The following is a 72,089-nucleotide window of genomic DNA, read 5'->3' as shown; positions in this document are numbered from 1 at the left end:
TCAGATGTGATTCTGGTTTGCTGTTCTCATGTGTTTTGTTTATGTGTGGGGCTGAATAACAAAGACACGCAGGTACATAAAGGGTTGACCAGCACATCTTATGGACTGTGGGGATGGTCAAGAAGAGGTGTGAGGACCTGGTCCAGTTCTCTGCCACCCAGTTCTCCATCTGGGATTCCTTTATGTGGAAGAGGAGGTATAAATTGAGAACCACGGCGGCCACCTGATAAATGTATGGTTAAAGTACTTGGACACTAGGATCTTGATTAATCCTCTGAATTTTTTCATCTTCTAGGAAGCTGATCACCAGTTTGAAGACCAATCCCTAGAGAATTGCTGGGTAGTAACCTCAGGCAGAAGCACACTGGGACCAACACATCCTGGTGAGGACAGTAGTCCAATATTTACCCCACCCACACCCACATGTAGGCTTAGGTCCAAGATACATTATTAAGAATATTAACAATATCATAATAATAGTCACTCTGATGTAATCATGGAACAATGAATTTGAAAAGTAATGATCTTAACTGTGGAAGATCCCAACAGAGCCAGAACCAGGTTCTGTAGCACTCTGTGTTAACCCTTAGGGTACATAAACATTCCTTGTTAGCAGAATGGGTTAGATTCCATTTGATATTTTGTGTTGAGAAAGAGGTGATTGATTATTTTTTACTTAATCATCTATATTTTCTCCTTTGGTTACATAACTGTAGGAATTGACATTTAGTGCTCACATGCTGTGATGTGTATTTTCCTCCATTAATTCATTTATTCTTTATGTAAATCCTGTGAGGTAGGCACTGCTTTTACCATCTGAGTTTAAAAATAAGGAAACTATTTCTGCAAAGCTAAGCCACTTGCCGCAAAGCTCACAAGTAGAAAATACTAGAGCTTAGCTTGAGCCCAGCAAGTCTGGTCCCAAAACTGGGCTTCTCTTCATTCCTCAATCAATGGATATATTCTAATTCTGACAGATCCAAATAGCACTTCAGAAGTAAACAAAACATCAAACTGCCCTAATAAGATTTTGTTAGACAGAGGCTAGCAAGGCTGTAGAGAAAAGGGAATGCTTATACACTGTTGGTGGGAGTGTAAATTAGTTTAGCCATTATGGAAATGAGTGTGGCAATTCCTCAAAGAGCTAAAAACAGAACTACCATTTGACCTAGCAGTCCCATTACTGGGTATACACCTAAAGGAATATAAACATTCTACCGTAATGACACAAGCATGCTTATGTTCACTGCAGCACTATTCACAATAGCAAAGACATGGAACCAACCTAAATGTCTATCAGTGGCAGATTGGATAAAGAAAATGTGGCACATATACACGGTGAAATAGTATGAAGTCATAAAAAAGAATGAGATCATGTCTTTTCCAGGAACATCGATAGCACTGGAGGCCATTATCCTTAGCAAACTACTGCAGGGAAATAAATACTGCATGTTCTCACTTACAAGTGGGAGCTAAATGGTGTGAACACATAGACACATAGAGGGCAACAACAGACAGTGAGGCCAAATCGAGCACGGAGGGTGGATGCAGGGTGAGGATCAGAAAAAATAATATTGGGTACTAGGCTTAATACCAGAGTGATAAAATAATATGTACACTAAACCTCCATGATACCAGTTGACCAACTGACGTGTACCCCAAACCTAGAATAAAAGTTACAACAAAATTCTGTTAGAAGCGACTTTGAATTTATGGAACAGAGCAAGTTGACATCTTTAAATTTTCTACTGTTTCCTCTAGGAACCAGGTGTGTGCCTCCATTTATCTAGATTTCCTTTTGATATTGTGACAAAAGTTTCATGAATCTATTTGAGGAGGTTTGTATATCTCCACTCAGGTAGCTATTAATATATTTTTGTGGCTGGTGTTTGTATTATTGTCAATGGTACCACTACTTCATTATGGTGTGTAGTGGCGTACCTAGCTTGCAGGAAAGCAATTTCCTTTTTCATTTTCTTAACTTGTATTTAGCTAACTTCATGTACTCTTTTTTCTTTTAATATTTCTTAGTTCATTGTCTTAGACTTTCACCAAAACTGATCAGCTGTCTATATTACTGTACAATTTATTGATTTGGCTTTTTTTCAATAAGGATTTTTCTTCTCATGTGAAAATAATTTTTTTTTGCAATTTGCACCATTCTTTTTTTAACACACTATTCCTTTAGAGCACATTCAGGTTTACAGAAAAGATTGAGTAGAAAATACACAGTTCACGTGTAACTCCTGCCCCTGCACAGGTACAGCCTCCCTCATTATTCAAAGCCCAACCCAGAGTGACATACATAACTGCTGAACTCACCTTGACAAATTATTTTCATCCAAAGTACATAGCTTATGTTAAGATTCAGTCTTGCTGTCCTACATTCTATAATTTCTGAGAAATGTGTAATGACCTGTATATACCATCACAGGACACTCTATTCAACAAATGGTGCTGGGATAATTGGCAAGCCCCACGTAGGAGACTGAAACTGGATCCTCATCTCTCACCTCATATGAAAATCAACTCAAGATGGATTAAGGACTTCAATCTAGGACCTGAAACTGTACACATTCTAGAAGATAACATTGGAAAAACCCTTCTAGACATTTGCTTAGGCAAAGATTTCAGGACCAAGAACCCAAAGGCAAATGCAACAAAAACAAAGATAAATAGTGGGATTTAATTGAACTAAAGAGCTTCTGCATAGCAAAGGAAAGAGTCAGCAGAGTAAACAGACATCCCACAGAGGAGGAGAAAATCTTCACAATCTATACATCCAACAGAAAGCTAATATCCAGAATCTACAAGAAACTCAAACAAATTAGCAAGGAAAAACAAACAATCCCATCAAAAAGTGGGCTAAGGACATGAATAGACAATTCTAAAAAGAACATATACAAAAGACCAATGAACATATGAAAAAAAGCTCAACATCACTAATGATCAGGGAAATGAACATCAAAACCACAATGCAATACCACCTTACTCCTGCAAGAATGGCCATAATAAAGATGTCGTTCAGGGATGCAGTGAAAAGGGAACACTTTTACACTGCTGATGGGAATGCAAACAGTACAACCGCTGTGGACAACAGTGTAGATATTCCTTAAATAACTAAAAAGGAGAACTACCATTTGATCCAGCAATCCCACTACTAGGTATCTACCCACAGGAAAAGAAGTCATTATATGGAAAAGATCCTTGCACAGGCATTTTTATAGCAGCACAATTTGGAACTGCAGAAACATAGAACCAGCCAAAATGCCCATCAATCAACAAGTGAATCAAGAAATTGTAGTATGCACATACAATGGAATACTACTCAGCCATAAAAAGGAAAGAATTAATGGCATTAGCAGCAACCTGGATAGAACTGGAAACCATTATTCTAAGAGAAGTGACTTAGGAATGTAAAACCAAACATTATATGTACTCACTCATAAGTGGGAGCTCAGCTATTAGGATGCAGAGGCATGAGAATAATACAAAGAACTTTGGGGACTTCGGGGAAATTATGGGAGGGGGGTGAGTGATAAAAGACTACAAATTGGGTTCAGTGTATGCTACTTGGATGATGGGTGCACCAACATCACACAAATCACTGCTAAAGAATTTACTCATATAACAAAATACCACCTGTTTCCCAAAAATCTATGGAAAGAAAAAACGTTTTAAAAATTCAGAATTGCTTCTTTGCCCTAAAAATCCCCTGTGCTCTCCCTTTTTATGCTTCCCTCCCCATTAACCTTTGTCAATAATGGATCTCTGTTTCCATATGTGCTTTTCAGAATGTCATATGGTTGGAATCCTACAGTAGGTAACCCTTTCAGATTGGCTTCTTTCACTTAGTTATAAGCATTTGAGATTCTTTTTTGTCTTTTCATGGCATAATAGCTCATAACTTCTTGGTGGTGAATCATATTCTTCTGCCTGTGTGTGCCAAAGGTTAATAATTTCTGCACGTATTAAAGGACTTCTCAGTGGCTTCCCTGTTTTGACGATTTTCAGTCAAGCTTCTATGAATATCTGTGTCCACATTTTTGTATGGAAACAAAATTTCAACTAGTTTAGGTTAATATCAAGGAGCATACTTACAGGAATTTATGGTGAGAATATGTTCAGTTTAGTAAGAAACTGCCACACTGTCTTCCAAATGGTTGTACCATTTTGCATTTCCACCAGTCAATGAATGAGTTCCTGTTGCTCCTCATTTCGCCAGCATTTGATGTTGTCAGTATAGGATCTTGATTTAAAAGAAAAAGTGAAATGAACTAGATGAAAGGGCTAATGTGAGGCATCATTGATTAGAAGAATTCATTTGAGTGAAAAAGTAAAATGCAATGAGCAGCTGAGATAGAAATTAATCTGCATCCACCTCCAGCCCACCTCACATGTAAACCGCGCCAGATTTTGGACTGAGAGAACCAACTCGTTACTTCACAACCCGCACGCCATCAATGCCTGAGTCAGACCTTCTGGCTTTCAAACTGTGCAACTCTGGATAGGTTTCTTATTTCTGCAAGTCAGTTGCCTCAACTATACTATTGGAAATGTAATAGTCTATATCTTACAGTTTTGTAACAAGAATGTGAATATGATAAATTGTGTTTTGCAGGTATAAATATACGAACTGAAAACTATTGCTACTCTTTTTATTACCACTATTCTAATTAACTACAAAAGTTTTTCCAACCCTCTGGGCCTGAATGTTTCCAAGAAGAATCAGCTCACGGCTAGTTTGGTGAATGGATTTTCATGGGACATTCCATTCTATAAAGCCAAGCCAATGTTTGTGTGATCAAGGATAAAAATGGTTTGTTGGTTGAATGAATGAGTCAACAGAAAGTAAGGGCTTACTTAGGAAAGAGAATGTGCTCAAGGCCCTCTTGGCCTTCTGTAAATCTTTGGCTTTACAGAAACAGGTAGTTCAAAATTCAGGTGCTTGGAAGGTGTGATTTTGACTTCAAGACCCGGTGATGAAAGTTTTTTTTTTTTCCATTGTAATACATAAAAGTAAAATGTGCCATCTTACATTTGGTACATTACAAATGTACTATCTTACAACTTTGCATGCACCTCCGTGGTATTAAGTACATTCATTTTGTTGTACAACCAATCTCCAAAAACTTTTTTTGGAAACCTGAAATCCTCTACCATTAAACAATACCTCCCAACATCTTTTCCCCAAAAGTCTCTGAAACCCACTATTCAAACTTCTGTTTCTATGGATTCGGATACTGTAGACACCACACATAAGTGGAATCATACTATATTTGTGTTTGTGACTGGATTACTTCATGTAGCATAATGTACTCTAGTCCATCTATATTGAATTGACAGCCTGTGTCTGGATTTTCCTCCCTTTAGAGTCTGAATAAGATTCCATTCCATGAATACCCAGATTTGCTTCATCCATTCATCTGGGGATGAACATTGGGTTGGTTCCCCTTCTTCACTGATGTGAATAGTGTCCTTAAGGACATGCCCATGCAATATATCTACAAGATCCTGATTTCAGTACTTGTGGCTGTATCATCAGAGGAGAAATTCCTTGATCCTATGATGTTTTCTGTTTTAATTTGAGAGGCCCCCATACTCTTCAATGATAGCTGCACTATTTTACAATCCCACTAAGAGAGCACTAAGGTTGCTACCTCTGCACTTCCTTGTTACAATGTTATTTTCAAATTTTTTAGTTAGCTTGTGCATCTGTTTTATACTAGCTATCCTAAAGGATATGAAAAGTCTATTATTTTGACCTGAGATTTAAAATCACACACAAAAAAAAGCAGTGGGGTAACAAAATCTGAAACTCTCTCATCTCTCCCACCCATTCTCCTTTCCACAGAGGAAAGTGCAAGCAAGCTCCACTGAATTTGGCCCATCCTGTTCTCCAGCCACAAACCCTCCTTTATTATACCATGTTCACCTGTCTGTTTCAGGTTCACCAGGCTACCTGATGTTCCTCACAAGCCACTTTGTTTATACTGTGTTGACTTCTCTCATGCTGTTTTCTGGGCTCCTTCCACACAATTTTTTTTTTTGGAAACAAACTCTTTTTTCTTTTTTCTTTTTTTTGGGGACAGAGTCTTGCTCTGTCACCCAGGCTGGAGTGCAGTGGCACGATCTTGGCTCACGGCAACCTCTGCCTCTCAAGTGATTCTCCTGCCTCAGCCTCCCGAGAAGCTTGGACTACAAGCATCCGCCACCATGCCCGGCTAATTTGGAAAATGTAGGGTTATTTATTCATCAGATCAGCTCTAACATAAGATGTAAGTGGCTACACATCACAGAAAGCTTGCTCTTAATAGGTAGAAAATGTGAATCTTGGTCATATTTATAACTGCACCCATAAACAAGACTCAGGTCTGGGAGTAAGGCAGGATAGAGAACAGGTACAGTGGTTGTTTTTTCCCCAGGAAATCCTCCAAAGTTAGGATGTATTCAACTCAGTTTAGGTATCTGTGCAGTGAACACAGTGGTGATGGAAAGGGATGGAATAGGTCTTGTTTAGACTTGCCCAATGTGCAACTGAAACAAGCCTGCTGGTTGTCAGACATGCAGGGGGATCAAAGCAGGGTTTCCTTATGTCCCTGCTCTCCCATAACCAGAACACAGCCTTCCAGTTTCCTGTGCCTGCTGAAGTCAGAATCCACCTGGGCTTCTGCACTGATATAAAGAAAAAATCATCATTAGCAAAAGCTCAGGAGGAAACTGAGAATCCCGGGAATATTTCCAGAGAATCCCGGGAATCACCTGGAGCACAGAGCTGAGTTTTGGGTGGTTCTCAGCTCTGCTGCCCACACATGGGCTGCTCTCCTCAGCTCCACCCAACTCAGGATGGAGGGAGGCATGGGGACATGACACTGGTGGATGGCAGCAGCCCTGGCTAGGAAGGTTGATCTGAGAGCCAGGCCTCATGACCTGTCAGGTGCCCCTGTGGGCAGGACCAGCCAGGCTCCCTAGATACAAATAGCCCTGGGCTCCACGACTTCACAGGCATCTGGGGTTGAGTCCAAATTTCTCATCGTTTGTGAAAGCTGAGCTCACAGCAGAATAAGCCACAGTGAGGCTGTCCGTGTGTCTCCTGCTGGTCACGCTGGCCCTTTGCTGCTACCAGGGTGAGTACACCAGTCATGAGTCCAGCACCAGTCCCTGGGAAGCAGCCTCCTCTGAGCATGAGGCCACTCATTCGGGCTGGGGTAGCAGTCTTCACCAAACCAAAATACCAGACCTTTTTCTGTGCTTGTTGAATGAGCCTCTCCTAAAACTCAGGGCTATTTCTTCTCCCCAGCACCTAGGAAGTTTTATAAAATATAGATGCAGGAAAATGTTAGGAATTCTTCTGCCTGAGCTTTGCTTATAGATGGGATCTGTGTCAGAGGACATAATGTGAGCTCTGGGGTGAATCTGGGCTTTGCCACTTCCCAGCCATTTGACCTTTGGCACAATGCTCACCCTCCCTGAGCCGCCTCCAATCACTGATGGTTAGAGCTTCTGGCAGGAGTGGCTATGGGAATGGAGTAAGATTAAGGCTGTCAAGAGTCTAGCTGTGGGCCAGGCATCATGGCTCACACCTAGATTTTAACACTAGGTGTGAGCCATGTAGTTTTAACACTTCCGGAAGCCGAGACGGGAGGATCACTTGAGCTCAGAAATTTAAGACCAGGCAGCATGGCGATACCTAGTATTTACAATAAATAAATAAATAAATAAATAAATAACCCACAGAAAAATTAGCTGGGCATGGTGGCATGCACCTGTAGTTTCAGTTACTTGGGGGGCTGAGGTGGGAGGATCACTTGAGCCCAGGAGTTTGAGGTTGCACTCAGCCAAGATTGTGCCACTGAATTCCAGCCTCAGAAAGTGATACCCTGTCTTGAAAAAAGAAAGAAAGAAAGAAAAGGCCAAGCACGGTAGCTCATGCCTGTACTCCCAGCACTTTGGGAAGCCGAGGCAGGCGGATCACCTGAGGTCAGGAGTTCGAGACCAGCCTGACCAACATGGAGGAACCCCGTCTTTACTAAAAATACAAAATTAGCTGCATATGGTAGCACATGACTGTAATCCCAGCTACTCGGGAGGCTGAGGCAAGAGAATCACTTGAACCTGGGAAGGGGAGGTTGCAGTGAGCCGAGATTATGCCATTGCACTCCAGCATGGGCAACAAGACCGAAACTCTATCTCAAAAAAAAGGAGAAAAAATAAAAGAGAGAGAGAGAGTCTAGCTGTGGGTATGAACCTCTTCCCTTTGTTTGTGTGACCTTGAGGAAATCACACCAGGAGGGTCTGGCATTGTCATCAGCACAATAATGGCATGGAAACATGGATCCCAGGGGATGACGTCTGGGAGCCATTAGGCAGCCATGAGAGAAAAATCAACTTTTTCTAACACAAAGTGTATTTTTATTCTTGTGTTGCAGCCAACGCTGTGGTCTGCCCAGCTCTTTTTTCTGAGATCTCAGGCTTCTCATTCGTTAATGAACCAGTGTTAAAGTTAAAACTTGCCAAATATGATGCACCTCCAGAAGCTGTTGCAGCCTTTTTGGAAGTGAAGAAATGCACAGATCAGATATCCCTTGAGAAAAAACTTTTAAATGAAAAAGTCCAGGTAATTTCCTTCTTTTCTTTTGTTTGACTCACTGCAACCTCTGCCTCCCAGGTTCAAGCGATTCTCGTACCTCGGCCTCCCAAGTAGGTAGGATTACAGGTGCTTGCCACCACGCCTGGCTAATTTTTGTATTTTTAGTAGAGACGGGGTTTCACCATGTTGGCCAGGCTGGTCTCAAACTCCTGACCTCAGATGATCCACCCTCCTCGGCCAATTTATTTCTTTTTTTGTGTCAAGGCTTCTGGTCAGCAGCACAATGTGAAGTGAGGTCAACTTGCTGCTCTGTGGGGGACACAGGTGGTGGGGCACCTGCCTTGCTGGTCACTGCTTGAGAGAGTCACTCAGGGACACAGTGTAGGTGCTTCCATTTCACCTGCAGAATTCAACTCAGCTGCACACAGCCTCCTGCATATTCCTCATCCTCAGGTCACCTGCCTGGATGCCATGTCCCCAGAGTGTGCTGAGGACATGGGGAGTGAGCCGAGGCCCAGGCAGGGTGGTGAAGGACCAATCACGACTGCCTTCCACCTGGGGACTTTCCTGAGGCTGAGCAGCCCTCACACAGTCACTGTGGAATGTCCTGGGGAGTGTGGGAGCCTTGAACAGGAAGAGGAAGACAGGGAGGAACCCAGAGCCAGGCCTCCTGCAGATGCAGCGCTTGTGGGCTGGGCTTCTCTGCAGCTTCTGCAGAGCCAGGAAGGAGCCCCTCCCAGTTCCTCAGACTCCACGCTCCCCTCCTCACCCACGGTGCTCTCCTGATCACGGCCAGTGGGCCAAGACCCTTGCTACTCTACCTCCTGCAGTGCCATGGAAGCGGGATGTTCCCACTCTGTCTTTCTCAAGAAATCAGAGATTTTCCAGGGGCCTCTCAACCTGGCTGCCTCTGGGTTGCTGTCTTGAGGTTTAGCTGCGAATGTCCATGGGAGCTGCAGGCTCAAGGCTGAGAGTTGCCCAGGCCCTGAGGCAGAATTCCCACCTGGGGAGTCTGGAGTCTCCTGAAAGCCGCACTTCCCAGAGGCCCTCTCAGCCCTGGGTCCCCCATTGCAGGGAATGGGAGACTCCACAGTCCCGGGACAGCTGCGACAACAGTCTTTGGCTGCTCTATTCACTCCTCCCCTCCAACTTCCATGAGGACCCTGGGCCTCACTCCTGGGTACCCCCAGGACTACTGGCCTGGCAGGGAAAGGCTGCTCCATCATCAGCATGGGTGTTGTAAGGGCACCAGTTCTAGGCCTCAGTTTCTTAAACTGAGTTCTTGCCTCTGCCCTTCCAATTGCCTTTGGGGGCAGAATTCCACCGGCCTCTTTGATGTTAGCCTGTTATCTCCAGCAGCAGCATGACTGACCCCACCTTCCTTTTTTTCTTTTTCTATTTCAGCTTGACATAGTGGCAAAAAGTAATGTGTGACATGTAAAAACTCTCATCCTGGTTTCCACCATCTTTCAAGGACACCCTGATCTTCACTGAGGAATGTAAAGATTTCAACGTCTTGCCTTAATAAATCACTTGCCCTGCACGTCTCCACTGGTCTTGTTATGATCCTGCAGTCTCAGGCCTTGAGTCAAGGGTGGCTTTTATAGGGGAATGGGCTTTTGCTGTGGGTGATAATCAGCTCCAGAGAACCAGGGTCCTGTTACCAATGGGGCCTGAGTCCAGGCATCCCAGAGGGAAATATTTGGTAGGAATCATCCTGTATTCCTTAGACATTCCCTATCCTGTGGCCCTAAATGAAAATGATGGTAACGAGGACACAGGAATTACAAGGTTTCTGATGGCCTTGTATCGAGGGAACCCCTAGCTTGCCTGGGTGTCCAGGCCTGGGGTTCCCACTCAGCAGTGGCCCTAGTGTAATGTCCTTTAGGACTCAAAGTCAGCCTGCTTGGTGCCACCTCTGCACTGTGGTTTCTCTGCCCTGTCATGTTTATTTCCTAATTTATCACAATTTGAGGGCATCTCCAGGTTTCGATATGGAGTTCACATTTTTTCACTCCCTACACTCAGAGCACTCCTCAGTGTCTGCACCCTTACCAGCACCTGAGGCTAACTCTTTCTCTCTCCAGCTCTCCCAAGAGCTCCAGAGACCAGCACCCCCTGCCAACTGGACAGCTCCAAGCATGCAGTCTACAGTCATTTCAGGAGCAGGATGTGAAACTGAGCACAGGGTCCTCCCACAGCCTGCTCTCCCTTCCATGAGCCCATCCAGGCTAACATGCTTGCCCATCAAGTCCCCTGACCAGGACACAGGGAGACGCCACAGGTCCTTGTCTTGGTGTCCTGTGGCTGCTGGAACAAACACCTCTGCAAGCTTGGTGGCTTAAAACAACTGATTTTCTGACACCTTTGGGGATCAGAAGCCCAACATTAGTATCACTGCTGGGAGGCCAGGGGGCAGCAGGGCTCTGCTTCCTCTGGGGGCTCTCGGGGAGAGATCACTAAGGGCGGCCAATGACTTCTGGGCTGCTGACTGTCCTGGTCCTGTGGCCACATCACTCCAACCTCTTTCTCCATGATAAATTTTTTTCCTATTGTTATTTCCATGTCAAATCCTTCTCTGCCTTTTAATTACAAAATACAGGGGTTGGGTTTAGGGACCACAAGATTATTTAGAATAATGTCCCTGTCTCATAATCTTTCACTTCATCATGTCTGCAAAGTGCTTTTTTGTCATGTGATGGAACAGTCACAGATTCCAGGGGTTAGGATGTAGATATGTTTTTGGGGGGGAACATGAATCAGCCAAAAACATCTCCCCTTCCTACTGCCTCCTAGCCATGCACTAAGTTTTATTCCCTCCATGGCTAGAGCATCTCCTCTGCAAATCTCTTTTTTCCTATCATGTAGTGACCATCACTGTCTGGTCTGTGTCCTTCACAACTTAGACTGAAATCTCCTAAATTGTCTCCTAGCCTCTGTGAAGCCTTCCTGCAATACATTCTCCTTATCCACACCAAAGTGAACCTCCTGAAATTAAAACGTGATTCTGTCTTCCTTTCCACAACTGTACACGACCAGAGGGCTCTTTGTTCTCAAGGGTTTTAAGTAAGGGAACTTATTTTTACCCTGAACCTACCTTCATATGATAATAGTAATGTTTATACACTTGGGACAAGAATAGATAAGTTATTATCAATTGAACATTGCTTGTAAAATAAATATGTATTTAAAAAATCACACCAGAAAATAGGTGCACTTAAAAATAGAACCTAAGTTTGTGAAACCCATTACCAGTTCAGTCTACACACTGTGCATGGCAAACAAGGATTCACAGAGCTCTCAAAACACTGAGAGAAAATCACAGAAGAACAATTGCTGGAGGAGCAAGTCCACACCCTTGCATTGCATACAAGGGCTTCCAACACCTGTTTTTGCCAGCCCCTGCCCTCTCATCTCCCTTTTCCCCCAGGTACTCTGTAATCAGTCACAGTTGTTTATATTTCACTTCTTGTGTATCACATAAGTCATACCCTTCCACTGGGGCTAATGGGCTTTCCTTTGCCTCTGTAGCCTTCGTGGCCTAAGACATCTGACAACCGCATCTATAGAATTCACTTCGCTTATCTCTTCCTCTGCAAAGCCCTTTCAAATACCCATGCCTTACATTAAATCCTGATACATACATGCACCCCCATGCATAGACATCCCTTTTATCATCAGTTTTCCTTTCTTTGTTATAGGATGCATATCATAGTATTGTTGTAAGAACACACCAAATTAATTAATACTCAAGAAAATCTTAGCACTCTACAAATTGTAGCAACCATTACTATAACATTTACAATGAATAAAAGTTTATATTTATTGAGCATCCTGACATGCATTTTGCTGGAAGGCTTCAAGTTCTCTGACTTAGACCTCACTAGTGCCCAGGAAGGTCTGAGGTTATTCCCACTAAAGAACACAAGAATGACAAATGCTCTACCTTGGGGTCCTCAAACATGGCTCTGTTTTAGAATCCACTGGGAAGCTGTCAAAAGCAAGTGTTGCCCTGGCCCCATGCGGGGCACAGGTGTCTATCCCTGTGCAGGTAGACTCCATGCAGTCCCCATCCTCACACCTCACACCTCCCAATCCTATATGCATGGGCATCCAGTGACCTGGGGAGGCAGTGGCTGAGACAGGAGTCCCCCATGATACTCACAGGACTCCCAGCATCACCAGGGCTGTCCCTTGAGGCCCCTCACTTAGCTACCTCCATAGTTTTCTAAGCCTGGGGATTGCAAAATACTCATTAGTTTCACCATTATACAACTAATTATATTGGTGTCATATGTGGTAAGGGTTTTTGTTTGTTTGCTTGTTTGTTTTTGTTTTTTTCCTGGGCTGCTATTAAATAGTGTGACGTGAAATCCAGCAAGACTGCTCAGGCTAGGGCAGGGAGGAAAGTGTATTGGGAGTCATTGTTTAAGGGCTACAGAATTTCTGTTTGGGATAATAATTTCCTAGAAATGTATAGTGTGACAACATCGTGAATGCCCTGAAGGCCACATAATTGTACACTTAAAAATGATTGAAATGACGAATTTCATAAAATGACAATACAATACAATACAAGAATGCAAGGACTGCTATTGTCTGAGGGGCAGGAGGAAGATAGCTACAGGGGAGCTGGGCGTGTATTTTACCCCTGGACATGCACTCCTGAACCTGTTGGCATCCCACGCTCATTGATTCATATCCTGGATTTCTTCTTTGTTGAAGAATTATCATTTTTAAAAAACTGATTCAGGCCTGGGCACGGTGACTCACGCCTGTAATCCCAGCACTTTGGGAGTCCGAGGCAGGCAGATCACAAGGTCAGGAGTTCGAGACCAGCCTGACCAACATGGCGAAACCCTGTCTATACTAAAAATACAAAAATTATCCAGGCAGGCTCTCCTAATTGTCCCTGTGAAGGTTGCTTTGCAAATGAGTCTTTTTGGGGCTGAGTTATCATTATCTTACTCACCAGAGAATAAACACCTTCAGATGTCCTGAACAAACATGGAAATGGAAGAAACACAATGTCTTTAGGGTGGGCACCTGTACCTGATGTGTGGTATTCTTTATATACTAGGAAACCTCTGGCTGGGCGTGGTGGCTCATGCCTGTAATCCCAGAACTTTGGGAGGCCGAGGTGGGCAGATCACCTGAGGTTGGGAATTTGAGACAAGCCCGACCAACATAGAGAAACCCCATCCCTACTAAAAACACAAAATTAGCCAGACATGGTGGTGCATCCCTGTAATCCCAGCTACTTGGGAGGCTGAGGCAGGAGAATCGCTTGAACCTGGGAGGCAGAGGTTGTGGTGAGCCAAGATCATGCCATTGCACTCTAGCCTGGGTAAAAAAAGTGAAACTACATCTCAAAAAAAAAAAAAAGAAAAGTAAAGAAAAGAAAAAGAAAAAAGAAAAGAAACCTCTGCAGGGTCCTCTGACCCAGCAGGTGATAGGGCAGGGCCATAAATACTGAGGCACCAGACAGCCCCAAAAATTCCTGGCCAAGGACACAGTCTCTCATTTCATGAACAAAGTCCTTCACTTCCCCTGGGAATAAAGAAAGCCAGCCAGGACCAACTGTTTACGCAGGTAAGTACACAACTCATCTACTTTCTGTCTTTCTAAAATCAGGCTAGTTATTGGCAACTGACGCTCTAGCTGAATGATAGAAACAAATATGTCACAAATAATTCACAGAGCAAATACTGCCTTCATGGATAATTAAGAAGAAATTCATCTCTCTGGCTCACTCATCCATATCTTCTTTGTTTAAACCTGAGCCAATATTGTTGTCCTTGTTTCTATTGCCTTCGCCTCAACTGTAATTAAACTGGGGTCGGTTTCTATCATTTGAGGCTTTCCTGTCTCCTCGTTACCCCAGGGAAGACAACAGGGACCTTCCTTGACCTTGCCAAGTGTCTTTTGCTCTCAGGCCTCTGTACTTGTTTTTCCTTCTTCTGAAAACACCCTTTCCCAAAAGTCCTGGAGAGGTGTTGTAGTTTTAGCAATGTACGAAGATGCAACAGTATTTTGTTGTTTGAGATAACGCCCGGAGGTTTTTGTTTTACCTTTAAGATTAAGGAGCATGGGCAGCTCAGCAAGGCCACTGTGGCCAGACTGCTGCTCTAGATTCCTCCTCTCTGGGCAGGGCATCTCTGAAAAAAAGGGCAGCAACTCCAGTCAGGGGCTTATAGATAAAACCCCCATCTCCCTGGGACAGAGCACCTGGGGGAAGCAGTGGCTGTGGCACAGCTTCAGCAGACTTAAACGTCCCTGCCTGACAGCTCTGAAGAAAGCAGCGGATCTCCCAGCACAGCGTTGGAGCTCAGCTAAGGGTCAGACTGCCTCCTCAAGTGGGTCCCTGACCCTTGTGTATCCTGACTGGGAGACACCTCCCAGTAGGGACCAACAGACACCTCATACAGGAGAGCTCTGGCTGGCATCCAGCGAATGCCCCTCTGGGACGAAGCTTCCAGTGGAAAGAACAGGCAGCAATCTTTGCTGTTCTGCAGCCTCCACTGGTGATACCCAGGCAAACAGGGTTTCAAATTTGTTCTCTATTAACCTCCTCTAATCTTGTAACAGAAAAACTAGAATTTATATACAAGTTGACATTTGAACTTTAAAACACAGAAGAGTAGTGCATATTTCAAGAGATATATTCTCTGCTTTATTATCAAATGATCTAAAATCACTACTACCTTTAAAAAGCCCATGAATTAAATTTTACCCAAAATTTGTCAAACACAGAAATACACTCTCATCTACATTTCTTGTTTAGTTTCTGTTTGATTTAGGGCTTCCATTAAACATTTATTACTAGGAAAAGAAGAAAACCTGCCAGTCTGGGAAAAATCAAAAAGTATTATAGGGCAAATGAATGTTCCCTTATACATATGCCATGGAATAAAATCACTTAAATCCTTTTTTCTACTTAATTATAATACTCTAAAATGTTCCCAAGTTTCCTAATTAAAACTGTAAAAAAAAACAACACACTTCTGTCATTTGATGTAGCTGTTGAGTGCATACCAAGTTCATTGTGAAAAAGTTCACATCTAGCAGTTTAGTTCTAAAGTTGTTGGTTAAGAGAATGTGGGTATAGCAGTTTCCACTGAGTTAATACAGTTGGATCTTAAATTTCTAATGTTAAAAGACAATGTTTTACAGATAATCAGGGGCAACAAGGAAATTACATATACTTATATTCTAATATAAGGATTTGATTTGAATAGATACAAAAATAATCAAGATGTCCACAGTATAAAATGAAGTATGAGCTATAAAAAGCTCTGATCTTGAAATTTAAGAGATGTGGGTTCTGATTCCATCTTTTTACGTTACTTGCAATGTTGAACACATCACTTCACCTTTTTATACCCTTGTTTATTAGTGAAGAAACTTTGTTTATTATGAATAGGTAAAAATATGAGCTCGCACAGCCCCTTCCAATATTAAATGGTATTTATTCTGTCACTGTTTCCTAAGGGTTCCACAATTAATCATTAATAAATCATGAGATTTGTGCTGAATTTGAATGATATGGTTATTTTAGCATGAACTCTCATTCACCAGCTCACACATTAGAATAACAGCATCACAAAAGGAGGAAGAGAGTATTAAATAGAATTATGAAGCTTAGAGTTTCAATTCTCTTATCAATGCCATAACTTTTGAAATCCTTATCATTGAAAATACAAAATTAGAAAAGAAATAGTGGTCACTAACAAGTTGTTTTAATAATTTTTGCTATATGGGAGATAATAGTAAGCCAGTCTATATCTTTTAGAAAAGAATATGAAGAGGAAGGTTTTAAAATAACAAAATAAGGCAAAATACAATACCTAACAGATTAAACATGAGACTTTTCACAATGTTTTCAGATATATTTGGGGTCAATCTGTTCCAGTGCCCAGGAATTTCTATCATATTTAATGATCATGAAACTGCCAATTAAATAAAAATGTATTTTTAGAAAACAATAATTCTTTTAAAAATTCTTGTTGTCACTCACCTGTAACTTCCAATAATATTACTTTTAATCATCAGGGATTTTGTCTAGTTTAATACATTTAAAGGCTGAAGAACAATAGTATCTCAACAAATATTGCATAATTGAAAGTAAGTTCTTGCATGTAACTGAAATGAGAGAACCTAGGTGAATTAAAACAGTTGTTCTAAATTCTTGAATATTGCCTTTATATTTCATTTAATTTCAGAAAAAAATCCTTAATACTTCTAAGTATAACATTAATTATTTAAGAAAATAAAGATAAAACTTTATATACTTAAAAGTAAATTTCTCACAAAATCAACATCCCATTTCTCTACTATTTATATGATAAATACAAACTCCTGCAACTAATGAAATATTTGTAAAACTACATTAATAGACCTGGTTGCAGCTCCAGATACTTTATTACTATCATTATAATATCTCTCGATGAGAACATCTCAGTATTTTTAGCCTCATGATGAATGCTTCTGCCAATATTATAACTCACAAAAGGAAAAGAATTTCAATCAATTTTTTATCACCTACATAATCAGCAACATTTCTCTTCCTAAACGTATGCTACATTTACTACTGGATAGTAATGGAAGATGAGATGTTCTCCTTTCTGAGTTGTTAGCAGCTATAAGAATGGTATGAAAAACATCTCTACTCCCTTCATAAAATGTTTAAATATATAATATACTTTTCCAGTCAATGGTTATGAAAGAGAATTTTTGATCATTCAGATAAATGAAATATTCCTTGCCTAAAATGCAATTGCTTATTTGGATACTGTTCAGTTTAGTCACTTTACCTTTAATTGTCTCCACATTTTCTAGTAAAGATACTAACTATTACAATATTTTTCATAGCAAACTCATAAAATGTATTGGCTTCTTGCTTTTTATCTAGATCTCCGCTCTATGCAAATTGAGTGTGAGAAATATTTGGAAACATGACTGGCATAAGAGGAAATAGGTGAGTCCTGTCAGATCTGTTATGAGAAGGTTATTTGTGAAAATAAATAAATAAATAAAAAGTGGTAGCCATTGGGCAACAAGTTATTTAGATCATTATGAGTTTTTAAGAACCACTTAGAAAAAAAGAAAAATCAACTTTACACCTGTGTTTCAAAATGTAGCTAATGAAACATTTTTTGAAACGTTTAAAAATGGCAGTGATCACAAGAAATTCTAGCTTAAGAAATTCATGGGAAATGAAAATGACTGTAATTTCTTAAGATTCTCACGAATGATAGATCTCACACTATTTTATATTAGATTAAAAATGACAGATTCTTTTTTTTATTTCCATAAAACAGACAATCTTGATTTATTTTTCAGAATTACTCGGTGGCCTCTCTGGAAAGTTCCCAGTTCCCTGCACTGGAGAAAAGAGAAACTACCGTACTTTGAACAGCTTTGTAACACTTATGAGCTTATGTTTGAGGAAGGTATAATGTCAAAAATATAATATGCACTACTCTCGGATATGAAACTAAAGACCTGTGTTTTAATGTATGGGGATTAATAGACATAAAATTATCTACAATTAGCTGATGCAAATATTTATCATAGGTAAAACATAACTGAAGTTATACAGTGTTGTGTCAAGTTCTTGGGATTCAATTCAATACTTCAAAATAATTTTGATGAAAGAAATCCATTGTAAAACCAATTTTCTAAAAAAGCAAATATATGTTTCCCTTTAAAAATTGCTTTTATAGCCACTGTATTAAAACACTATATTTTGTGTCATTCAATTTAAATAAAATAATTAACTAAAAAGCTGTTTAAGTGTCTTGAAAAAATATAAACTAATAATATTCAGTTTATTAGAACCCTTCTAACTACACATTTGAATCTCCAAAAATCATAAAATAGGAAGGATATCTTACTTGAGTGGGTAGGGAGATGGAACATAGTTCATAATAGTTTTTAATCTTAAATCTTAAGCATTAGGAGTTTTATATACTTCATTACTTTTTAAAATGTACCTGCCTCTAATGTGGAGTTATTGATTACAAATGCTCAGAAAATAGACCTCTGCAGTGATTCTACTGCTTTGAGCTTCCGACCAGTCTCTTTCCTGCTATAAAGTGTTAAGAAGTTCATGTAACATGTTAGCACAGCCTTACAACACTGTTCTTAATATCTTGTGAGAAACGCATTACTCTCTTACTTTATGCTTGGATTGTCAGAAAGAAGAAAGAGAGAATAAAATCAACTCCTGGAGTCAGAATTTCAAGAAAACAAACTACATGAATGTATGAATTTATTATTTAAAGTAAGAGAAATAAATTTCCAACAACTTAGTAAAAATTTAAAAACCCATATTTAAAAAGAAAGTTCAAAGACAATAGGTAACCAAGATACGTGAGAAAGAATGGATTCAGCAAATTACAATATTGTAAATAAATATCTGAGCCTCATAAAATTCTGGATTAGTTTTTGACAGATGAAGGAGACACTGAACTCTGCTATAACTTTGTTTTAGCCAATCAAACTCTCTACAGTCAAATCATATTCACAGTATTACAGCCATCTAGAGAACTTTTCATCATTTTTATTTTAATCTTCATAAATTATGCCTTTATTTTGTCTAGAAGTAAGACAAACTCCAAAACGCTTTGGTCAGCCTATGCGGGCCCTTTGCCCTTTACTGACACCCTCTGGTCCATATTGCTAAGTCAGTTGTGGCAGACAATCACACTTGTACCTCTACCCTGAAAGTGGTCAAAATTTTCTAAACTGTGAAGTAAAAGAGACATTTAAAGAAATACATATTAGCCAAACCTGGTACATCTCTAACAGATAATGCTACTTAATTGGACACATAAGATTGAAGTAAATTTTCACAAGCTACTAATTTTAATGATTCATCTTACATAAACATATTCTATGTATAGATTCATGATCTGATTTCAGTTTGGCTCCCTGACTAAGAATTGTTTCAGACCACCTAATACTTGAAGTACTAACTGCTCACCTTGAGAAACATTCAGGTATTTCAGCCATTCATTTAAAAATTCCACAACTGTAGCTTTTTTGATGTATTTCCAAAAGCACCCTGGTGTACATGTGCCTCACAACTTATAGACAAAGTCTGGCATTTAGTTAATTTATGGGATTATATTTTTATCTAACTTTTAAGAATCTAACTTTCTGTTTAGTTGTCTATGGAATCAGAAAGAAATTAAAATTAGCAGTTTTTCTCCTCCTTTCTCAATTTTCAGAAGTTCTAAATAATGTAAAGGATACACCAATTCCTAAGCAAAAACACTGGCACTTGTAATAATCATTTCACTGACTTTCTATTTTCAGACAGGCTTTAATATTATTCCCTCACACTCCAGCTATTTTTAAAATTCTATTCTTTATATTGCATTTCCCTTTTTGTAACTTTAACTGTTATTTTTTCTTTGCTTTTTTTCCCTTTAATAGACTTAGATGATCTTTGTATGTAATATCTTTAATTTGTTATCATTAGTTTTATATGACATATTCTTAGTCATACCTCTTTTCTATTAGAGTCAGAGTAAACTTATGCCTGTTAAGTTTAAGACTCAGCATACTAGTTCCCACATAACTTAGAATAATTTCAGCATGAAATAGGAGAACATGCAAGCAACCATGAAAATTGCCCAAAATTGACTACAGGCATTTTCAAAAACAGTTAATGACCTAATCATTATTTTTTAAAATACTTAGAGTCATAATATTAATCATAATGAACTCCTTTAAGCTGCCTGTAATGGTCATAAGTACTTCTGTAGTTCTGTTGCAATTCAACAGTAATCGATGATATCTGCATTAATTTTTAAATTTGACTAGTTGTCTATATTTTTAAATGCTAGTATTCTAATGAACATCTACTTCTTTCATCCTTATTTCCACAGTCGAAATTGAGAATCAAAGTAGAAGTATTGACCCTCTAAATGATTTTCTCTTTTAAATTAAGAAACAAATGAATTAAATGTAGGTAAGGTGTTGAACATACAACAGTTTAAAAGTTTTTTGCTTCTCACCTGCATTTAAATTACCACATGAAATTGTATTCTTGGGAGAACAGTTCTAAGATTTAAAAGTAATATAATTCTAAAATATTTAGTGGATTCTGGTTCTTTCGCAAATAAATGTAGTTGAAACAACTTATTGTTCAGGTCATCAGAGTAATTCTCAGCTTATAGTACATCAGGTTTATGTATGTGCAAATTGATATTCTCTTCCATATATCTCCACACAAAACATGGTAAGGATTTCTGAACATAATTTTTTAATCTATCACAATCCTATACAACCTTTAGAAAAAAGCTCAGCATAATCCAAGATACAGTTTTTCTCAGTCTCACGAACTTTGTAGAACTCCACTTATACAGCATCCCTACTGAATTTTAACAAGTTATTGCAATGCCAGATGCCCAATTATTTAGTCTCAGAAACTCATTGCTCAAACATAAGGCATACATTCAGTACCTGAGAACAGCATCCTATTTTCCGAACATTTAGTTTCTTTTGTAGAAACATCCTCACTTTATCCTGGCATTTATTGCCTTACAATTTGCGTGTAGGAATTGTTTACTCTTATTTCGGGTGGCATTAGGAGATATACAAATAGGTTATATTTACTCTTGTTTCAATTTTTTGCCATAAAATCCCAGCAGAAAATAAAATCGTGTTTTCTTTCTTTTATTTAAAAAAGCTTCATCTTACAGTTTTTACATTCTGGCAACATGGCAAGAAAGGATGGCTTTGCAGAAGAGAGTGTCAAAAATCCTAAGTGGCTGGGAGATGAAGTGCACAATCACAGAACGCAGTCACTGGCAAAGGAATGTCAGCCACTTACCAATAAGATGCCAGACTGCACCGTCCTTCCTCTGTGACTCTCAATTCCTGTCTCCCATCCTCCTGCCCGTCAGCACAGTTCAGAGAGAGCGGTTCCTCGGGTCCTTTGCAGCCTGTGGCAGAGGCGAATTGCGGAGTTCTTAATCATTCAGAGGGAATCCTCCACCTTGCCCTGCCTCTCGCAGCCTAGGGGACCCAGGTAACGCATCCTCTCCGCCCCGAGCTTTAATGGCACTTTGGCTGCCGCCTTCTCGCAGTTCCGCTCCCCCACGCCGTAGTTGGTTATATTGGGAAGTAGGTGCGGCGCCTCCTGCGGCTGGTGTGTTTGGGGCTCGCGTGTTTTCCTCCAATGCGTCCGCGCGCCCCGCGCCCCGCGCCTCTGACTGGCTGTGTCCTCCCGGGGCGGCCCCTCACCCCTCCCCGCCCGCCCGCACTGTCACCGGCGCCCGCGTCCAGTGCCTCACTGCCTCTTGCTGCAAAGGTTCATTGAGCATGTCCCCCGGCTTAACGAACTGTGTGCCTTCAGGAGGGTTCTCTGTGTTTCTCCACTCGTCTCACTAGTCAGCCGGCATTTTCCTTCCCTGCTAAGTACAGAGGACTTGTCCCCCTTCCCCCAGCGTTTCTGCTCTGCAACCCCTCCGTATTTAACATTCATAGATTACAAAGCAAACGTGCTGGCTGGAGACGGCACGGGAGATCCAGGCGAGAGTCCCTTCCTCCTCTCCTATCTTCTCTCTGATTGATTCCTGTAGTCCCCGGCTCACACCTCTGACAGCAGCAGCACAGACTGACACATTCACTTAGGTCGGTTTGAGAGTGGACTTTTTCACTTTGCAGAATTTTCTTAAGTCCTGAATGGGAAGCACTTCTCTTTTGTTTCTGCACTTAAGAGTTTCATCTAAGGACTATCAAGCCCTGCCTGTTTATATTTCTCTTTGATTTGGGGTGTCGAGTCAGTTCTAAAAAAAAGCGAAGGAATGGTCTCAGCAACCTTTTTTTCTGAATTTTTATATTACAATGGCTGTAACTGGAAAAATAACACAGGTAGTAAATCCACAGTGTGGCAGCTTTAGTGCCATTGTTCTGCCAGTCCTCCTCTCTACTTTTTTTTTTTTTTTCCTCTCAGTCTTTGAGTCGTTTTCCAATTCCCACGATTGGGTTGATGGTAATTGGGTATTTGTTAAATAAATTATATAACATTTCCTTTGCAATATATTTCCATAGAGAATGTGGTTTGCACTTGTATTTAATGGAAAGGAAATCCCATGTACCGCTTTCTATTTCTGTGTCTGTATAAGAAACTCTATGGGCGTCTAGGGTCGCACCCCGTGTCCGCTGGTGTCCGTTTTTCATGTGTGTTTGAGAGCAGCCTGACCCTGGACTGACGCTGATTCTTCTGCTCACTGAATCCCCCGATGGGGTCTGACTGGCTCTAATTGGCAAGGAGAGTACAGTGCCATGCAGCCTGTAGCTGGAAGCCATCTACCACTAGCTCTGTGTTCTTTCTCTTGCAGTTTTTCTGGTAATTAAAATTAGTCTTTTCCTGTTACTTGGCTGCTTCTCATTCATCCAATGATGTACAAACACCAAGTCTCTGCTTTTAATCGCTACCCTCAGGATCTAGGCTGATTGCTTGTTCTGTAGCAAAGACAAATTTGTGTGCATTTAATGCTTCTCCACTCTTCCATACTTTTTATTTTCGTGTTCCTGCTTTCCAGTAATTAGGTTATCTTCTTTATGTGTTAACTGAGGGATCGTTGTGCGGATTCCGCTTCTGTGCCTTTTTCTCTGCCCCACTGGCTCTTCTCCTCTGTCAGCCTGTCGGTTCACAGAGAGAACTACCAGGACTTTTATAACCACATTAAATACACCACAAAATAAATTCGAAGTGTAGGAGCTCTAACGCATTCTTTTTATTGTTTGATGAGGTTTTTGCCTTTAAAAGTGTATAATTGAGCACATGCAGCCTGAAAGAGGGGTCGGGAGTGTAGAAAGCTTTCTGAAAGTCCTCTTCCCTTCTTAGAACACCATTCTATATTACCCATGATCCGATAATTTGGGCATTTTGAGTCATTATATCACATAATTTCTTTCAACTAGCTTTGCTCTAGAAAGGATGTAAGTTGGCTTATAAAAATCTATTCAGTTTAAAAAAATAAATAAAAAATGTAGGTCAGTGAGATCAAGACAAACGGTAAAGTGATAGGAGGAGAGATAAGATGAAGCCAGAAATGAGGTTTATAGAGAAAACTGCATTGATATTTTTGTTACAAATGGTGCTAGGTCTGCCATTAACGTTGTTAGCAGCCAATGTAAAGAAGGAAATGCTATCGGTCACATGATTCGTGGTGCCCTCTTACCATTGACATGGACAAGAAAATTTACCTTTTATGTGATGTAAATGGACTAAATATTTCTCCTTTCTTAAGCAAGAACTAAATAAAAGCTTTTAATGTTTTTGCTTTTTATAAGGAGAGCAATATTATCACAAGAATATGGTGTGAATATATTTTTGAAACAAGTAGATAATGTAATAGCACTTTTCCTTGCAGTTATCTGATAATTTAGAGGGAGAGAAAGGAAATGTTGAATCTGTTTAATTAAAAATAGTAGGGTCTATTTCTGTCAGTTCAAATTTAAAATGTTGACTTCAGTCATTATTTGGGGGTGACTAGGTTACCTGGCTACACTTCATTCAGGACCCAGAAAGAGTGACTATATTTATTCTCATGTCTTTTATGACTTTTAATGTTCTAATTTGTAATAATATACAATTATATATTCCCTATTAATATCTATATATGTAATAGACAAACTGTTAGTCTATCTGACTCATCTTTCTCTAGAATTTTGCTGTTATGGAGTTAACTTATGTACTGTATATTTTTACAATTTTCTGCTTGGAGAGTAAGGGCTCTATAGATCAGGTACTCTTATGTATCCTTTTATATCCACAGTGTTCAGGTTTAAGCAAGTCAATGTCTGGAATTAGAGAAACAACAGTGCTTAAAATAAGAAACAAACAAACGAAACTCCTTGTTAGAGTTCCACTAAAAAGAAACAAACTACCTTGTGTTTTCCAAGTAAACATCAAATCTTTTCACATATCCTGACCAAGATTTTCTACTATTGACATGTGAAAATGGGATCTTAAGTTATAGTTGTTTTGATGTTAAGATTTGTCTTTAAAAGATATAAATGTATGCCCCATTATTAAATTCCACTGCTGTTTACTTAATAAAATGGCATTATTAAAAGATCACTGGCTTTCTCTGTTTGATGTTAATGACATTTTTGAATTAACCAGCTCATCCTGTACCCTGATAAAATATCATTTGTACATTAAGTTAATTAAAACATTGTTTGTAAGTGAGTTAAGTGGTTCAGTAGGTCACTTTCTCTATGCTATGTTTATGACACCTCAACCTAGCTCTCATGTTGCTGATCTGATCTTGTTGTCTAGCCATCTTTGTGTAAATGTCTTAATCTCTTTATCTCATCGTCCCCAATGGGCAAGCAAGCAGATGCAGCACATCTGTAGCAGTTGAGGTGCCTCTGAGCTTTTGCCTTATTTGTGTTACAGACTTTTATTTAAATCATGCCCTCCTTTCTCTTTCCCTTCATTTGACTCAGATAAGGTTCTAGGTTCTAGTTAACAGATCATAACTATTATTATGTTCCATCAAATCATAGCATAAATGTAGGGAAGCAGACCAGTGGTGAATTCATGTCTAGATCAATCATCTTTCTTGGATCATCTGCCTTGCCTACTGGAGCTTCTTTTAGCATTTGCATTGTCTGTTTTGATGTTTTAATCCTCTATGTTAATGTGTTACCAATAATGGTGAATGGGTAAGTACTAAGATAAAAATTAAAGGAATCAAAATCTTGCATTTTCAATATATGCCAGTATTCCCTATAAGTGCAAAGTAACATATGAAGAAGCAAAAGTAAACTTTTACTTGAACTGGACAAAATATGATTTTAATTATATTTTGAGTTTCTTAGAAGATGTGTCTTAGTACTCATATCACAGCTGTTTTGTGAAAGCAGAAGTAAACATATCTTAATCAGACTTGGAAAATATACCAACTTAATTAATTTAACAGCTGCTTCAGTAAACAACACTAAAGAACATAGTCTACTTTGTGGATGTCTCGATAACATCGGCAACCAAAACCATTAAGAAGTATGAGAGAGGAGCTCTAATTCAACAGTGGTGGTCAAGCTTTTGGTGGTCACAGTACCAACTCTTACTTACAGAAGCTACAAATATCTAATCTCCTGCAGGTGGAATTTATGCTCACCCTTTGTGACATTTTGGTCCAACCATTTATGCAAACCATAAACATTTGCAGTTAATTAAGATTTTAGAAAATAGAAGTAAAAGTTGAAATCTTACTAATTTAAAAGTAAAGTTGACTTAGTTTTCATCCAGTAGATTCCTTTAGATATGCATTTCTATTTTTTTTCTTGGATATATTTTAAGTCTCAGGATCTCTATCAGTTTTAATTCACTTACCTTTACAGATGTCTAATTTCTCTTTTATGTAGCACTCTCTCACCAAGACCTTTGTATATAAAGTTGTTTCCATAAAGAAACAAAACCTAAGATTCATTTTCTCGTGACCAGGTATTTCTCTGTATTGTCACTGTTTACATACCATTCTTCTCAGTATGGGATAAAAATATCTAATTGTTTCTTAGAATTAGTCTAATTTGTTCTTTATGGTTTTAAAGAATGGCCATATGTATGTTGCATCTTGATCATTTCCCATCTCTACCCTGTCTCCCAAGTCTGTCAGGTACGTTAACTTGACCTGTCTTTGATATTTGGCCCTCCATCAAAATAATCATCCTTCAAAAATATTGCTATCAAATACGATTCTCACCTTTATATATTAGCCATTCCTGGTCTCATCTACAATATTTCCAAAATGTACTTAGAATCCAGCTTAAAACATTTTGTGTAGATCTTTATGTGTAGAACTAGACTGTATGCCTCCTGTGGACCAGGAACTAAATTCTTCCACCCCTCAATCTGATATACTTTGTGTTTAAATTTTTATTGGCTGAGTACCGTATATATAGGATGTCTCATTTGTTTGTCTGAGACTAACTCCAAGAGACTGCATTATAATGAAGAAGCAGAACATTTTCACCACCTATTTTTTTTTTTTGTTCACCAATAAGCCTGTAGTTAGCCAGGTCTACCACTAGATGGCACTCATGCTCTAATTAGCAATGCCATTTAAGTTCTGACCTAAGGATGTTCTGATTTTTTAGGGAACTGAGAGGAACCCCAAATTAGCAGTTGAAGCTATAAGAAAAGTTGTATAGATTATATGACATGAAGTATCTAATAAATACATTGGCAAACTGCAAAATGTCAGAATGTTTCGAAGGTGCCCTTACACTCAGTGGCAAAACAAGAGCTATTAACATTTGTTGAGGGCTAAGTATACACTAGGCATGTAAGCATGCTTTAGATAAACTGTTTAATTCTGTACTAATGATCTAATGAAACACAAACCTAAGTAGAGTTCCTCCACCATAGTGTTCTTAACTTGTTCACTAAACAAATCCCCATTTTAATTTGAATAAAACGATTAGAACACCACAAAACAAGTTGTTTGTATCAGATCAGATTAACATACCTCACATATAAAGAATCCAATTAATGGGGAATAGTTTTAGCACAAGTGCAATGCAAGGTAAAATACCAGATTAAATTTAATTGGCAGTTTGTGGCATTTGCATATACTCACCAGGATATATGGTTCATTCAATTGACATTTATTAGGAATCTACTACTTTAAGAACTGCACAGAGATGAATAAATTTACATATAAGATTTTGGCAAAAACTTTTGTATACAAATGTATAATCTCACATTCTAGTGTTTTACCTGAATATCTTATTCAACTTGCTAATTGGCATATAACAACCTGCAGTTTTGGAGGAAAATACATTGTTTCCACACATGCTGGTTTTTTTTTTTTTTTTTTTTCAGAAGAGACTACATTTTGTTATATCAGAGTTATTTGCCATAATCCTTATTTATATCTAGTTTCCTATGTTTATGAGTTAGAAGATCTTTTCCCTGTTACCATATCAGTTTCAGCCTGGCACCTGGAAATGGAGCTGTGTTCTTTATACCTGAACTACCATCGACCATCACTTATGGTAGTGATAAGGGGATCAGGGCTCAGCTGGGAATTGTTTTGATGATGCAGGAGGCTCCCTCTCCAACAGCTACATTGGCTTTGCTTGCTGACAATGGTAAAAACTTGCTTTGTGTCTGTGAACTCTCAAGATATAATTTATAAGCTATGCGAGTACAGACACACCACCAATATTTTATGCTTAAATAGCACCTTTCTTGTAAGGATCCCAAGCCCACTTAATGTGGCAACAAATATTAATCAATGTATTATAGCTACGTGACACTTCTTTTATACACCCCTTATTATTTCCTGTTACACAAGTTTTATATGAAAGAAAAAAATCATAGACTGTGAACCTACTTTCATTATAATTGGTGACGAGCTGCTCCTGGTGTTATGAAAATAAATTTCTTCAGGTGCCAAAGTACAATATAGTGCAATTTTATTATCAAACCTTAATTGATTATTAATTATCAGCTCACAAAGGGCTGACAGTCTTCTTGTAGTAAAGAGAAAGGAGGCTAGGTTGGACAGTCCCAAAGAAAGGCAAAAGGCTGAGCAAGGTAGCATCATGTCGGCTCAGGTGTTTCTGTTAAACGATGCTTGCTAATGAGGTAGCAAGATACTGATAAGAATCCAGAGCAGAAGAAATCATATCAGAACCCACTGGAAGCCAATATGAGACAAGAAAAACATGGCAATGCTTACTGAAAAATGACAGCAGGGGGTGTTCTGTATTCATGGCAAGCCTTAGAATAATGCCAACAACAGTGACAAGGCCGGAAGGATACAAAGTATGTCATTTTCCAGTGGAAATCTGCATAATTAATGTGTAACAAAGTATTTGTATGAAGGAAAACTGTATGTTTGACCAAGAGACATTTAAAAACAGTAATAGAATAGTCACTAAAACCAGAGCTTTTGGATATAACAAGAATAATGGAAAAAATCAGTTTTTTACCCCGCTCATCTTCTCCTCAACGTCCAAAATAGAATTGCAGACCTTTCCCCCAACCTTTTCCTTTTCCCTTTTTTTTGATTATACTTTAAATTTTAGGGTACGTGTGCACAACGTGCAGGTTAGTTACATATGTATACATGTGCCATGTTGGTGTGCTGCACCCATTAACTCGTCATTTAACATTATGTATATCTCCTAATGCTATCCCTCCCCCTTCCCCCCACCCCACAACAGGCCCCGGTGTGTGATATTCCCCTTCCCGTGTCCAAATGTTCTCATTGTTCAGTTCCCACCTACAAGTGAGAACATGCGGTGTTTCGTTTTTTGTCCTTGCGATAGTTTGCTGAGAATGATGGCTTCCGGCTTCATCCATGTCCCTACAAAGGACATGAACTCATGTTCATTTTTTTATGGCTGCATAGTATTCCATGGTGTATATGTGCCACATTTTCTTAATCCAGTCTATCATTGTTGGACATTTGGGTTGGTTCTAAGTCTTTGCTATTGTGAATAGTGCTGCAATAAACATATGTGTGCATGTGTATTTATAGCAGCATGATTTATAATCCTTTGGGTATATACCCAGTAATGGGATTGCTGGGTCAAATGGTATTTCCAGTTCAGTATGGCCTGAATGACCAACTTCTACTCTCCTAGAGTACAGTTGATCCTTGACCAACACGGGTTTGAACTGCATGGATCCATTTATACACAGGTTTTCTTCCACCTCTGCCACCCCAAGACACCCCTCCTCCTCCCCTTCCTCCTCCCCTTCCTCCTCTTCAGCCTACTCAACAGGAAGAAAAAGTCTTTTTTTTTTCTTTCTTTCTCTGAGTGGGAGCCTCACTTTGTTGTTGCCCAGGCTGGAGTGCAGTGACGGGATCTCAGCTCACTGCAATCTCCACCTCCCAGGTTCAAGCGATTCTCCTGCCTCTGCATCCCTAGTAACTGGGACTACAGGCGCCTGCAAACCAAGCCTGGCTTTTTGTATTTTAGTAGAGAAGGGGTTTCAACATATTGGCCAGGCTTGTCTGGAACTCCTGACCTCAATTGATCTGTCCGTTCCAGACTCCCAAAGTGCTGGGATTACAGGCGTGAGCCACTGCGCCTGGCTGAGGATGAGTTTTATGAGATGATCCTCTTCCACTTAATAAATAACAACTACGTTTTATTTTCCTTTTGGTTTTCTTAACATTTTTTCTCTAGTTTATTTCATTGTAAGAATGCCATATATAATACATATGACATACAAAATATATGTTAATCAACTGTTTATTTTCTTGGTAAGTCAATAGTAGGCTATTAATAGTTAAGTTGTGGGGGAGTCAAACGCTATATGCAGATTTTTGTGTGAGGGTTGGTGCCTCTAACTCTTGCATTATTTAAGGGTCAATGATAGTTGGTAATAACACAAAGCTTATCCTGATTTGTTCTCAATGGCAATAGTTACAATATGAAAATACTCTCTGTACAAAGCTATGGAAAATATATTTCTTTTTAAAGTCTATATTGTTGGCTTTCATATTCTGATATGGAGCAAAACATGTTTGTGCTTCATACTTCACTAACTCTTAACTGCAGATAATGCACACACGTATTGAATAAATGAAAGCACAGGAACCATTATTAAAGAAATGTTAATATGGCAGCCTGAAAGAATTAGGAGATATTCTCTCTGACATCTTAGTTGGTCCCAGGTTCTTAGTGGAGGTACGGCTTTGCTTACTGACAGCAAAACTGAATCTAGTAGAAATAGCCGCAAACATTAAGCTTGTCTTTCTCAAAGTACCTAAATTTGAGGTAGGATATTTTATTGTATATATTTAAAATGTATAACATGATGCTTTGCGAGATACATATTTTTTACATGTGTATACATGTGTATATGTATGTATGTATAGTTATTATAGTTAAGCAAATTAGCCTATCAATCATTATGCTGTACAATTTATTATTTTTATTATTATTTATTAGGCATTCATCCTACATAACTGCAAGTTTGTACTTTCTGACCTGCTTCTTCCCATTTCCAGCACTGCCCGCCCTGCCCCAGTAATGACTATTTTTTAGATGCCACATATAAGATTATGCAGTATTTTTCTGTGTGTGGCTTATTTTAGTTAACATTATGTCCTCTTTTTCTCACTATAAATCAGTATTAAGATTATTTCCTATAAAATAAAATTTCCAAATAAGTATCTACACTGTTATATAAATTTTGCAAACAAAATAAAAAATAGTTTATTGTTAACGTCTCTCAAAGCGATTTGAATTTTAACCAAAAGCCTTCTTAATATAAAATTTTCTTATTAATTAACAGTTTAAACAGAGCAAAAAGAGGAGGGTGTTCCAACTGTTGCTCAAATTATACTTTACATGAGTAAATATTTATTCCTTCTATTTCCTATATGGTGATTTTTTTCTCACGATAAGTATTACTGAATAACTATATATTTTAGGGAAGAGTTCTGAAATGAATTTTTATTGACAAGATTCTAATCCGAGGTTCTCTATGCCACTGTTACTTGGATAGGCATATTTTAATTTTTTTACATGATAGATTGATTTGGTAATTAATAAAGATTGTTATTTTTAAATTTCACAGCTTCTTTTAACAAACTTTTAAAATGACTGATTCCATGACAACTGTGTCACATACGAAGATACACCATCTTTACTTTCAAGGAGTTTATAGTCCAGACATGTAAATGCAATGTTCAATATCAATTAACAGAGATACTCTCAGGCTAGTGTAGGAACACATGGTGAACGCTGTGCTTCTCAACATGCATAGAAGGGAGGAGAGCTTCATGGAGATCGTACACTTGAAGAAGAATTGGCTGGAGGTGATTAAAAATATGTGTATCTGCATCTATCTATATCTGTACATCTACATCTTTTTGATTATGCCAGTATCTATACGTATATTGATGTCTATAACTCTATTTATGTCAATATCTATATACATCCCATATGATAGGAGCATAGCGTGTTACCTCAGGTTCATGTGTTTAGTAAATTTAAAAGTAGTCAGTGTGGGTAGATGCTGTAGCTCCTGGAAAGTACAGAGTGGGAGATGACATTGGAACAAGTAGCAGCTGCATAAAAAAGGGATTTTTATGGCATCGTAAATAATTGGAATCATTGCAAATTTTAATCAAGGGGACGTAAATATAAAAATAGGATTGAAGCAGAAAAAGTGATTGGGAGCTATTATACTATTTGAAGTCACAGACGATAAAAAGAATGAACTAAAAAAATGTGGCTGGGCAAGGGATGGCTTTTTGGATAAGGAACAAGAAGGAGTTGGGGACTAATTGATCGTGGGGAAGGGTGACAAAGAAGGGTCACTCTGCAATACATCTTTTCTTCTGAGAAAGTAGACCTACATGAACATGGTGAATAAAATAGATAAGAAACAGACTGTAACCTCTCAGAGCTGAGCTTTCATTGGTCTATGTAGACCAGTAAATAAGATGTCCAACACAGTCCATTGTGCTGAGTGGAACAAAAAGGTAATTCCACTTTCTCGAACATAGTGGGTTTAGCTGAGATGGAGACACGTATTTAAAGGATAGAAAATGAGTCCAGTTTGGGAGATAGTGACATAGATCCAATTGTGCAGTACTTAGGAAGCTGTACTATATAATATTGAGTACCTGTAATTAAAGGTCAGAGATGCTGTTTTGAAAGTAGTTCGGTGGAGTTGGTAGCTGACATAAGGAAGAAATAAGATTTGCCTTTTCAGAATGACGGCAAGGCAAGAGGTTAGGGTCAAAAATGGAAACTTGGAGAAGGCTTCATTTTAGAGTAAGAGCCCATAATGGACACTGAGAAGGCAATATCACGTAGGTAGGAGGAGAACCGCATAAAATGTTGTCAAGGAAGCCAGGGCAGGAAAGAATTTCAAGAAGGAAGGCATGCATGAATGTGTCCTATTTAAATAAGTTAAAAAAGGCAAGAAAGGAAAACTGATTTTTCACTTAGCAGTGAGGAGTTTGGGAATATACACAGGTGTATTAGAGCTATGAAACGTGCCTCAAAAGCTATGAATAAAATAAAAAGGGCATCAACATTGGGATATATTTGTTTTAATAATAATATAGAAAAAGAAAGAGTGAAAAAAATGTTCTACCTGATGCAATTTTTTTTTTCTGAGTTAAACTTGAAATCAACAATACTATAGTTTTGAAGAGGTTTTTTTCCCCACTGGAGATAAAATAAATCATAACCCATCATCCATCTTATCACCTTTTTCTGTTGTTGGAAGGGAATTCAGTTTCTAGCAACTAATCCATATATGAAGTATATATATACATTTTGTGTACACATATATATATGACACTGTATTCATATATTTTAAGAATGATATGTTCCTAAAGCAAAAACCACATGACAACACAGAGCTGTTACCACCCAATAAACACGATGTTATAATAACACTTGTCAATTCCCAATTGAGAGAATCTAGGCAGCTTGAATATTTAAGGAATACATCTAAGACACAGGGACACTTATTTTCATTTCATATTTGACCCAAATAGAATGATTTTTCTTAAATAAAATCCAGTTAAAATTAATCATATCTTATTATTGCCTAATTTCATTATTAATAAGTGAATGTAGCTAAAATATATTGTCACATTCTTAATTGTAAAATGCTCTCCAGTATATGTTCATTGTCACTAATGATTAGAGTTATAAATAATAAAATTTTAAAACTCAAATCACTTTTTCTAGATATGAACAGGATATTATATATAACATTTCTCTAACAAATAAAAATAAGAGCTCTTCATTCAGGACTCAACCTATACAATTTACTCACAAATTATTTGCTAAACGCTGAAATAGCAAAATATAAACAAAAAAAGAAAATGTATTTCAGACTATGAGACCACCAAAACAAATTAAAATATATCCTACGTGTTTTCAGAGAGAAAAAAAAAGGCAAATTAATAATGAGATATAGTTCTTTACTCAAATAATGAAAAATGCTTTTCTGAAAACATTTTATTTTCCATACAAAATAATGGACTGGTATGTGGTTTTTTGCTTTAAGAACATATCATTCTTAAATGATTCTGAACTGTTATCATATCATCATAATGTGAAATTATTTTTGCAACCTCTTTTGAGCTCATTATAAGTTAATTTGCTATATGTATTTTTAAAATATATTTTCACTTTCTGGAAATTAATGTTTAAATTTGGTCTTCCAACATTTTTATTTAACATATAAAAGGTGATCAGAATACATACATTTTGGTTTATGCTTGTAGACATGAATTTTAATTAACTCAGCAGCAGCTGATAATAAGATTATTAGCATGTACAAAGTATGCAGTTAATAGAAGCAGAACTAGAGGCAATTAGTGGAATTAGGTGTTTTTTCTACCGAGAAAGAGTATCCTAAATAGTAATTGTTTATGCCAGTCCAGTCACTGCAAATATCACTAACAGCATCATTAAATCAATGTAACACTACATTATAAGCACTAAATTGACTTACTGATTTGGTATCAGATTGGTGCAATAATGAGCTTATTAGTATTTTCCATGACTTATGTATATACACTGGGACTACCTGGATGTAGTCTAAGAACTTGTCTTCTGTAGTTTTCCTACATAGGGAGATAATTTCTGGGCAGTCTGTTGTCAGTACATGGCCCTTTGAAAATGATGCCTAGTTGTTATTGAAACAGAATAAATTGGCCATTGGGCATTTGGTACAAAAAAAAAAAAGAGCTTACTCTATACAGGCATTAGGGGCTAAGCAGTGAAAAAAATCTAAGCACCTACACTCAAGGAGCTTATAGTCAAAGTGACTGAAATACAAATAAACTACCAGTTCTAACAGTGAGAAAAGCTTAGGGTTCTGGGAGTGGGGGAGTGATGAAAAAATGGGTATTATATGATAGGTGCACAATCAATACTTAAATGAATTTGTTTGTTGTAAAAATGATCAATAAATTGAATCAACAACACACCAGGCCCCTTCCTACCACAGAACAAAAACAAAAACAAAAAAAAAACCAAAACAAAACAAAAAAACACTCAGGAGGTTTCTTGAGTCTCCTGATATCATCAGCTCGATGAAATGGTACAGGTCTCAGGTGACACTGGACGGGAGGTGTTTGTGGTCTCAGAAAATCATCAACTGGAGAAGGTGGAAGAGGTACCACAAGACACTCGGGAGGTGTCTTCAGGCTCAGAGAATCATCAACTGGAGAAGGTGGAAGGGGTGTGAAAAAACACTCGGGAGGTTCCTTGGGTCTCCTAAAATCATCAGCTCGAGGAAATGCTACAGGTCCCAGGCGACAATGCTTGATGGGAGGTGCCGGTGGTGTGAGAAAATCATCAACTGGAGAAGGCGGAAGGGGTACCAGAAGACACTCAGGAGGTGTCTTCAGGCTCAGAGAATCATCAACTGGAGAAGGTGGAAGGGGTGCAAAAAAACAGGAGGTTTCTTGAGTCGCCTGATATCATCAGCTCGATGAAATGGTATAGGTCTCAGGTGACACTGGACGGGAGGTGTTTGTGGTCTCAGAAAATCATCAACTGGAGAAGGTGGAAGAGGTATCAGAAGACACTCGGGAGGTGTCTTGAGGCTCAGAGAATCATCAACTGGAGAAGGTGGAAGAGGTATGAAAAGACACTCGGTGGGGGTGTCTTCAGTCTCGGAAAATCATCAGCTTGAGAAAATGGACCAGGTCCCAGGCGACAGTGGATGGGACGTGTCTGTGGTCTGAAAGTATCATCAACTGGAGAAGGTGGAAGAGGTACCAGAAGACACTCGAGAGGTATCTTGAGGCTCAGAGAATCATCAACTGGAGAAGGTGGAAGAGGTATGAAAAGACACACAGGAGGTGTCTTGAGTCTCCTAAAATCATCAGCTTGAGAAAATAGTCCAGGTCACAGGTGACAGTGGATGGGAGGTGTCTGTGGTCTCACAAAATCATAAGCTGGAGAAGGTGGAAGACGTACCAGGAGCCACTCGGGCGGTGTCTTGAGGCTCAGAGAATCATCAACTGGAGAAGGTGGAAGAGACAAGAAAAGACACTCGGGAGGTGTCTTGAGTCTCGGAAAATCATCAGCTTGAGAAAATGGTCCAGGTCCCAGGCGACAGTGGATGGGACGTGTCTGTGGTCTGAGAAAATCATCAAATGGAGAAGGTGGAAGAGGTACCAGAAGACACTCAGGAAGTGTCTTGAGGCTCAGAGAATCATCAACTGGAGAAGGTGGAAGAGGTATGAAAAGACACTCAGGGGGTGTCTTCAGTCTCGGAAAATCATCAGCTTGAGAAAATGGACCAGGTCCCAGGTGAGAGTTGACAGGACGTGTTTGTGGTCTGAGAATATCAACTGGAGAAGGTGGAAGAGGTAGCAGAAGACACTCGGGAGGTGTCTTGAGGCTCAGAGAATCATCAACTGGAGAAGGTGGAAGAGGTATGAAAAGACACTCGGGGGTGTCTTCAGTCTCGGAAAATCATCAGCTTGAGAAAATGGACCAGGTCCCAGGCGAGAGTTGACAGGACGTGTTTGTGGTCTGAGAATATCATCAACTGGAGAAGGTGGAAGAGGTAGCAGAAGACACTCGGGAGGTGTCTTGAGGCTCAGAGAATCATCAACTACAGAAGGTGGAAGAGGTATGAAAAAACAGTCGGGAGGTATCTTGTTTCAACTAAAATCATAGCTCAAGGAAATGGTACAGGTCCCAGGTGACAGTGGACGGGAGGAGTCTGTGGTGTCAGTAAATCATCAACTGGAGAAGGTGGAAGAGGTACCAGAGGACACTCAGGAGGTGTCCTGAGGCTCACAGAATCGACTGGAGAAGGTGGAAGAGGTACGGAAAACACTCGGGAGGTGTCTTGAGTCTCGGAAAATGATCAGATTGAGAAAATGGTCCAGATCCCAGGTGAGAGTGGACAGGAGGTATTGGTGCTGTCAGAAAATCAACTGGAGAAGGTGGAAGAGGTACCAGAAGACACTCAAGAGGTATCTTGAGGCTCAGAGAATTATCAACTGGAGGAGGTGGAAGAGGTACGAAACGACAGTCAGGAGGAGTCTTGAGTCTCCGAATATCATGAGCTTTAGAAAATGGTCCAGGTTGCAGGCGAGAGTGGACTGGAGCTGTCTGTGGTCTCACAAAGTCATCAACTGGAGAAGGCGGAAGAGGTGCCAGAAGACACTCAGGCGCTGTCTGGAGGCTCAGAGAATCATCTACTGGAGAAGATGGAAGAGGTATGAAAAAACAGTCGGGAGGTGTCTTGAGTCTCCTAAAATCATCAGCTCGAGGAAACGGTAGAGGTCCCAGGCGACACTCGACCGGAGGTGCCTGTGGTGTGAGAAAATCATCAACTGGAGAAGGTGGAAGGGGTACCAGAAGACACTCGGGAAGTGTCTTCAGGCTCAGAAAATCATCAACTGGAGAAGGTGGAAGGGGTGTGAAAAAAGAGTCAGGAGGTTTCTTGAGTCTCCTGATATCATCAGCTCGATGAAATGGTACAGGTCTCAGGTGACACTGGACGGGAGGTGTTTGTGGTCTCAGAAAATCATCAACTGGAGAAGGTGGAAGGGGTACCAGAAGACACTCAGGAGGTGTCTTGAGGCTCAGAGAATCATCAACTGGAGAAGGGGGAATTGGTATGAAAAGACCCTCGGGAGGTGTCTTGAGTCTCGGAAAATCATTAGCTCGAGGAAGTGGTTCAGGTCCCAGGACACACTCATCTTGAGGTGTCTCTCTTCTCAGAAAATCATCAGTTGTAGAATGTGGTTGAGGTCCTAGTGGACACTGTAGTAGAGAAAGAGTCAGAGGTCTCAGACACCCTTTAACTGATGGACGTGGTTGACCTCTTAGATCACACTGAGTTGGAGGAGATGGCTTGCGGCCCATCCTTTTTCTTAAATTTTCAGCCGTGAGGTAGGGCCAGTAGGGCAATCCTGAGGAATGATGGTGCTCCACTGCCGCCATCCTGACCTGTAGGGCCGAAGGAGGAAATGTTTTCACACATATTCTTTTGATGGACAAAATTACCGCCACCAACACAGGCTGCACCTTCTGTTGCTGGTGATAGATTTTTGCACCTTTCCATCCTGCAGGTTTCAAAATAGCAGTATCAGTGTCATAATAGCACCCTTCCACTGAGTACTGCCCACAGCTGGGGAGTAAAGAAAAGTCATTGGGACACACTGTTGTCTCCACATGCCACTGTGTCTGTTTGCAAATGTAGGCAGGCTGGGGTCCTGCCCCAGGGAAGACAGAGTCATAACAGAGTAATAAAGAAGCATGTTTGAGACACAGGAGTGTCTATGTCTATCCTCATTCCTCCCTCACAGCCATCACCAGAGCATGTTTCTTGTACCAGGTCAACAGAGAGTAACAGAGGCATGAAAAGCCCATTGTCCACACATGTTGCAGCTTCTTTTTGGAGAATGTTTTCCAGGCCTTTTATGTTCTGTCTCTGATTCTCAGAACTCTGCAAGGTCAGTGTGACCACCCTGCTCCAAATCGAAGAAAACAGAGGTTTCCAGAGGAAGGAGAAATTGTGCCCAGGGTCACACAGCTTGCAAGAGGCAGAGTGGAAGTTGATTCCAGCTCTGCCTGCGGGACCCTCTCATTTCCCCTCTGTTTCCCTTCTTCACAAAGGATCTTCTTCACTCTGGAGGTGCCACCCATGAGAACAAAGAGCTCTGGAGAGATGTGGATTCCTGAAGAGCTTCAGGGGAACTGGGAGAGGGATTTCTGACAGAACAATCTTACCTCAAGAAGTCAGTCAGACATGGCTGTAATATTTCTTTTCACTCCCAGGTAATACCAAATTGTAAGTGCACTAGGACATAAAGAATACTTTTGTCCATGGAAAAATGAGGTGGGAATTCTAAACAAAGCAAGTTTTAAAACTGTGTTTCACTTCAAGTGTACAAGTCCCATCATGTGTAATCATAGGACTCGGCAGCTTTTGAAGGTACAGAGGCCACACAAGAACCAGCTTAGCTGAGCATCATTTAAGGCCTTCATTTGGAATTGTCCCTGTACGTAATAAGTTACATTCACTCTTCACTAATTTACAGTCAGGGCCTATTTGCTATTACAAATATGGAACCTCTGACACTTAGGATATTAGATCAGGGGCCCCACTGGGTGGGTATGAAGGTGTTTTTGCACAACACAGTTACCAACAGGGATGGGACTGTGATGAACTATGGAATTGGCCTTGTCAAAGAGCATTCAAAATTGCACAAAGCACAAATTAATGTTAGATTAATGCGTTTTCACTATTTTCACTTCTGGGAATAGAGCAGATATTTCAAACGTTAATCACCTACATTATAGCAGAATGCAAACAAAATCACAGCAAAAGAAAATCCCACATATTTCGGAAATGAGACCCCACAACATCTTGGGTAAGGTGGATCAGTCAGAGTTCACCGCGCCATGAGACCTACAGTACTGGAGGTCAGTGGTGCCTCCTCGTGTTATTTCTGGAAACAGAACAGTAAAAGCCCTTCAGCCCTCGGTCCCTGAGCTTTTATGGATTCTGGAGGTGCCACCAACGATGATCAGCTGGGAATGGAGAAGCCTGAAAGCTCATGAAGATTTTGCTTCTCAAGAAGTCGAGACAGAAAAGGCACCACAGAACTCACAGAGCAGAGGCCAGGCCAGGAGAGGGTGTTGTCGGAAAAGACCAAAGCGTCCTGATATAGGAAGAGTGAAAACATCCCCAGCATTTACCTTTGTCTTCTCTGTGTTTTCAGCTGGGATGCCGCTGCTATTCCTCATGGGAACCGAATGAGGTCCTGAATCTGCTAAGAGCCAGAGAAGGGAATGGGGCTAAATCTGGCTTGCATGTTCTGTGCAGAATAAGAAACCCTCCACACCCTCCGCTGCCATCTCACTCTCTGCCACACAGGTCCCTTACCAGAGGCACAGGGTTTATTGACCACATGCCTCGGAGGACTCTGGAGCCCTCTGGACCCTCATCCTTGAGGAAGATACCACAGAGCCCTGGTCCAGGGGTATTCTTAACTCTCAACAGGCTGTGAACAGGTCGGGCTCTAACCAGCTGGAAATGAGCTCTAAATCAGTACATATCAGAGGAAATCACTCATCATGTGAGCACAGACTCAAAATTAAAATAGGAACAGCCATGGTTGGAAGAATATCAATAAACCCTGGACAGGAACAGCACTGCTCCTCTTCTTCAAGCCATAGGGATATTTAAAATTCTGTGGATTCATAGTTAATCTAACTTTCATACCTGGCCGGGTATTATCAATACTTATGAACAGAAATGGACATAAAGAGATGAACAGTCATGAGAAAAGGTAAGAGCTACAGAAATTAACTGGAAAGTTTTCGGGTTACACTTCAAATGTTAGAGGAGTAGGAGTACACAGAAATTTAACTTACTAATGGAGTTATATAGTTGACAATAAACAACTTAAACACAAAGAATCAAGGAAGTTCCAAAAAGTGTAAATAAATGCTTCTTTTCTTAAAGCAGATCTCAAGCTACAATATTGATCCATGAAGACACGGCCAGAAAATCTGTGCTCTCATCAGCACATGTGGCTCCCATTCTAAAGTGCTATTGTTGTTTTCTCAAGTGAAAGAAAAAGAAATCCTTCACACTGAGTCAAGGTGGAAAGGCGAGCCGGCCCATCTGCCTTCTAGGCTCATCTCCTCAGTTGAAAGTAACCAAGACATCAGGGTGGGGCAACGTCCACAGTCAGTGGAGCAGCCTGAGCTCCACCATTCACAGGGGACTAGCCAAGAGCCATTCAGCTCGGGCACCTGAGAAAAATAGGGTCCTGCCACCCAGCGAGACAACTGTTCTCTTTATAAGTGCTTGGAATTGTTTCCAGGAAACATAACAATCACCCCACCCGAGCCCTCATCCCCAAAAGCAGAAGCAAGGTGTGTGGATTGTGCAGCAGAAATTAAGCGGCTGCCTTCACAGCAAGCTCCTACCCCTCCAGAAAGGGTTCTCTAGGCCCGGTCGTCCCTGGACTGGCTCCTGACTCATGTGTCTCTCTGGCACTCTCTGCTTTTGCCTCATTTCACACCTAGAAGACATAGAAAGAATTGACTTGAAGAATTAAAACACCAAGTTCTTTACTAGATGCTCAAAGCTTTATCTCAAAACAAAAACATCCTTTAAAATGTCCATCACAATCACATACCTGTGCTGCTTGTAGGCAGCCTTCCTCTCTGCCATCCCCCTTTGCAAGGCTTGAGCACAGAGCCGTGGGGAGAAAAATACATCCATGTCCTGACCTGGCAGACTATGTCCAAAAGCAAGGAAAACAAACAAACTTCCTGAGTTGGCAAGAGGCTTTCTTGCAGAAGGGGCAATCTGAAAAAGCCAACACATGAGAAATTGAATGTTGAGGAGTCTAAGGGCCGTGGCATCATCTGCATCAGCACTGAACTATCCTGCAACTGTGGGGAGGAAGCTCCTTACTTTGCATCTGTAGTAGTCCTCTGCCCGCCGCCGCAACTCTTGCATGCATTGAAACAGTTTCCTATGGATTATAATCACTTTCATCAGATAAAGCACCACTTTCAGGATGACTTTAAATAATCTGCCATGTTTCTGTTATCCTCACAACTGTACCCTTACACAATCTATCTATACCTAGAAAATGTATTTCAGATGGCTCTAAGAGTACAGTCTGAGCCGGTCGCGGTGGCTGACGCCTGTAATCCCAGCACTCTGGGAGGCCGAGGCAGGTGGATCACGAGGTCAGGAGATTGAGAACATCGTGGCTAATACGGTGAAACCCCATCTCTACTAAAAATACAAAAAATTAGCCGGGCGTGGTGGCAGGCACTTGTAATCCCAGCTACTCGGGGGGCTGAGGCAGGGGAATCACTTGAACCTGGGAGGTGGAGGTTACAGTGAGCCAAGATCACGTCATTGCACTCCAGGCTGGGTGACAGAGCGAGACTCCACCTCAGAAAAAATAACAAAAACAAAAACAAAAACAGTACAGTCTGATCCAAACTGTTGCTGTATTGATTCCTCCTCTTTTGCTTACTGCCTGCTGACTTCTGAGTTGACAATTTTCTTCCCCATTCTCAGTATATTCCTAATTCATCCTTCATTGAGCATCTTTTATCATAAAGCTCTATTCTGTTTGTATTAATATCCTTGCTGTGTTTCACAGGGCAGAAACAGCTGGGCTTATAAACAGGCATAGTCCTTTTGAAAGATGTGGTTGATCCTACAACAACACACTTTCCTAAGGATGACAACAACTCACTCCACCCCTAGAATGGCTGGTAACCGAGTTTCCACACAGTCTAGCTGGCAATGGGGTCAGGAGACGTTTTGTTACTTCACGTCTTTTGGTCACTGGTAAATCTTAAGGTACTTTGTTTTCTGTTTTGTCAACTCTCTCTCTGTCTCTCTGGATATGTCTTCTGACCATTTGTTTCCATTTTTGCATTTACTGGGTCTAAACATTGTACAAAAGTTAAAAACAACATTCCAATGGGGGTTTCCCAAGAGGGTGGGGTTCAGTTTCTGAACTCACAGGTAGGTGTGTATTTCTTTCATATCCAATTTCCCATTCTCCTCTGCCTCTGATATCTGCCTCTCATTTTCTGCTTGCTCACATTCTTTCATGTTTTGTTTCCTGAGATTAGAAGGGAGGGAAATGCACACACATGATCCACCAGCCCGTGTGGGATTCCCTCTGCCCTTCTGGCATCTGAAGGCTGTGATTCAAAGATCCCCCCTGCAACCTTCCCATAAATGAACCAAATGATTCTCACAACCAAAGGGAGAATTGACACTTCCCATTGAGGGACAAAGACAAATCACACTCTGGCCTGCTGGCAAGTCACCTGTCATTTCCAGCTCATCTTCATAGCTCTATAGTTAGTCCTATTCTTTAGTAAACAAAGACTATTAAAAGCTTCTATGAGGTGCACTATGTGTGTCTCTGGGGTCAGTCTTGTGCTTGACACAGCGAAAGCTCGTTTTAGTTCAGTGTGAAAAACCAGACCTCACCAACTCATCACAACTAACTCCATTGGAAGCAGAGGATTGCTCCTCATCTGACTCCTCCTGTGGGAGACCTGATTCTCAGTCAGAGGCTGATGCCAGAACTGAGACCATCAGCCATAGAGAGATCCTTCCAGAATATGGTGTCATTAACCCTGCAGTTCACTACTGCACTTTGCCATGATTCAGGACTGGAACTCTTGTCATCGACTTTAAAGATCCTGGTTGAGAGAAAAGGCAATCTGAATGCTGGGCGCATCTATTGAATTAGAAATGATCGGATTGGCTCCTAAGTCAGGGTGTTATGTCCTGAAAATAGATGACAACTGCAAACCCTCCACCCTGGTGTTGACTGACTTTAACAAGGTTCAGTTCACAGAGAGTGAGGGCAGAAAAAGGAAATGGCCTAAAAAGGTAAGTTTGCTGTGTTGCCCTCACACCACTTGATTCATGGTCCTGATCCTAAGGACCTCACCTGATACTTGGTTTTATAGGAAGGATGTGTAAAATTCCCAGAACGCTAGGAAACAGGGACAAAAACACTTCAAAGAGAAAGTTAATGAACTTGTTTCTGACCACAGGGCATCCTTCAGCACACGCTGTCTGGAGTGGCCTCAAACAAGGAGTGTGTGGTGAGGTGCTGAGAATGCAATGGGAGCAGGGTCCTGTCCCCACACTAAATGAGCTCACAGATTAATGCAAATGAGAAGCCAGTGAGGACCTCACTACTCCTGCTGTGCACTTGGGAACTACAAACACAAAACCTGACTCTGGAGGGAAGCTAAAGAAGCATTCTAATCTTGAGTTGACATAAGTGCATCTGAAGCTTCCGATCTCAGATGAGAACAATGGGGGACACCAAACAGAATATAAAACCCATGATTGAATACATCAAATTGCTAACATGGCAGTAAACAGACATGAGGTCAAGATGGAGAAGAAGGAAACCCAGGACGAAAGTCAGCCTTGCATTTGGAACCCATTTCCCTGAGTTTCACTGCTGAATTCCAGAAGGGACTACTGAGATGCAAAGAAGCAGAGCAGCTTTTGCACACAGGCATGCGATTAGATGAAAAACAAGTGGATTGAGGGTCTGCCAATGAAAGCGACCCGTACTGAAGTCCACTGGCTCTGGTTGAGACCCAGAAGAGTCACACATCAGAACAGAGGTGGACAGGAAATACCCTAGCCTTTGTAGGGACTGAGCCTGCACTGACGACCTCAATTGCAGCCTGTATGGAGGACCCTTCACCATCCCCCAGAAGTAGACTCCCATTTCTTCTGCAGCAAGATAACATGCTACTAGGCTGCAATTCATTGCTAAATATTTTTTAACAAGTATCTCACATTTAACAAAAAAAGATCAGTCATATGGCAGCAAATACAATGTAATATGACCAAAACATGAAAGACTGTGAAAATGAATCTGGAGGTGACCCAAGCATTGAATTCAACAATCCAGGCTGGGAGCGGTGGCTCACGCTGGGAGGCAGACGCTAGCGGATCACCTGAGGTCAGGAGTTCAAGACTAGCCTGGCCAACATGGTGAACCCCGGTCTTTACTAAAAATACAAAAATTGGGCGGGGCACGGTGGCTCACGCCTGTAATCCCAGCACATTGGCAGGCCAAGGTGTGCGGATCATGATGTCAGGAGTTCTAGACCAGCCTGGCCAATATGGTGAAACCCCGCCTCTACTAAAAATACAAAAATTATCAGGGCATGGTGGCATATGCCTGTAGTCCCAGCTACTCAAGAGGCTGAGGGATAAGAACCACTTGAACCTGGGAGGCAGAGGTTGCAGTGAGCCAAGATCACACCACTGCCCTCTAGCCTGGGTGACAGAGTGAGACTCTGTCTCAAAAAAAAAAAAAAAAAAAATTGGCTGACTGTGGTGGCACACACCTGTAATCCAAGCTACTCGGGAGGCTGAGGCAGAATTGCTTCAACCTGGGAGGCAGAGGTTGCAGTGAGCCAATATTGCGCCATAGCACTCCAGACTGGGCGACAGAGTGAGACTCTATCTCAAAATTAAAAAAAAAAAAAAAAAAAAAAAAGGCTGGGTATAGTGGCTCACGCCTCTAATCCAGCACTTTCGGAGGCTGAGGCGGATGGATCACCTGAGGTCAGAAGTTCGAGACCAGCCTGGACAACATGGCGAAACCTCATCTCTAGTAAAAATACAAAAATTAGCTGGGCATGGTGGTGGGCACCTGTAATCCCAGCTACTTGGGAGGCTGAGGCAGGAGAATTGCTTGAACCCAAAAGGCAGTGAGTCAAGATTCTGCCATTGCACTACAGCCTGGGCAACAAGAGCAAAGCTCCGTCTCAGGAAAAAAAAAAAGACAGAGAAACGAAAACCAATGCCAGTACTAGCACTCCTCTTCCCCCAAAAAAATTACAAACAAGAATGTAGGAAGGGAAAGGAATTATACGGATTAAACTAATCAAGCAGAAAGGACAAACTCAATTTTGAACCCACTGAATTTGCCACAAATATTGTAGAAAATATTCTCAAGGACTTTACAGTTGTCTACTTTGATTGGCACATGGTTCATAACAACAGTATTTGTGTCAAGGCACATCTTACTCTTCCTCGGCAGTCTTCCTCTGTCCATTGATTTTGTAATGACTGTTGACCTTCCTTGTCACCTTATGGACTTCAGCTCGAACTTTGGCTTCCATATGTCTCCATGAAGTAAAGAGGTCTTCCAGGCCAATTTTAATTCCTGGAAAGGAAGAAACCCTTTTCTTTGTGTGCATACAAATGGACCTCGGCCCTTGGTGAGAGTGAGGAGAGGAGAAGGTGAGAAACCTGAGGGCAAGAAGCTGTTCTTTCCCTTTCCAGGGCAAACTCATTTCCACACTATGGGGACTCCAACAGAGCCATACCTTCCCGGCTACGGCTATTGGACCTCCAGGCTTTCCGCTGTACATCCTTGGATCCGTCATGTACATTTTGTGACTTTAAGACAGTCTTGAGGAAAGACACCTAGGAAATAATAATTTAAGAATGACGGCTGGGCACGTTGGCTCGTGCCTATAATCCCAGCACTTTGGGAGGCCGAGGCGGGTGGATGACGGGGTCAGGAGTTCAAGACCAGCCTGGCCAAGATGGTGAAACCCCGTCTCTACTAAAAATACAAAAATTAGCCGGGCATGGCTGCGGGCACCTGTAATCTGAGCTACTCGGGAGGCTGAGGCAAAGAACCATTTGAAGCCGGGAGGCGGAGGTTGCAGTGAGCCAAGATCACCGGGAGGTGGTGCATGCCTGTAATCCCAACTAGTCGGGAGGCTGAGGCAGGAGAATCACTTGAACCCAGGAGGAAAATGTTGTAGTGAGCTGAGATTGTGCCATTGCACTCCAACCTGGGCAACAAGATTGAAACTCTGTCTCAAAAAAAAAAAAAAAAAAAAATAGGCCAGGTGCGGTAGCTCACGCCTGTAATCCCAGCACTTTGGGAGGCCGAGGCAGGTGAATCACAAGGTCAAGAGATGGAGACCATCCTGGCCAACATGGTGAAACCCCGTCTCTACTAAAAATGCAAAAATTAGCTGAGCATGGTGGCGCACGCCTGTAGTCCCAGCTACTCGGGAGGCTGAGGCAGGAGAACTGCTTGAACCTGGGAGGCAGAGGTTGCAGTGAGCCGAGATCACACCACTGCACTCCAGCCTGGTGACAGAATGAGACTCCGTCTCAAAAAAAAAAAAAAAAAAAGACATGAATATACTTCACACAACTGAACTGTACACTTCAACACCGTTAGATGGTAATTATCATGTTTTAAGTATTTTACCACAGGTTAACACGTTTTACAACTTGAAAAAGAAGTAATTACCTTCAGCTCTCCGAGTTCTAGAATTTGTAACATTTCACCCCCTGCTCCTTCCTGATCTGCACTGGAGCATCTTCCTTCTATCCCTGCTCTACTCAGAGTCCACTTTCCCTTCCCTCACATCAGCTTCATTGAGGCTGGTTTGAACCTAACGCAAAACATTCTCACTAATGACTGAATTCCCACCAAGATTTCCATATTATCACAGTATGCTTTTAATCTTCTAAGATATTAAATATTTGTTCTCATCATAGCTAAAATGCAATGCAAATCCCATCTCAGATGTGGGTCAGATACCTATGAATCTCCTGAGGTAGTCATTGAAATAACTTTTTTTTTTTTTGAGACGGAGTGTCACTCTCACCCATGCTGAAGTACAGTGGCGCTACCTTGGCTCACGGCAACCTCCACCTCCCAGATTCAAGCGATTCTTGTGCCTCAGCCTCCCAAGTAGCTGGGATTACGGGTGCCCGCTAACATGCCTGGCTAATTTTTGTCTTTTTAGTAGAGATGGGGTTTCACCATGTTGGCCCATCTGGTCTTGAACTCCTGACCTCAAGTGATCCACCTGCCTCAGCCTCCCAAAGTGCTGGGATTACAGGCATGAGCCACCACACCTGGCCTGAAATAATTTCTTTCAAATTCTTTGCAGAATTTGTTCTTTTCTGATTTCTGCACATAGGATAAAAAACAAAATATGTACTAGGATTTCGAGAGAAGCATGGGTAATCTAAAAAGATGAAAGAGCAACCACATCTATCCCACAGCTACTGCTAGATTTCATAGGAAAGGTAGCTGGCCCAGTTTGGAGCTAGGAGGAATGTCAAACACATGAAGAAATCAGAAGCAAGGAAATGCCATCATGCATGAATGCTTCATGGCACCCATGATGTCCCTGCTTAGGAGGTAGTGGTATAGATGACTAGATGATAAGGACAAAGATGAGAAGGTGTGAAGTTGTCCAAGTCCAACAGCTCAACTGAACTTTCCTAAATGGAATTTTTAAAAAGTGGTAAATTTAAAAACTTCCCCCGGCTCACGTGGTGGCTCACGCTTGTAATCCCAGCACTTTGGGAGGCTGAGGCGGGCGGATCATTTGAGGTCGGGTTTTGAGACTAGCCTGGCCAACATGGTAAAACCCCGACTCTACTAAAAATACAAAAATTAGCTGGGCATGGTGGTGGGCACCTGTAATTCCAGCTACTTGAGAGGCTGAGGAAGGGGAATCGCTTGAAGCCAGGAGGTGGAGGTTGCAGTGAGCCAAGATCACACCATTATACTCCAGCCTGGGCAACACAGGGAGACTCGTCTCGGGGCTGGAAAAAAAAAAAAAACAAAAAACTTCCTCCAATTTATACCGAAAATTCTCTCTTCAGGACTAAGTGGCATAGAGAATGTTAAATGTGCCTCGATATCTTCATAACTCGTATATTTTCTGTTTTCTACATATCTTGAAAGGCAGTGCCAAATGACGTGTAATTATCTAGTAATGGTAAAACTAAAACATACTTCCTCTTCCCTTGAATATAAAAAAGCATTGTGGTATTAGTACTTTTATCTTGGATCATTGTTCAGAAGGAGGTTCAGCCCCCAGATAACCACATTTTTACTGCCATGAATGGCAAGAGAAAATGTAGAGCTCAACTTACCCAATGGAAAAAAGGCTCAAAAGACAAATTATGGCACAACTTAGCAGCCAAATTCTTACCAAGTACAGACTTTTGACATACTGATCTCTCTCCAGTTGCAACTGGGAGCATGCACTTTGAATGACGTCATTCAAAATTACCCTGCCCAGACACACTTTTCATTGATTCTCTGGAGGGCAGTTCTAAGAGATTCTCTGGGGCTTTCTCTGCATCATGAGATGCAGTGCAGTTCTACCCTTCACCTTCTGGCAGTTTGTCACCTCATCCCTATGACCTCAGAGGAACTTTGTCTCAGGCCAATAGTTTGTTCCTTGAGCTCTTCCATTTCCCCTAAAAATCATTTGCTGCCCCTCTAAATGGCCTACATCTCCATCTATCTCCCTCTCCCCTCAGAAGAGGGTGCTCTTTAAGCATCAACCATCCGGCCCTTCTAGCAGTCTCATTTTCCAGCTGGTTCCCATGTTTATGCCTGTTCTATGTTTTTCTTCTCCTGTTAAGCTGTCTGTTGTCAGCTCATTTCTGCAGTGAATCTTCAGAGAGAAGACTGGAAGCTTTCCTTCCACCCATATGCTAGAACTATAAAGCAGAAGAGTTTAGAAAGAATTTCCTATTTAAGTGATGAAACCTCATACTCCATTTCTGATAAATAACACTAAGGTTAAAAAAAGTTATTTTTGACCAAAAGCTCTGTTGACATTTTATTAAACAAACACCAACCTATTTAATTTTCATAATGTAAATGGCAGATATTTTCATAATTCTTATGCTAATAAATCATTTCCCTGATTTTTTGGGTAAAACCACATATTCATAATGAAGTCCAGAAACGTGAATTGTTTTAAATAATTTCTTCTTATTTGTGATTACAAGTATACCTCTACAGAAAGTTAGTATACTCACATAAAGGCTAGTTTTCCAGAGGAAAATGGCAAGTGTAGAAATTCCCAGAAACACAATAATGATAACTATCCAAGGAATTCCACAACAGTCAGTCCCAGGATGAAAATGATCAGGCAGATAATTGATAACCTGGAATAATAATAGTTGAAATAATGAAAATGTCAATGACACTGACAATATTTCACTCAGAAAGAATCATCCTTAGAAACCGTCAACCTCCTCCAAAAGGTAACCACATCCCTCAGATATCACCGTGGGATTCCACTGCTACAAAAAAGAACAGAAGTTAGAAGTCTCATGTTTTTCAGATGGCTGGTAGTGTTTTTCGGCATTGCAAATGTGGGGTGTCATCTTTCTTGGTATAAAGCAGGGATATCCAATCTTTTGGCTTCCCTGGCTATATTAAAAGAAGCAAAGTTGTCTTGAGCCACACATAACATACACTAACACTAACAATAGCTGATGATCTAAAAAAAAGCTCCTCTTTTTTTTTTGGAGACAGTGTTCTGCTCCGCTCAGTCATCCAGGCTGGAGTGCAGTGGTGCAATCTTGGCTCACTGCAACCTCCAGCTCCTGGGCTCAAGCCATTCTCCCTCAGCCTCCCAAGTAGCTGAGATTACAGGTCTCTGCCACCATGCCCGACTAATTTTTGTATTTTTAGTAGAGATGAGGTTTCACCATGTTGGCCAGGCTGGTCTCGAACTCCTGACAGGCGATCTGCCTGCCTTGGCCTCCCAAAGTGCTGGGATTACAGGTGTGAGCCACCGTGCCCGGCCATTTTTTTGCTTTTGTTTTTGTTGTTTGTTTTTGAGATGGGGTCTCACTCTGTCACCCAGGCTGGAGTGCAGTGGCATGCTCTTGGCTCATTGCAACCTCTGCCTCTCAGGTTCAAGTGATTCTCCTGCCTCAGCCTCCTGAGTAGCTGGGAGTACAGGTGCCTGATAGTGCATTCAGCAAATTTTTGTATTTTTTGTGGAGATGGGGTTTTGCCATGTTGGCCAGGGTGGTCTCAAACTCCTGACCTCAGGTAATCTGCCCGCCTCAGCCTCCCAAAGTGCTGGGATTACAGGCAAGAGCTACTGCACCTGGCCAAAATCTCATAATGTTTTAAGAAAGTTTACAAATGTGTGTTGAACTGCATTCAAAACTGTCCTGGGCCACATGCAGCCCATCACTCATGGGTAAGACAAGCTAAGTATAAAGTAATTATCTTATCTTTTCTTTTCTGTTTTGAGACAAAGTCTTGCTCTGTTACCCAGGCTGGATTGCAGTGGCATGATCTCAGGTCACTGCAACCTCTGCCTCCTGGGTTCAAGCGATTCTCCTGCCTCAGCCTACTGAGTAACTGGGATTACAGGTGCCTGCCACCGTGCTCGGCTAATTTTTGTATTTTTAGTAGAGATGGGGTTTCACCATCTTGGCCAGACTGGTCTCCAACTCCTGACCTCATGATCTACCTGCCTCAGCCTCCCAAAGTGCTGGGAATATGGGTGTGAGCCACTGCGCCTGGCCAGCAGTTATCTTTTCTTTAAAGTTATTTACTTGTTTTTTAAATTGATGTGTAACATTCGATGCATTTATTATATATCACATGATAAAAGAATCCCTCTAAATAATACTTCTCTCTTGGATTATGTGAATCTTTGTCATTTAAAGCTCAGCATAAGTAAAAAAAAAAAAAAAAAAAAAAATACAATGAAGGGATTACTTCATTCACAAATAAATATCAAATTTTAGTGCTTAAAAATTAACAAGGTGGGCCGGGCGCGGTGGCTCACGCTTGTAATCCCAGCAATTTGGGAGGCCGAGGTGGGTGGATCACGAGATCAGGAGATTGAGACCATCCTAGCTAACATGGTGAAACCCCATCTCTACTAAAAATACAAAAAATTAGCAGGGCCTGGTGGCACGCGCCTATAGTTCCAGGTACTCGGGAGGCTGAGGCAGAAGAATCACTTGAACCGGGGAGGCAGAGGTTGCAGTGAGCTGAGATTGCACCACTGCACTCAGCCTGGGTGACAGAGTGAGACTCTGTCTCAAAAAAAAAAAAAAAAAAAAAAATTACCAAGGTGGAGATCATGCAAATGGCATGAAGAGTGTGGGATTTCTCTAAGATTGTTCATATTCATTCCATTAGACTCTTATGTGAGTGAAGACGAAGACTTCCCCTGAGTAAGTTCAGATAGCTTGTGATAGCATTTCTACATCGATTCCTCAGGATTTAACTACATATTTTTGAAAACATCTCAATTTTAAATGTTTCAAGATGGTGAATTAAACAGAGATAGCCCTTCAACAGGTTGAACTCAGCATATGCTGAGTCTGAAATGCAAATGATGGAGTTAGAGAACCATACAACAATGGTAATGATTCAGAAACATGGTGTTGAGCAGAATAAGGCAGACACAAAAGAGTACCTATGGCATGGCATGCATCTGTATACGCGAAATTCCAGAATAAGCAAGCTAACCTATGATAAGAAAGAGACTGGCCGGGAAGAGTGAGAGTTCACTTTCTGGGGTGACATAATAGTTAGATCTTGCCTGGGCACAGTGGTTTACGCTTGTAATCCCAACGCTTTCGGAGGCCGAGGTGGGCGGATCACCTGAGGTCGGGAGTTCAAAAACAGCCTGACCAACATGGAGAAACCCTATCTCTACTAAAAATACAAAATTAGCTGGGTGTGGTGGCACACGGCTGTAATCCCAGCCACTCGAGAGGCTGAGGCAGGAGAATTGCTCGAACCTCGGAAGCAGAGGTTGTGGTGAGCTCATATTGTGCCACTGCACTCCAATGGGCAACAAAGGATATTGTGCCATTGCACTCCAGCCTGGGCAACAAGGGAGAAACTCTGTCTCAAAAAAATAATAATAATAAAATAAAAATAATAAAAATAAAATAATGTAGATCTTGAACGGGGGTTAGGTTATGCTGGTGTACGTACTTTCCAAAGTTAGTAAACTTACAACTTAAGGTTATATATTTTGGCCGGGCACGGTGGCTCATGCCTGTAATCCCAGCACTTTGGGAGACTGAGGCAGGTGGATCACGAGGTCGAGAGATGGAGACTATCTTGGCGAACATGGTGAAACCCCGTCTATACTAAAAATACAAAAATTAGCCAGGCTTGGTGGTCTGCGCTTGTAATCCCAGCTACTCAGGAGGCTGAGGCAGGACAATTGCTTGAACCCCGGAAGCGGAGGTTGCAGTGTGCCGAGATCTTGCCACTGCACTTCAGCCTGGGTGACAGAGTGAGACTCTATTTAAAAAAAAAAAAAAAAAAAAAAAAAAAAGTCGTCAAACCAGATGACACAAATCAAATATCAAATGATATTTCACTTTGTTTTGGTCCATTTTGTTTTTTTGAGACAAGAGTGCAGCGGGGCCATCTCGGCTAACTGCAACTTCCAGCTCTTAGGCCCAAGCGATCCTCCCACCTCAGCCTCTCCGGTAACTGGGATAACAGGTACGCACCACCAGGCCCGACTAATCTTTTTTGGAATTTTTTGTAGAGATGGGGTTTCGCTATGATGCCCTGGCTAGTCTTCAACTCCTGGATTCAAGTGATCTGCCCACCTCGGCCCCCTAAAGTGCTGGGATTACAGGCCTGAGCTGTGTAATTTCATGTCGCATGACACAGCCCGCTAACAACGAAGAAACCCCGCGGGTCCAGCGTCTACTCACATAGGTGGGGTGATGGCTGATAAATCCCAGCAGGAGGAGCCAAAAGAGCAGCCACCACACCAGCATGTCCTGGTCCTCTCAGGGCGCCCTGAGGCGGCCAGGACAGAGGTAGGGGTGGCTTAGGGCAGGGGGAGGGAAAGGGACGGGGACGGGGAGGCGGAGGGAACAGGGAGGGGAGAGAAGGGAAGGGAAAGGAGAAGGGGGCTGTTGGGCACCTGGAGGTGGAAGAGGAGGAGGAGGAGGAGAAAGGGGTCTGGGAAAGGATCCGGTTCAAATTAAGTTCTCAAGCGCTGGTGGAAGGTTTAGCTACAGGTCACGGAGAAGGTCAATCAGGGAAGCAACAGGACGCGCAGGGCAAGGGAGCGTGAGGCTTAGGAGCAGTTAGATGGAGAGCGGTTCTGCTTTCCACCAAACCTTCTTCGGTCTGGGCCATCGCTTAGCAACCCTGGGATTTTTATACTCCCTCTCCACCAATCCCTGACGCCGGTGGTGCGGCCTCACAATGGACATCCCACGAGCACCCCGCCATTGGACGAGCGCCCCGCCATTCCAATGCCCCCTCCCTCATCTCAACCCCCAAGCTCCTCCCAAGGACAGGTCCTCTCTGGAACCTTCACAAACCTGATTTCTGGTCCTCCCCAACCAGCTCCCTGTCCCTGCTTCTGGGCACTCCTTCCTTCCTGAGCTCCCAGGGTTCCTCAAGGTCAAACATGGAGAAACCCTATCTCTACTAAAAATACAAAATTAACTGGGTGTGGTGGCACATGGCTGTAATCCCAGCCACTCGGGAGGCTGAGGCAGGAGAATTGCTCGAACCTGGGAAGCAGAGGTTGTGGTGACCTGATATTGTACCACTGTACTCCAATGGGCAACAAGGGATATTGTGCCATTGCACTCCAGCCTGGGCAACAAGGGAGAAACTCTGTCTCAAAAAAGTAATAATAATAAAATAAAAATAAAAATAATAAAAATAAAATAATGTAGATCTTGAACGGGGGTTGGGTTACGCTGGTGTACGTTCTTTCCAAAGTTAGTAAACTTACACTTAAGGTTATATATTTTGGCCGGGCGCGGTGGCTCACGCCTGTAATCCCAGCACTTTGGGAGACTGAGGCAGGTGGATCACGAGGTCGAGAGATGGAGACTATCCTGGCGAACATGGTGAAACCCCGTCTATACTAAAAATACAAAAATTAGCCAGGCTTGGTGGTCTGCGCTTGTAATCCCAAGCTACTCAGGAGGCTGAGGCAGGACAATTGCTTGAACCCCGGAAGCGGAGGTTGCAGTGAGCCGAGATCTTGCCACTGCACTCCAGCCTGGGCGACAGAGTGAGACTCTGTCTTAAAAAAAAAAAAAAAGTCGTCAAACCAGATGACACAAATCAAATATCAAATGATATTTCACTTTGTTTTGGTCCATTTTGTTTTTTTGAGACAAGAGTGCAGCGGGGCCATCTCGGCTAACTGCAACTTCCAGCTCTTAGGCCCAAGCGATCCTCCCACCTCAGCCTCTCCGGTAACTGGGATAACAGGTACGCACCACCAGGCCCGACTAATCTTTTTTGGAATTTTTTGTAGAGATGGGGTTTCGCTATGATGCCCTGGCTAGTCTTCAACTCCTGGACTCAAGTGATCTGCCCACCTCGGCCCCCTAAAGTGCTGGGATTACAGGCCTGAGCTGTGTAATTTCATGCCGCGTGACACAGCCCGCTAACAACGAAGAAACCCCGCGGGTCCAGCGTCTACTCACATAGGTGGGGTGATGGCTGATAAATCCCAGCAGGAGGAGCCAAAAGAGCAGCCACCACACCGGCATGTCCTGGTCCTCTCAGGGCGCCCTGAGGTGGCCAGGACAGAGGCGGGGGTGGCTTAGGGCGGGGGGAGGGAAGGGGACGGGGACGGGGAGGTGGAGGGAAGGGGGAGGGGAGGGGAGGGAAGGGAAGGGAAAGGAGGAGAAGGGGGCTGTTGGGCACCTGGAGGTGGAAGAGGAGGAGGAGGAGAAAGGGGTCTGGGAAAGGATCCGGTTCAAATTAAGTTCTCAAGCGCTGGTGGAAGGTTAACTACAGGTCACGGAGAAGGTCAATCAGGGAAGCAACAGGACGCACAGGGGAAGGGAGCGTGAGGCTTAGGAGAAGTTAGTTAGATGGAGACCAAGGTTCTGCTTTCCACCAAACCTTCTTCGGTCTGGGCCCTCTCTTAGCAACCCTGGGATTTTATACTCCCTCTCCACCAATCCCTGACGCCGGTGGTGGAGCGGTGACGCCTGGGACATAAGACATAGGTTCAATTTGGGACAAAAGACTGAGGGACATGGCACCATCCAAGTAGACATGTTAAGAATTAAAAAAATAAAAATAAAAAAGCTATCAGGAAAGTATCTGGAAATGGGTCTACAGCCCCAAGAGGAGCCTGAACTGAAAATACACATATGAAATAGGACTTTAAAAACCAGATTCCTGGCCGGATGCAGTGGCTCACGCCTATAATCCCAGCACTTTGGGAGGCCAAGGCGGGTGGATCGTCTGAGGTCAGGAGTTTGCGACCAGCCTGGCCAACATGGTGAAAGCTCATTTCTACTAAAAATATAAAAAATCTGCTGGGTGTGGTGGCTGGCACCTATAATCCCAGCTATTCAGAAGACCAAGGCAAGAGAATCGCTTGAACTTGGGAGGCAGAGGTTGCAGTGAACCGAGATTGCGCAACTACACTCCAGCCTGGGCAACAGAACGAGACTCCATATCAAAAAACAAACAAACAAACAACAACAACAACAACAACAAAAAACCCAGATTCCTAATTTTACTCTCCACCGACCAACCCCCCAAATCAGGTCAACTTGTACATGTATTCTTTCTAAATATCAGAATCAAAAATTAACTACTAAAAGTAAGAACTTTTTGCCCATGCTTTTTAAAATGTTTGAAAATACTGAACTTTTACAGTCTAGGTACTTACTGGAAAATAATCTGGTTCTCACCTTTTCCCTTGTTGCCCAGTGCAGGCTCGGTTACACACCAACAGGACAATCTTGTTGCTGCCTGCTCTTGAGGTGCGCGAATCCATTTTCCCTTGCTTTGCTGCTGTTTGTGTAGGAGAAGACAGTCTATGATAATCCAAGCCAAATTTCAAGTGGTTTAGGTTGTTGTTTAAATGAATTCCTGAAATAGAATAAAAACAACTCATTTTATCTCTTCAAAATTATTTTTATTCACTCATTATGAAGAAATTTACCCAACAGAGAAAATTTTTTAAAAAAATGTCATTATGTAAATTAAACTGCAATCAAAAAAAGAAACATCCTACTTAGATTACTCATCTAGCCATTAGAGAATTTCTTTAGCATCCATTATTATTTCCTTTAAACTAGCCTTACCTATCTTAAAAACTGAAAATTAAAACTGCACTTCAGTGAATGTTAGATACAGTTTTAGAAGGGCATGTGTGCTAAGATGATTCACCAAGAAAATTTAGTGAGGTCATGCAACCAGTAATCAAACAAATTTTTAAAAAATAAAGATGAGAATATGTGGAATGTTCTTCAATATTAAATAGCAGTTTCTTCTCCCTGATTAAAGAGCCAGACTTATAAGAAATAAAAGGTAAATTACACACTACACCTACTAGACTCAGAGCCATCAGGAGAATCTTCCAACCTGGAATACAGTCTACTAGACTGGATCAATCCACATTAAAGTTAACAAAAATATATATTTGACAGGCACAGTACTGATCCTCCCAAATGCTCCAAAGCAGAGCTCCCTGTCAATCAAAGTACCCAGCAACTCAGCACCCAGCACAACACCAATAAATGCCTGACTACCTGTTCATTCCTTTAATCCTTTGGAAGTACAGCCTAGGGAAATGACACCCCAGCTGGAAAACAGAAGAAACCCCTCCTACCACCACCATAAATAATAACACCACCAGAAAGAGAATAAAATACAAATGGCTTACACAAAAGTATTTATAGCAGAATGCTGGCAATAACCTCAATACTCAGCAATCTAAGACTCACTGAACCTATTAAGATATCTCAACATTATAACAATTTAAAATGACAAGTACATAGTTAATGCCAATATAAAGTCCAGATAGAGTTTAAAAGAACAACGCATAGAAACTAGAAATAAGAAAAAAGCTGAATCTTTGTCAAGCCACTAGAGGGAAGAAAACTTTTTAAGCTTAAACACCATAAAGAAATCACAAAAGGAACAGGAGTAGATCTTACTTCCTAACCATTTTAAACTCTGGTATGAGAAAATAAAAATAATAGATACCTGAAGTTGAGACAATAAACTTGTTTCCCAGGTTCTTGGCAGAGGTAAGGGTGGGAAGACCTGTTCTCCTAGAATTGATGTGTACTCCTGACGAGATGAGGGGATGCCACATTGTCAACTGCACAGAAATCAAGCTCTGTGTTCAAACTGTGGACGCATTTACTGCCAGCTGTGTGAGCTGGGAGTGGTTACTTCATCTCCAAGTCTCAGCTTCCTCACTGGTAATGTGGGGAAAGCAGTAGCCTCATTATGTATTGAACAAAACATCTGTTAAGGCCTTAGGATAGAGGCTAACACACACTCAATAAGGCAGTCTCTGGCTAGAATACAATAACCTTTGGATTCACCAAATTCACTTATAAATAGAAGCTTAGTGTTAACCCTAAGCAACTGGGGTGGGAACAGGATTTTGAGAAACTTTCAGTTGAACAAACATTACCTGGGCTCTTGCTGCATATTAAGAACTACACTGCACTGCTGGGTATAGCAAGATAAAGCAAAATGTGGCCCCAGCTCCAGAGGACTTCACAGTGTGGTGGGAAGGACAGAGAAGAAAACAAATCATTTCCACATAACACACTGGTGTGAGAGATTAACAGAAGAGCAGGAGTTCACCAGCCAGCCTGCAGGTAAAGGGAGTGAGGAAAGGCTCTCTGGACAAGATAATTTAGGTATTTTTTACTGTAATGCAATAAAATTAGAAACAATCCAAACAAAAACACATACGGGGAAATGTAACAACTGGAAAAGAAAGACAAACAAGCATCTGGGTCAAAGAAGAAGAAGTGAAATAATAGACTATCTAGAAAATATTGTAAATATGAGTAGACCAGAGAAAACTGAATTGTAAGCTGGCATTGGAGAAAGCTGGCCAACCCAATATACAGGATCACCAAAAGAATCAGAAACTGGAGGCGCCAGAGGCCTCTGGAAGTAGAGGGTGAAGTAAAAGAGGAATTAAAATAAGGACTTTCAACAAGAACACCAAGACCATTCAATGAGGACAGTACAACCTCTTCATCAAATGGTGCTGGGACAAGTAAATATTTACTTGTCTCAGAATGGAGTTTGGTCCCTACCTCATACAATTTATAAAAATTAACTTAAAATGTATCAACAACCTAAATGTAAGAGCTAAAACTACAAAACTCAGAAGAAAACACAAGAGTAAATCTTTATGACCTTGGATGTGGTGACGGATTCTTAGATATGACAACAAAATTATGAGCAACAAAAGAAAAAACAGACTTCATCAAAATGAAGAACTTTTGTACATCAAAGAACACTATCAAGAAAGAGAAAAAACCCAGAGAATGGAATAAAATACTTGCAAGTCATATATCCCATAACGGTCTAGTATTATACATCCTTACAAAGAATTCTTACAACTCAACAAAAACAACTCAACAAAAAGATAATGCAATTTAAAATGGGAAAAAGACTTGAATAGCCATTTCTCCAAAGAGAATATATAAATGGCCAAACAAGCACATGACAAGATGTTCATCATCACTTACTATTAGAGAAATGCAAGTCAAAACCTCAATGAAGTAACACTTCACATTCACCAGGATGACTAAAATCAAAAAGATGAAACATAAATGTTGGCAAAGATGTGGAGAAATTAGAACTCTCATCTATTGCTGGTGGAAACGTAAAATGATCCAGCTCCTGTGGAAAACAATTTGGCAATTCCCCAAGAAGACAACCATAGAATTATGATATGATCCATCAATTCCATTCCTAGGTATATACCCAAAGAACTGAAAACAGGTATTCAAACAAATACTAGTACACAAATGCTCATAGTAGGACTATTCACAATAGACAAAAGGTAGGAAGAAAACAAATGCCCATCAATAGATTAATGAACAAAATGTGGTACATGCATATGTATGTATGGAATCATGTTCAGTCATTAAAAAGGAGTGAAGTGGATCCGTTCAAAGATGGCCGAACAGGAACAGCTCTGGTCTGCAGCTCCCAGCATGATCAACGCAGAAGACGGGTGATTTCTGCATTTCCAACTGAGATACCTGGTTCATCTCATTGGGACGGTTGGACAGTGGGTGCCACCCACGGAGGGTGAGCTGAAGCAGAGTGGGGCATCACCTCACCTGGGAAGCTCAAGGGGTTGGGGGATTTACCTTTCCTAGCCAAGGGAAGCTGTGACAAACTGTACCTGGAAAAACAGGACACTTCTGCCCAAAAGACACTTCTGCGCTTTTCCCAAGGTCTCAGCAACCAGCAGACAAGGAGATTCTCTCCTGTGCCTGGCTCGGTGGGTCCCATGCCCACGGAGCCTTGCTCACTGCTAGCGCAGCAGTCTGAGAAGGAACTGTGAGGCGGCAGCCTGGCTGGGGGAGGGGCATCCACCATTGCTGAGGCTTGAGTAGGTAAACAGAGCGGCCAGGAAGCTCGAACTGAGCAGAGCCCCCCGCAGCTCAGCAAGGCCTGCTGCCTCTATAGACTCCTCCTCTGCGGGCAGGGCATAGCTGAACAAAAGGCAGCAGACAGCTTCTGCAGACTTAAGGGTCCTTGTCTGACAGCTTTGAAGAGAGCAGTGGTTCTCCCAGCATGGCATTTGAGCTCTGAGAATGGACAGACTGCCTCCTCAAGTGGGTCCCTGACTCCCATGTAGCCTAACTGGGAGACACCTCCCAATAGGAACCAACAGACACCTCACACAGGCGGGTGCCCGTCTGGGACGAAGCTTCCAGAGGAAGGATCAGGCAGCAATATTTGCTGTTCTGCAGCCTCCACTGGTGATACCCAGGCAAACATGGTCTGGAGTGGACCTCCAGCAAACTCCAACAGACCTGCAGTTGAGGGACCTGATCATTAGAAGGAAAACTAACAAACAGAAAGGAATAGCACCAACATCAACAAAAAAGACATCTACACCAAAACCCCATCTGTAGGTCACCAACATCAAAGATCAAAGGTAGATAAAACCACAAAGATGGGGAGAAACCAGAGCAGCAAGGCTGAAAATTCTAAAAACCACAGCGCCTCTTCTCCTCCAAAGGATCGCAGCTCCTCGCCAGCAATGGAACAAAGCTGGATGGAGAATGACTTTGATGAGTTGACAGAAGTAGGCTTCAGAAGGTTGGTTCTCTGAGCTAAAGGAGCATGTTCAAACCCAACGCAAGGAAGCTAAAAACTTGAAAAAAAGGTTAGATGAATGGCTAACTAGAATAAACAATGAAGAGAAGAGCTTAAATGACCTGATGGAGCTGAAAACCATGGCATGAGAACTTTGTGATGCATGCACAAGCTTCAATAGCCAATTCGATCAAGTGAAAGAAAGGGTATCAGTGACTGAAGATCAAATTAATGAAATAAAGCGAGAACACAAGGTTAGAGAAAAAGAGTAAAAAGAAATGAACAAAGCTTCCAAGGAATATGGGGCTACGTGAAAAGACCAAATCTATGTTTGATTGCTGTACCTGAAAGTGATGGGAAGAATGGAACCAAGCTGGAAAACACTCTTCAGGACATTATCCAGGAGAACTTCCCCAACCTAGCAAGGCAGGCCAACATTCAAATTCAGGAAATATAGAGAACACCACAAAGATACTCCTCGAGAAGAAAAACCCCAAGACACATAACTGTCAGATTCACCAAGGCTGAAATGAAGGAAAAAATGTTAAGGGCAGCCAGAGTGAAAGGTCAGGTTACCCACAAAGGGAAGCCCATCAGACTAACAGCAGATCTCTCGGCAGAAACCCTACAAGCCAGAAGAGAGTGGGGCCAATATTCAACATTCTTAAAGGAAAGAATTTTCAACCCAAAATTTATATCCAGCCAAACTAAGCTTCATAAGTGAAGGAGAAATAAAATCCTTTACAGACAAGCAAATGCTGAGAGATTTTGTCACCACCAGGCCTGCCTTACAAGAGCTCCTGAAGGAAGCACTAAACATGGAAAGGAACAACCGGTACCAGCCACTGCAAAAACATGCCAAATTGTAAAGACCATCAATGCTAGGAAGAAACTGCATCAATTAACGGGCAGAATAACCAACTAACATCGTAATAACAGGATCAAATTCACACATAACAATATTAACCTTAAATGTAAATGGGCTAAATGCCCCAATTAAAAGACAGACTGGCAAACTGGAGTCAAGACCCATCAGTGTGCGGTATTCAGGAGACCCATCTCATGTGCAGAGACACAGGTAGGCTCAAAATAAAGGATGGAGGAAGATCTACCAAGCAAATGAAAAGCAAAAAAAAGCAGGGGTTGCAATCCTAGTCTCTCATAAAACAGACTTTAAACCAACAAAGATCAAAAGAGAAAAAGAAGGCCATTAGATAATGGTATAGGGATCAATTCAACAAGAAGAGCTAACTATCCTAAATATATATGCACCCAATACAGGAGCACCCAGATTCATAAAGCAAGTCTTTAGAGACCTACAAAGAGACTTAGACTCCCACACAATAATGGGAGATTTTAACATCCCACTGTCAATATTAGACAGATCGACAAGACAGAAGGTTAACAAGGATATCCAGGACTTGAACTCAGCTCTGCACCAAGCAGACCTAATAGACATCTACAAAACTCTCCACCCCAAATCAACAGAATATACATTCTTCTCAGCACCACATCGCACTTATTCTAAAATTGACCACATAATTGGAAGTAAAGCACTCCTCAGCAACTGTAAAAGAACAGAAACCACAACCAACTGTCTCTCAGACCACACTGCAACCAAATTAGAACTCAGGATTGAGAAACTCACTCAAAACTGTACAACTACATGGAAACTGAAGAACCTGCTCCTGAATGACTACTGGGTAAATAACAAAATGAAGGCAGAAATAAAGATGTTCTTTGAAACCAATGAGAACAAAGACAACGTACCAGAATCTCTGGGACACATTTAAGCAGTGTGTAGAGGGAAATTTATAGCACTAAATGCCCACAAGAGAAAGCAGGAAAGATTTAAAATCAACACCCTAACATCACAATTAAAAGAACTAGAGAAGCAAGAGCAAACACATTCAAAAGCTAGCAGAAGGCAAGAAATAACTAAGATCAGAGCAGAACTGAAAGAGATAGAGACACAAAAAACCCTTCAAAAAAATAAATGAATCTAGGAGCTGGTTTTTTGAAAAGACCAACAAAATTGATAGACCGCTAGCAAGACTAATAAAGAAAAAAAGAGAGAAGAATCAAATAGACGCAATAAAAATGATAAAGGGGATATCACCACTGATCCCACAGAAATACAAACTACCATCAGAGAATACTATAAATACCTCTACACAAATAAGCCAGAAAATCTAGAAGAAATGGATAAATTCCTGGACACATACACCCTCCCAAGACTAAACCAGGCAGAAGTTGAATATCTGAATAGACCAATAACAGGCTCTGAAATTGAGGCAATAATTAATAGCCTACCAACCAAAAAGAGTCCAGGACCAGACAGATTCACAGCCAAATTCTAGGAGCTGGTACCATTCCTTCTGAAACTATTCCAATCAATAGAAAAAGAGGGACTCCTCCCTAACTCATTTTATGAGGCCAGCTTCATCCTGATACCAAAGCCTGGCAGAGACACAACAAATAAAAGAATTTTAGACCAATATCTCTGATGAACATCGATGCAAAAATCCTCAATAAAATACTGGCAAACCGAATCCAGCAGCACATCAAAAAGTTTATCCACTATGATCAAGTTGTCTTCATCCCTGGGATGCAAGGCTGGTTCAACATATACAAGTCAATAAATGTAATCCATCACATAAACAGAACCAACGACAAAAACCATACGATTATCTCAATAAATGCAGAAAAGGCCTTCAACAAAATTCAACAGCCCTTCATGCTAACAACTCTCAATAAACTAGGTATTGATGGAATGTATATCAAAATAATAAGAGCTATTTATGACAAACCCACAGCCAATATCATACTGAATGGGCAAAAACTGGAAGCATTCCCTTTGAAAACTGGCACAAGACAAGGATGCCCTCTCTCACCACTCCTATTAAATATAGTGTTGGAAGTTCTGGCCAGGGCAATCAGGCAAGAGAAAGAAATAAAGGGTATTCAATTAGGAAAAGAGGAAGTCAAATTGTCCCTGTTTGCAGATGACATGATTGTATATCTAGAAAACCCCATCGTCTCAGCTCAAAATCTCCTTAAACTGATAAGCAACTTCAGCAAAGTCTCAGGATACAAAATCAATATGCAAAAATCACAAGCATTCCTATACACCAATAACAGACAACAGAGAGCCAAATCATGAGTGAACTCCCATTCACAATTGCTTCAAAGAGAATAAAATACCTAGGAATCCAACTTACAAGGGATGTGAAGGACCTCTTCAAGGAGAACTACAAACCACTGCTCAATGAAATAAAAGAGAACACAAACAAATGGAAAAACATTCCATGCTCATGGATAGGAAGAATCAATATCGTGAAAATGGCCATACTGCCCAGGGTAATTTACAGATTCAATGCCATCCCCACCAAGCTACCAATGACTTTCTTCACAGAATTGGAAAAAACCACTTTAAAGTTCATATGGAACCAAAAAAGAGCCTGCATTGCCAAGACAATCCTAAGCAAAAAGAACAAAGCTGGAGGCATCACGCTACCTAACTTCAAACTACACTACAAGGCTACAGTAACCAAAACAGCATGGTACTGGTACCAACACAGAGATACAGACCAATGGAACAGAACAGAGGCCTCAGAAGTAACCACACATCTACAACCATCTGATCTTTGACAAATCTGACAAAAACAAGCAATGGGGAAAGGATTCCCTATTTAATAAATGGTGCTGGGAAAACTGGCTAGCCATATGTAGAAAGCTGAAACTGGATCTCTTCCTTACACCTTATACAAAAATTAATCCAAGGTGGATTAAAGACTTAAATCTTAGACCTAGAACCATAAAAACCCTAGAAAACCTAGGCAATAACTTTAGGGACACAGGCATGAGCAAGGACTTCATGATTAAAACACCAAAAGCAAAGGCAACAAAAGCCAAAATTGACAAATGGGATCTAATTAAACTAAAGAGCTTCTGCACGGCAAAAGAAACTACCATCAGAGTGAACAGGCAACCTACAGAATGGGAGAAAATATTTGCAATCTACCCATCTGACAAAGGGCTAATATCCAGAATCTACAAAGAACTCAAACAAATTTACAAGAAAAAAACAACCCCATCAAAAAGTGGGCAAAGGATATGAACAGACACTTCTCAAAAGAAGACATTTATGCATCCAACAGACACAGGAAAAAGTGCTCATCATCACTGGTCATCAGAGAAATGCAAATCAAAACCACAATGAGATACCATCACACGCCAATTAGAATGCCAATCATTAAAAAGTCAGGAAACAACAGATGCTGGAGAGGATGTGGAGAAATAAGAATGCTTTTACACTGTTGGTGGGAGTGTAAATTAGTTCAACCATTGTGGAAGACAGTGTCACAATTCCTCAAGGATCTAGAATTAGAATTACCCATTGACCCAGCAATCCCATTACTGGGTATATACCCAAGGATTATACATCATGCTACTAAAAAGACACATGCACATGCACATAAAAAATTAACTCAACATGGTTCAAAAAACTATAACAGCTAAAACCATAAAACTCTTAAAAGAAATTATGGGGTAAATCTTTATGACTTTGGATTTGATAAAGTGTCAGATATGACAACAAAATCACAAGCAAAAAAAAAAATAGATAAACTGGACTTCAACAAAACTAAGGACTTTTATGTTTCAAAGGACATTATCAGGTAGTTAAAAGACCACCCACAGAATGGGAGAAAATATTTGCAAATCATATATCTGATAAGGGTCTAGTATTCAGCATATGTGAAAATTCCTAAAACTCAACAACAAAAAGCAAACAATGCAATTTTAAGATGGGTAAAATATTTGAACAGACATTTTTCCAAATATGATACACAAATGGCCAACAAGCACAAGAAAAGATGCTCAACATGATGTCAGTCACAAACACAAATCAAAACCATAATGAGATACCACTTCATACCCACTACAATGGCTAAAATTAAAGAGTCAGATAATGAGTGTCGGCAAGGACGTAGAGAAACTGGAACCCTCAAACAGTGCTGATAAAAATGTAATGTGGTGCGGCCACTTTGGAAAACAGTCTGTAAGTTCCCCCAAATGATTAAACATAGAGTTACCACACAACCCAGCAGTTCTATTCCCAGGTATGAAGAGAAACGAAAACATAAGTCCACACAAAAACTTGTGTGGAATGTTCACAGGAGCATTATTCATATTAGCCAGAAGGTGGAAACAACCCAAATGTTCATTAACAATGAATAAACAAAATGTGATCTATTCAAACAATAAAATATTATTTGGCCACAAAAAGGAATTAAGTATGATATATGCTACAACATGAATGAATCTTGAAAACATCACACTAAGTAAAGCCAGTCACAAAATACCACGTATTTTATGATTCCATTTATATGGAAGTCTAGACTAGGGAAATCTGTAGAAACAGAAAGTAGAATAGTGGGCCGGGTGTGGTGGCTCATGCCTGTAAGATTACCAGCACTTTGGGAGGCCGAGGCAGGTGGATCACTTGAGGTCAGGAGTTCGAGACCAGCCTGGCCAACATGGTGAAACCCCATCTCTACTAAAAATATAAAAATTAGCCAGGTGTGGTGGCATGCACCTGTGATCCCAGCTACTCGGGAGGCTAAGGCTGCAGTGAGCCAAGATCATGCACTGCACTCCAGCCTGAGCGACAGAGCAAGACTCTGTCTCAAAAAGAAAAAGAGAGAGAGAAAGTAGAATAGTGACTGCTTAGAGCTTGGCAGGATGGGGAGACTGGAAGGTACCTTGGGGAGACAAAGCAGGAGCTAAAGAGAATAGAAGCTGGAGAAGTGAATCCTCAGCACAGCAAATGGTAGGGAACATGGAAAAGCACATGGCATGTCTGAGAAACAGAGTAATCTGAAAGAGAAGACCTGAGGAAGGAGAGGAAATGGGAGTAGACAGACTGGAAAGAAAGGCAAGGACCAAATCATGGCAGGGGAGGAGGGCGTTATGCTCCTTCCAAGGTGTTTAGATTTGATCTTAGAAAAGGGGAATCACTGGTAAATCAATAGCATGTAACATGATCAGAACTGTGTATTAGAGTAAGTCTGTGGAGAAATAATTAGAAAGGAGAAAGCTCAGTGGTAAAGATAAAAACTTACTGGAAAAGCTCAGTTGGGACTGGCCTGAACTACGTCAGTGGCAGTAGAATAAAGGCGAAAAATGCAGTGTGTGTCAACAGCTCTATGAGAATTTTGAAGGAGAAGTTATCTAGCTTGGATCCAGTTTGAGTGAAGAGGAGGATAGTAGTGCCATTATTTCTAGAAAAAAATGCAGGAGCAACCAATCTAAGAAAGAAATGCTAAGGGTAAGACACCTGTAGGATTTCTAAGTAGAAATTCCAGTAGGGAGGTGGAAGTCAAGGAATGGAACTGGAATCAAAAGAAAAGTTGAGGCTAGGCGGGGAATTCAGTTCAAAAAATCAAGGCGTGGAAAATCCTGATAAGAGCGGCAGTTCTCACTTTAGCTTGCATCATGATCACCTACCTAAAGGGCTTCTTTACCAGAGTTTCTCCTTTACTAGGTGTGGAGTAGGGACCAAGAATTTGCATTTCTAACCAGTTCCCAGGTAATACTGATGCATTAATAACCACCAGGGTAGAGCAAAAGAAGAGGAGCCCTAGGAGGAACCCTGAAGAATGCTGTGGCCAGGAGCAAAGTCTGAGTTGCTTGGTAACTCTTAAAATCAGAATAACCCCGTAACTCCAGGCACAGTGGGGAGACAAGCTAAGTTCCAAATCACAGCCCAAACCACAGTAAGAGGAACAATACTGTCCAGGGCTTTACTTCATGTTGCTGCATATCAATGAAGAGTTACATGCAAATTTCTTAAAAGCAGGTACCAAGAAAACATTCTATAGCAAAAATGTTAGAATCTTAGAGGTGATAGCAAAATTAAAAAGAAAAAAAAAAAAAACCTATGGCATAGTATATCTTCCTGAATGTCATGACAAGATGCCAAAAAGGCTACTTAAAGGAGGTCACAGTCAGTCCTGAATCTCAATAAGAGGTCTTCCCAACTAAACTATGGATATATCTTTGCCTAAAACAGTAAGAGCTGCCTTCTTCTAGGAAAATATTACTGTAAGATTTTTACCATTATACCATCATTAAAAAATTATGTGTATTTTACCACAATTTAAAAAAAAGTATATCATTATATAATAGACAACTAAAAGGGTAGACTATAGTTAAACCTGCAAACCCAGGTGGCATTATGGAAACAGGAGCTCATTTACCTCTTTGACTGAGAATTCCTTCAGGCCTAAATATTTCGGGAGTCTCAAAGGCAAAAATGCAGTCGCTTTCATGGACTGTTTCCAGGTCGTCTGTATCACAAAAGGAACGATGGAACCCATCATAGTACATTTCTGTTAACACAATCTAAAAATAGGAAAAATGTAAACAGTTGGGTAACTGGAAATTCGATACTAATTGATCTCCCAATTCTATGAACTTCTCCAGATCATCAGGACTGGCAGCGGTCTGAGAGAGCTCTGAAACATCTCACAGAGCCCACTTTATTTGCCTTTAATGAGAGAATCCTGGAAGCCCAGTATCCTCTGTAATTATATAACAATATACAGTCACCCCTCCATATCTGTGGGTGCTACATCTGTGGATTCAACCAACTGCAGATCAAAAATATTCAGAAGAAAAAAAAAGGATGATTGAATGTATACTGAACAGTCTTTTTTTCTTGTCATTATTCCCTAAACAATATAGCATAACAACTATTTACATAATATTTACACTGTATTAAATATTGTAAGTTAACTGGAGATGATTTAAAGTATATTGGAGGTACAACTATTATGTATCCGTAGAATAAAAAGTAAAAATAAATAAAGTACACAGGATGATATGCTCAGGTTCTATGCAAATACTGTGCCATGTTATAAAAGGGATTAAAGCACTGTGGATTTTGGTATCCTAGTGCAAGGGTTCCTACAACCAATCCCACGGACACTGAGGGAAACCTGTACTCTGATGCAGAACTCCATGACTCTAACTCCAGAGTTTCTCTAAGTTTTAGTGTAGAAGAGAACCAGGAGATCATAATGTCTAACCTCCATTTCACTGAAAGAAGAGACGCCAAGAGACTTGCCTAAAGTTCTACAACGATTCAGCCTCATGTCGAGGACAGAGTCCACATCTGACTCTGAGGCTTTCTCCCATATCATTTAATTTTCTATTTTTCAAGCCTAAACCGTGGATATTTGTATTGAAAAAAAAATCAATTCAAATGTCCAAAAATACTAACTAATTAAACGTAGTATAGCCTTACTGGAATTATAAAGCTACTAAAAAGAATAAACTATATATATTTGCACTAACATGCAAAAATCTAAGTAAATACAAAGCAAGGTAAAAATAATATGTGTAAATGATTCTACTTATATAAAATAATGTATATATGCATGGAAAAAATCTAAATGAATACTATATAACATAGTATTAAAGTTAGTAACCCTTAGCATTAAGATACCTAGTATGAGATACTTCGTCTTTCTGTTATATTTCAAGAAATGGTTATTTTACAATAAAACAGAAAAACAGGACAGGCATGGCAGCTCAAGCCTGTAATCCCAGCACTTTGGGAGGCCAAGACAGAAGGACTGCTGAGGCCAGGAGTTCAAGACCAGCCTGGGCAACATGCCAAAACCTCGTCTCTATGAAAAATACAAAAATCAGCTGGGTGTGGTGGCATGTGCCTACAGTCCCCACTACTTGGGAAGCTGAGGTGGGAGGACTGCTTGAGCCCACAAGGTTGAGGCTGCAGTGAGCCATGATTGCACCAATGCACTCCAGCCTGGGCAACAGAGTGAGACCCTGTCTCAAATAATCCATACATACATACATACAAACAAACAAAACAGAAAAACAAAAGATGGAGAGGAGAACATGGGAGACATTTAAAGACTTCATTATATGCTCAGCCATGCTGTCTAGTGAAAAAGCACTGGATTGAGCATGCAGGTTCCAGTTCGGCCTGTCACCAACCAGCCCTGCAAACCTGAACAAGTCCCACGGCTTTTCTGAGCCTCTTTCAAATAAGAGAGTTGGACCGGACCCCTGAGGTCCCCTCTACCAGCACTAACATTCTGCGAATCTACCGGGTAAAAGGGGTTGGTGGTATATTCTACAAATAGTCCAGCAAAAATGTTCCTGGCACATTTTCCTTCTAATGAATTTAATGACCATGTTGTTTTTCTGCCAGTGAACATGCAAGTAAAATTCACTCTCTTCAGCAAACTGAGGTCAACGGCAAACTTGTAATTATTTAACCAATTTAAACCACATGCAAAAGGAGCCAGACAGTGCTGGAAGCTCTAAAGATGCAACCAGATTTGCCCTGGACACCACCGAAGCCTCGCTCCCTCCCTTTCTGCCTTTCCCTCATCCTGAAGGGAAGAGCGAGCCAATGGGCTTTTCAGAGTAGGAAAGAATATGAACATTTTATCAACATGCCAGTACTTGGCCTGCAAAAATATGAGATATTTGCCATGTTAGGGCAACACTGCTGGCTGTGTTTGTTTTACTGTGGTAACTTCCCAAATGAGGCCACATGAGGCCGAAGTACAAAACACCTTTATTAGTCCAGGGATTACACAGTAGCTTCCAGAAGCTACTATCTAGGGAAAGCAATTCAGCTACTGAGTCATCTTTCCTTAATAAATCTTAAATAAGGAATGTTTTTCCAAATAAAATAATAATAGTAAATTGAGTAAAAGCTATCTGCAAAAACATGTCAAGTCCAAACAGGTCAAAAGTATTTTTGGTAAATTTCAACATAACTGCTTATCAAACATTTACCCCAAAAGGGATGCAGCATGGGCACAACTTCCCTTTCTCTTCTCTAAACAAGGTAAGAGACTCTGGTCCAGCTGTAATGAGAAAACAAAACGTATTGAGCATCTATTACATACAGAACACTGTACTAGCAAGATATCCACTCTTATCACCACAATGGAAAGGGGTTTTCTAGTGTCACTGCTTAAGTTTTCAAAGCCTCTTTGAGTATCAAACACTGTGAGGACGCTCCAGTGCCCACATAAACATCCACAGGAATGATTTAAGAAGGGTTAAGTAATTATACCTTATGAACAAAGCTACAAGAAGGTCTTGGTGTAAAGTCACAGCTTCTTTTAAAATTACATACACAATTAAATGAAACATGAAAAGTTTCTCTATACATTTTAGTCTTTGGGGTCTTGATTTTTTTCCCTCAACTCTAAATGCAACTGGTTTTAAATCTCTATCCAACCATACTTGGCAAAGAACTATAAAAAATTCTAAGAGAACAGAAAGCAATACTTTTGTGGCTCATGTGTAACTGGTCTTAGCAGACTTATTACCTGATCAGTGGGGATCTTTGTTTCCATAGACACTGCTTCCCGAAGTCTGGCAACAGTCCCAGACAGAGGTACGGCCACACCAATCCTCATGCAGTGAGAACATTTGCCTTGATACGCTACAGTGACATAGAGAGGCCTGTACAGATCAAAGTCAGATCTTCTCATTAGTCACTTATTTCAACTAAAATATAGAAGATGCAAAATAAACCTGAGATGAAATCAACAAAAAACTAAAGCTAACCCACACTGTTACTCGGAAGCCCAAATGGAAAAATTTCACTTGGCTCTAAGCAGAACTATCAATCATCAAGATCTTTGGAAAAGGCAATCTTCATAAAATGAACATTCTATGAAGCAAACAAAAATATATCTACACTTGATTCTGTGCTTTGTGTTTTCTTTAGAACAGCATAACTCCAGGAAATGTTGAGAAATTGTTCAAAATAAAGCAACTAAGAAACAAGAAATGTAAAGTAAGGTCTCTAGAGAATCCTGAAGTCACTCAGCAGCCCTCCCCATCCCCCGATACTATGTGTGGATGACAAACCGGGCCAGACTACACAGCCCCTGCTTGCCTCATGTGCCTGCTCACCCTGCAAACTCAGGAGGGCATTTATTCTTGTAAGGTTGTAGCAATGACTGTATTCAATCCCATTATTAATCCCATTACCTGTCTAAAGAGCCTACAGAGGAAAAGGGACACCATAAGAAAACACAGTCTTCACTTTACTAAATCCATTCTTACCTTGTGTGGGGTAGAGGAATTGGCAAAGAAATGCAAAGGAAAGGATCAAAAGTGTTGCTCTGTTTCTGACAATGAGGACACATCAAAGAAGATCTTCAAAACAAAAAGGTAAGACACTTGACATTAAAATCACCCAGAACGATGTCAAGTAAACAAAATAAGTGGAAACATCTGATTTTCTCATACCTATATTGGGCTTGAAAGAGTTCTTGTACAAAAGTGCTACAGACAGGAAAAGATGGTCCCTCAGGCATCATATCAGTCTCTGACGGTGGCTAAAATAAAGAAAGTACAATTTCACAGACTAGAAAGACCAATTCTTGGTTGAAGATGAAGCTAGAGAATCACAAATGACCTTGACTTCCTTTACAAGCTATGCATCAAGTGCAGATACTTCAGTGATGGGCACCTGCTAAAGGAGCCAGAACACAGCAGGTAGGATGTGGGTCGCGTGGACTCATCCCCTCACACAGACTCTGCCAGCGATCGTCTCTGCACAGCACTCAGCCGGGCAGCTCCCCTTCCCCAGGATGCTCCAGTTTCCCTCCAATTCTCAAAGCCCCCATCCCAATCTCCTCTAAGAAGTAATCCCCAACCACTTTAAAAGTACTAATCCTGGCCGGGCACAGTGGCTCATGCCTGTAATCCCAACACTTTGAGAGGCCGGGGTGGGTGGATCACTTGAGGTCGGGAGTTCGAGACCAGCCTGACCAACATGGAGAAACCCCATCTCTACTAAAAATACAAAATTAGCCGGCTGTGGTGGCACATGCCTGTAATCCCAGCTACTCAGGAGGCTGAGGTAGGAGAATCACTTGAACCCAGGAAGCAGAGTTTGTAGTGAGCCGAGATTGCACCATTGCACTGCAGCCTGGGCAACAAGAGCGAAAGCCCGTCTCAAAAAAAAAAAGTACTAATGCTTCCCATGCCTAAATTCC

At 41.1% G+C, this 72,089-nt stretch overlaps 1 protein-coding gene and 1 long non-coding RNA gene across 5 annotated transcripts; both read right to left on the bottom strand.

The window, feature by feature from the left end:
- Positions 1–33,758: 33,758 nt before the first annotated feature.
- Positions 33,759–55,632, bottom strand: LOC103888546 (nuclear pore complex-interacting protein family member B3-like). Of its 3 annotated transcripts, XM_054524234.2 has the most exons (10): positions 55,620–55,632; positions 48,960–49,088; positions 45,467–45,566; positions 45,165–45,303; positions 42,103–42,204; positions 41,028–41,088; positions 40,747–40,919; positions 40,535–40,629; positions 39,296–39,369; positions 33,759–37,540 (listed from the first exon to the last, which is right to left on the bottom strand). In XM_054524234.2, the coding sequence occupies exons 4-10, from the start codon at positions 45,257–45,259 to the stop codon at positions 36,377–36,379; spliced, it is 1,764 nt and encodes a 587-aa protein (XP_054380209.1). In that variant the 5' UTR covers positions 45,260–45,303; positions 45,467–45,566; positions 48,960–49,088; positions 55,620–55,632; the 3' UTR covers positions 33,759–36,376. The 3 variants fall into 3 exon arrangements, with proteins under 3 accessions (XP_054380209.1, XP_054380208.1, XP_054380210.1); XM_054524233.2 differs by lacking the exon at positions 55,620–55,632 and having other exon boundaries at positions 39,296–39,366; positions 48,960–49,082; XM_054524235.2 differs by lacking the exons at positions 41,028–41,088; positions 42,103–42,204; positions 45,467–45,566; positions 48,960–49,088; positions 55,620–55,632 and having other exon boundaries at positions 45,165–45,300.
- Positions 55,633–55,685: 53 nt separating this feature from the next.
- LOC134762144 (uncharacterized) lies at positions 55,686–70,544 on the bottom strand. 2 transcript variants are annotated; one of them, XR_010141808.1, is made up of 3 exons: positions 70,407–70,544; positions 69,865–69,935; positions 55,686–55,800 (listed from the first exon to the last, which is right to left on the bottom strand). It is a non-coding gene; the product is annotated as an uncharacterized LOC134762144 (long non-coding RNA). The 2 variants fall into 2 exon arrangements; XR_010141807.1 differs by lacking the exon at positions 55,686–55,800 and adding an exon at positions 67,343–67,431.
- Between the last annotated feature and the right edge of the window lie 1,545 nt (positions 70,545–72,089).

Source organism: Pongo abelii, chromosome 9, assembly GCF_028885655.2.
Source record: "Pongo abelii isolate AG06213 chromosome 9, NHGRI_mPonAbe1-v2.0_pri, whole genome shotgun sequence".
Taxonomy (NCBI): Eukaryota; Metazoa; Chordata; class Mammalia; order Primates; family Hominidae; genus Pongo; species Pongo abelii.
The sequence above is the reverse complement of the archived record's forward strand: the minus strand, read 5'-3'. Positions and strand labels throughout refer to the sequence as shown.

What these genes read in the sequence shown, in the direction of transcription:
- LOC103888546 (XM_054524234.2), bottom strand. Translation starts at nt 45,259, where the DNA reads ATGGAAGCCAAAGTTCGAGCTGAAGTCCATAAGGTGACAAGGAAGGTC. An exon ending in AAAGAAATACACACCTACCT is followed by an intron (nt 41,089 to 42,102) that starts GTGAGTTCAGAA and finishes TATAATCCATAG; the next exon opens with GAAACTGTTTCAATGCATGC. An exon ending in AGAGAACCCTTTCTGGAGGG is followed by an intron (nt 39,370 to 40,534) that starts GTAGGAGCTTGC and finishes TCTGGCTCTTAG; the next exon opens with CAGATTCAGGACCTCATTCG.